The sequence below is a fragment of the Apodemus sylvaticus genome, chromosome 7, assembly GCF_947179515.1.
Source record: "Apodemus sylvaticus chromosome 7, mApoSyl1.1, whole genome shotgun sequence".
NCBI lineage: Eukaryota > Metazoa > Chordata > Mammalia > Rodentia > Muridae > Apodemus > Apodemus sylvaticus.
Window position 1 is genome coordinate 39,857,337 of NC_067478.1, and position 72,089 is coordinate 39,929,425.

Consider the following 72,089-nt stretch of genomic DNA (forward strand, 5'->3'; position numbering starts at 1 on the left):
AAAAGAAACCAGAAATTCATAATGGTGAAAAGCAAACACCTTCAACAAATAGTGCTTATGTATTTGGATCTCAAGCTGTAGAGGAATGCAAATTGATCCATATCCATTACCCTATGTAAAATTCAAGACCAAGTGGATTGAAGGCCTCAACATAAAACAAGATACACTACAACTGATAGAAGGGAAAGTGAGGGAAATGCTTGAAATCATTGGCATAGAAGACAACTTCTTGAACACCAGTAGAGCAGGTACTAAAACAGTGATTAGACAGGTGGTGGTGGCACATACCTTTAATCCCAGTACTTGGGAGGCAGAGGCAGGCAAATTTCTGAGTTCGAGGCCAGCCTGGTCTGCAGAGTGAGTTCCAGGACAGCCAGAGCTACACAAAGAAACCCTGTCTTAACCCCTGCCCAAACCCCAAAACAAACAAACAAAAACAATGATTAATAAGTGGACTCTCATGAAACTGAAAAGGTTGTGTATAGAGCAGTACACCATCAATAGGATAAAATGGCGTCTTTAGAATAGGAAAAGATTTTTCACCAAGTCAACATTCAGTAGAGGGCTAATATATAAAATACATGAAAAACTCAAGAAACTAGTCATCAACAACCTAAATAGTCCAATTATAAAATGGAATACACATGTAACCAGAGAATTCTCAATGGAGGAATTACAAATGGCTGAGAAACACATGTTCCAAATCCTCAGTCATCAGGGAAATGAAAATCAAAACTCCTCTGAGATTCCAACTTATACCTGGCAATGGTTAACATCAATAACATCAGTGACAGCTCATGCTGGAGAGTAGGGCAACAATCTGCAATGTCTGCAGCTGTAAAAACTTATAAAAGAATTATGGAAATCAATATAGTTCCTCAGGAAACTGGGAAATGATCTCTCAAGTCCTAGCTATACCACTATTAGGCATATACTATGCTATCACAGAAACACTTGCTCATGTATATTCAAAGTAGCTTTATTCATAATAACCCCAAACGGGAAACAACAATAATTTTCCCTCAAATGAAGAATGGATAACTTAAATTTGGTACTTTTATTCCCATGCAAAATATCATTTATTATGAAGTATTAAAAATAAACACTTCATCTCCGCTTCGGGATCCAGAACAGCCTGGGCTGCAACACCACATCTCCAGGTCCTGCAAGAGGCAAGAGGGGAATCCGGGAGGTCTGCTGGGAGGAGTCAGTGTGCTCTGGTGGGTCCAGCAGGCCCCTGCGGGAACCTTCAGGTATCTGCTTCAGGATCTGAAAAGCATGGGCCACAGCACCCTGTCTCCAGGCAGTGCAGGAGGTCAGCTGTGCACCAGAGGCCACCTGGGAAGAGGCAGCTTGCACTGGTGAATCCAGCATTGACAAGACCAACTAACACCAGTGAGAACTAGATGGCAAAAGGCAAATGCAGGAACGTCACTAACAGAAATAACGGCAATATTGCAGCATCTGAATGCAATTCTCCTTTAATAGCATGTTCTGGATACCCCATCACACCAGTAAAACAAGATTTGGATTTAAAATCACTGGTTATAATGCTGGTACATGAACACATGAAGACTTCTCACTTGAGACTATGAAAGCTAGAAGATCCTGGGCAGATCTCATGCAGACTCTAAGAGAACACAAATGCCAGCCAAAACTACCATACCCAGCAAAATTCAATCACCATAGATGGAGAAACTAAGATATTCCATGACAAAACCAAGTTTACCCAATATCTATCCACAAACCCAGCCCTACAAAAGATAATAGGAGGAAAACACCAATACAAGGAGGGAAACTTCACCCTGGAAAAAGCAAGATAGTAACCTTCTCTCATCAAACCCAAAAGAAGTTAACCAATCAAATTTAAAAAATAACATCAAAAATGACAGTAAGTAACAATCACTATTCCTTAATATCTCTTAACATCAATGGGCTCAATGCCCCAATAAAAAGACATAGACTAACTGACTGGATACGTAAACAGGACCCTACATTTTTCTGCACACAGGAAACACACCTCAGGGTCAAAGACAAACACTACCTTAGAGTAAAAGGCTGGAAGATAATTTTACAAGCAAATGGTCTCAGGAAACAAGTTGGAGTAGCCATTCTAATATCAGATAAAATTGACTTTCAACCCAGAGTCATCAAAAGAGACTTGGAGGGAAACTTCTTGCTGGTCAAAGGAAAAATACAACAAGAAGAACTCTCAATCCTGAATATCTATGCTCCAAATGCAAGGGCACCCTCATTCATAAAAGAAACTTTATTAAAGCTCAAAGTACACATTGCACCTAACACAATAATTGTGGGTGACGTTAACACGGCACTTTCCTCAATGGACCGATCAGGAAAACAGAAACTGAACAGGGACACAATGAAATTAATTGAAGCTTTGGACCAATTAGATTTAACAGATATATATATATATAAAACATTCTATCCTAAAGCAAAAGAATATACCTTTTTCTCAGCACTTCGTGGTGCCTTCTCAAAAATCGACCATATAATTGGTCACAAGACAGACCTCAACAAATATAAGAAGATCAAACTAATCCCATGCCTCCTATCAGATCACTATGGAGTAAAATGGTCTTCAATAGCAACAAAAACAACAGAAAAACCACCTACACATGGAAACTGAACAATATTCTACTCAATGATTATTACTTTCTTGGTCAAGGAAGAGATAAAGAAAGAAATCAAAGACTTTTTAGAACTTAATGAAAATGAAGACACAACATACCCAAAATCTATGGGACACAATGAAAGCAGTGCTAAGAGGAAAACTCATAGCCCTGAGTGCCTCCAAAAAGAAAATGGAGAGAGCATACACTAACAGCTTAATGACACACCTAAAAGCCCTGGAACAAAAAGAAGCTATTTCACCCAGGAGGAGTAGAAGGCAGGAAATCATCAAACTCAGGGTCGAAATCAATCAAGTAGAAATAAAGAGAACCACACAAAAATCAAGAAAACCAGGAACTGGTTCTTTGAGAAAATCAACAAGATAGATAAACCCTTAGCCAGACTAACAAAAGGGCACAGAGACAGTATCCAGATTAACAAACTTAGAAATGAAAAGGAAGATATAACAACAGAAACTGAGGAAATTCAAAAAATCATTAGATCCTACTACAAAAGCCTATCCTCAACATAACTGGAGAATCTGGAGGAAATGGACAGTTTCCTAGACAGATATCTGACACCAAAACTAAATCAGGATCAAATAGATCAACTAAACAGTCCCATAACACCTGAAGAAATAAAAAGGGTCATAGAAAGTCTCCCAACCAAAAAAAGCACAGGACCAGATGGCTTCAGTGCAGAATTCTATCAGACCTTCATAGAAGACCTAACACCAATACTCTTCAAACTATTCCACAAAATAGAAACAGAAGGAACTCTACCCAACTCGTTCTATGAAGCCACAATTACGCTGATACCAAAACCACACAAAGATCCAGCAAAGAAAGAGAACTTCAGGCCAATTTCTCTTATGAATATTGAGGCAAAAATACTTAATAAAATTCTTGCCAACCGAATCCAAGAACACATCAAAACGATCATCCACCATGATCAAGTAGGCTTCATCCCAGGGATGCAGGGATGGTTCAATATAAGGAAATCCATCAATGCTATCCACTACATAAACAAACTCAAAGAAAACAACCATATGATCATCTCATTAGATGGAGAAAAAGCATTTGACAAAATTCAGCATCCTTTCATGCTAAAAGTCTTGGAAAGAACAGGAATTCAAGGCCCATACCTAAACATCATTAAAGCAATATACAGCAAACCGGTAGCCAACATCAAACTAAACGGAGAGAAATTTGAAGCAATCCCACTAAACTCAGGGACTAGACAAGGCTGTCCTCCCTCTGCATATCTTTTCAATATAGTACTTGAAGTTCTAGCTAGAGCAATTAGACAACATAAGGAGGTCAAGGGGATACAAATTGGAAAGGAAGAAGTCAAATTATCACTATTTGCAGATGACATGATAGTCTTCATAAGTGACCCAAAAACCTCAACCAGAGAACTCCTACAGCTGATAAACAACTTCAGCAAAGTGGCTGGTTATAAAATCAACTCAAGCAAATCAGTTGCCTTCATATACTCAAAGGATAGGCAGGCTGAGAAAGAAGTTAGGGAAATGACACCCTTCACAATAGCTACAAACAATATAAAGTATCTTGGTGTGACTCTAACCAAACAAGTGAAAGATCTATATGACAAGAACTTCAGGTCTCTGAAGAAGGAAATCGAAGAAGACCTCAGAAAATGGAAAAATCTGCCATGCTCGTGGATCTGCAGGATTAATATAGTTAAAATGGCCATCTTGCCAAAAGCAATCTACAGATTCAATGCAATCCCCATCAAAATCCCCACTCAGTTCTTCACAGAGTTAGAAAAAGCAATTCTCATATTCATCTGGAATAACAAAAAAACCAGGATAGCTAAAATTATTCTCAACAACAAAAGAAATTCTGGGGGAATCCCTGACTTCAAGCAATACTACAGAGCAATAGTGTTAAAAACTGCGTGGTATTGGCACAGTGACAGACAAGTGGACCAGTGGAATAGAATTGAAGATCCAGAAATGAATCCACATACCTATGGTCACTTGATCTTCGACAAAGGAGCCAAAAACATCCAGTGGAAAAAAGATAGCATTTTCAACAAATCGTGCTGGATCAACTGGAGGTCAGATTGCAAAAGAATGCGAATTGATCCATTCTTATCTCCATGTACTAAACTTCACTCCAAGTGGATCAAGGACCTCCATGTAACACCAGACACAATAAAACTATTAGAAAAGAAACTGGGAAAGACCCTTGACATTTGCACGGGGGTGGGGGGTGGGGGGGTGGGAGTGGGAGTTCCTGAACAGATCACCAATAGCTTATCCTCTAACATCAAGAATTGACAAATGGGACCTCATAAAATAACCTTGTTCTGTAAGGCAAAGGACACTGTTAAAAGAACAAAATGGCAACCATCAAATTGGGAAAGGATATTCACCAACCCTACATCTGATAGAGGGCTAATATCCAATATATACAAGAACTCAAGCAGTTAGACCCCAGGGAACCAAATAACCCTATTAAAAATGGGGTACAGATCTAAACAAAGAATTTTCACCTGAAGAAATTCGGATGGCTGAGAGGCACCTTAAGAAGTGCTCAACATAATTAGTCATTAGGGAAATGCAGATCAAAACAACCCTGAGATTTCACCTTACACCAGTCAGAATGGCTAAGGTCAAAAACTCAGGAGACAGCAGGTGTTGGCGAGGATGTGCAGAAAGAGGAACACTCCTCCACTGCTGGTGGAGCTGTAAGATGGTACAACCACTTTGGAAATCAGTCTGGATGTTCCTCAGAAAACTGGACATGACACTTCTGGAGGAACCTGCTAATACTTCTCCTGGGCATATACCTAAAGGATTTCCCAGCATGCAATAAAGACACATGCTCCGTTGTGGTCATAGCAGCCTTATTTATAATAGCCAGAAGCTGGAAAGAACCCAGATGCCCCTCAAAGGAGAATTGGATACAGAAAATGTGGTATATTCACACAATGGAATACTACTCAGCAATTAGAAACAATGAATTCACAAAGTTTTTAGGCAAAAAGTTTGATTTGGAAAATATCATCCTACGTGAGGTAACCCAATCTCAAAAGAATACACATGGAATGCAATCTGTGATAAGTGGATATTAATTAGCCCAGAAGCCCTGAATACCCAAAGCACAAATCACATAACAAATGACTCCCATGAAGAAGTATGGAGAGGGTCCTGATCCTGGAAAGGATTGACCTAGCATTGTAGGGGAATATAAGGACAGAGAAAAAGGAGGGAGGTGATTGGAGAATGGATGGAGAGAAGAAGGTTTATGGGACATATGGGGAGGTGGGATCCGGGAAAGCGGAAATCATTTGGAATGTAAACAAAGAATATAGAAAATAAAAAATATTAAAAAAAAAAAAAACAAATGACTTTCATGAAGAAGTATGGAGAAGGTCCTGATCTTGGAAAGGATTGATCTAGTATTGGAGGGGAATATAAGCACAGAGAAAAAAAGGAGGGAGGTGATTGGAGAATGGATGGAGAGAAGACAGTTCATGGGACATATGGGGAGGGGGGATCGGGGAAAGGGGAAATCATTTGGAATGTACAAAGAATATAGAAAATAGACATATTAAAAAATAAACAAATAAAAAACAAAACAAAAAATTAAACACTTCAAATAAGTACTACTTGTAAGATCCACTGATGTCCTTTTTAAGACTATTTTAGTTATTTGTTATTTTTTGGTTATCTAGTTATTAGTGGAAACTTGTGCATATGAATATGGGTCCCAGTGAAGGCCACAAGAGAGTGCATACCAGGGAGCTGGTTGTGAGCCACCCAACAAGGAACAGAGGTTGAGTCATCCTCAGGCCCTTTATAAGCAATTTTTGAATGTGACAGCATAATAGCTTTCTGCCCAAACTTTGTTGATATGAACATGTTTTGGCACTGAGTATAATGGACAATTGTAAGATCAAATAATTATAAGCACATTAATGCTCATGATACTCAGTGTCTAGGCTGCTGTATACAATCCCAAACTCAGCATAATATTCTTTCATCACCAAAGATATTTTATTCACATTTCTAACAAAAATGAGTAATTTTGGTTGTGACTTACATAACTAAGTCCAAACTGAAAACAATAGCTTCTGGGGGTTTTTTTGTTTGTTTGTTTGTTTGCTTGTTTATTTGAGTCAGGGTTTCTCTGTGTAAAAGATCTCTGGGTATCTTGGAATTGCTGTGTAGCCCAGACTGGCCTCAAACTCAGAGATCCACCTGCCTGTGCCTTGAGTGCTGTGATTAAAGGGGTGCACCACCACACCTGGCTCTCTTTCCACCCTTTAAGGGTCCACCAGGCCATGTTCTTCACAACCTTTGCTCTGCCTTTCCCCTGTTTGTTTTCTCTCTTGGCCTTCAGTCTTTTTCTTTGCCTCTGGTCCATCCACCCTGGGTACTGGACATGTTGGTCTAGAATCTTTCTGTTTCTCTTAATTTCAGTTTCCATTTCATGTTATACTTTTCATCATCCATGTCACATTGCACTTTCTCCTGGCAATGTTTGGGTACCACCACACTTTCTATTTCAATGAGGTTCATTAAAGCATCACCATCAACTCTGGAAATACTTTTAAGTCTGTTGAGCTCCCTTGATGAATTCTTATTTCTCTTCTCAGCAAGCCTCTTCCTTTTCCCATGATTTACCTGAGAAACACCACTGCTGACCATGCTTAGAACACCAACCGGAAGCACAGACACTTCCAGCTGTAAATCTGGTACTTTTATACTATGGAATATTACACAGCTATTTTTTAAAATGACATCATGAAATTTTCAGGAAAATAGATGGAATTAGTGAAAAACACCCTGAATGAGGTTAACAGAGACCCAGAAAAACTAGCCTGGTATACATTCAATTATAAGTGGGTATTAATTGTTAAGTACATGATAATCATGCTGCAGATCACCAACCCAGAGAGGCTAATTAACAAGGAGGGCTCTACCAGGGACAAATGTATGTCACTGACAAGAGGAAGTAGGATACATTTGAGGGTAGACTACAGTAGGTAGGGATGGGAACAGAAGGAATCAAGTTCTCAAGGAGGAATGTAGAGAGAGTATGGGAGAGTCAACTGGAAATGGTTGACTTTTGGAGCTGATGTAGAAATCTAGTGAAATGGAAAATCCCTGGAATGTACAAAGGTGACCCTAAAGACCATTCTCAGCAATGGAGGATGTAGAGCCTGGACCAGCCATATTCTATAACCAGGGAACTTACAGTGGTGGGATTGCAACATGAACCCAGCTATACTCCTTAGACCCACAAACTATCCTGCCTGAAAGTTGTGCTGGGGCAATGGTGAAGAACTTCTGGGAGTAGTCAAATTGTAAGTGGTCTAATTCAAACCACACAACAAGAGAGGGAGCCATGCCTGACACTACCTGGATAATCAAGAACTAGAATCTGAATAGCCAAGGACCAAGGGTAGGAAAAATAAGTCCATGAAATGATTCCTAGTGGTATTCTGCTACACTCATAGATTGGGGCCTAGTTCAATAATCATCAGAGACACTTTCCCTTAGAAGCTGATGAAAGTCAGTGTAAGACTCATAGCCATACATTAGATGGAGAGAGAACACAAATTGGAGTACTCCATTAGGTCTTTACCCTCAGAGCTCAAGGAATCCTATGGCTGCGGGGGAGGAAGACTTTCTTTTTTTGAGACAGGGTTTCTCTGTGTAGCCCTGGCTGTCCTTGAACTCACTCTGTAGACCAGGCTGGACTCGAACTCAGAAATCTGCCTGCCTCTGTCTCCCAAGTTCTGGGCTTAAAGATGTGCACCACCACTACTCAGCAAGGGGTAGGGGAGGAAGAATAATAAGAGTCAGAAGAGTCAAGGACACTAGGAAGACACAGCCCACAGAATCAACTAAGCAGGGACTGAAGCAGACATCCTGGGGCATTGGTCTGTGCTTTGGGTCCTCTGCATGTTATGGCTTTTAGCTTCTGGCTTTGTAGGACTCCTAACAGTGGATAGAGGTCTGACTCTTTTGTCTGCTTTTGAGACCCATTTCCTGCTACAGAGCTGCCTTGCCCAGTCTTGGACTGGGAAAAATGGAAGAAGGAGAGGCTATGATCAGGCTGCATTGTGTTTAAGAATAAATTTTATAATGTATATACATGAGTTTTGTGTTTCAGCTTATTACATTGAATTCAAAAGATAACAATAATTAAATAAGAAAGGATCTATATTCTATATTTCGTTAAAAGTAGCTAAGATGAAGGCCTTTTGCCCACCCCAAATGTGCATTTGAGGAACTTGGAACAGGAGATAAGCCCCTGAGATGCCATGACTGTTCTACTGTTTTCTTAAAGATTTATTTATTATTATATGTAAGTGCACTGTTGTTCTCTTCAGACACCAGAAGAGGGCATCGGATCTTATTACAGATGGTTATGAGCCACCATGTACTTGCTGGGATTTGAACTCAGGACCTTCAGAAGAGCAGTCAGTACTCTTGACCACTGTGTGTTTTAGATCTTATATTAATTTAAAGCAATTTCTTATACTGTATAGTCACCCATGAACCCTCCTTCAACTCCCTCTTCCTTGGTGTGCCTATTTTGAAGCAGATGTTCTGGTGCTCTGGTTCTTATGATGTATCTGCCTCTTCTGCAAAGTTTCCTGAGTGTTACATATAACATGTTATATTGTAGATGTATAAAAAGTGATGTTTTATGACTGGAATGTAATCTTTCAGGAAATTGGGGAATTCAGAGTTTCTCAAGAATTCTGAGCCGGGTGATGGTGGCACAGGCCTTTAATCCCAGCACTTGGGAGGCAGAGGCAGGTGGATTTCTGTGTTCAAGTCCAGCATGGTCTACAGAGTGAGTTCCAGGACAGCCAGGGCTACACAGAGAAACCTTGTCTCAAAAAACCACAAAAAGAACTTTGTATATGATTTAAATGCAACCCCAACATTTGCTTTCTCTTTTTCTAATAGAAATGGGTACATTAGAAATATAAAACACCTCATCATCACCTTTGAACGTAATGTTTCTATGTGTTGAGATCTCATTGAACTACATGATTCTTGATTATTTTTCTCAAATACCTGGTGCTGTCCAAGTAGTCATCACATGTGATTTCTTATGTATACTGTCTTTTTGGTCACTCTGGTTTTTTCTAAGATAATATTTGAAATATGATTCCTAAAGGGACACGCTAAGTTCTGAGGTCTCTGTATAGTCCTTGGTGTAATATTCTGGTCAGAGCCTAGGCATCACACAAGTCAAACTATATGTGACGAAATAAATGGTCAAGGCAGTAAAATCTTTGGGTTGTTTTTTTTTTTTTTTTTTGCTGTTCTTTTGTTTTTTTTGGTTTTTTGGATTTGTTTTTTTCGAGACAGGGTTTCTCTGTATAGCCCTGGCTGTCCTGGAACTCACTCTGTAGACCAGGCTGGCCTTGAACTCAGAAATCCACCTGCCTCTGCCTCCCAGAGTGCTGGGATTACAGGCATGTGCCACCACCGCACAGCTAGTAAAATCTTATCTACATGTTGGGATATTAAGAAGTATAACTTAGATTATGTCTTTAGGAACAACATGATAAAGACAGAGGGACCCATGCTGGCTAACCAAAGGGAAAGCAAAAATTTAAGATTTCTGAAATTCGAGGATGATGAAAGAAAGTGGCCTTGGATGGACATTACAATCTATTTCTCTCAGTGTTCTCAGGTGCACAGGACATTCTAGCAAACCGCCAATGGAAGGTTTCCAGAAGAGGATTGCAGCTTTTGAATGTCATAACACAATTATGTGTTCTCAGACTGGAAGAATATTCAATATTTAAAGCAGTTTTATGTTGGGGCCAATTAACATGTTTCTAGTGTGTCCCCAACGTAAAGAGCTATAAAATAATGGAAATGAAAGAAGAGGGGGAAACTCACTTTCGTTTCTTTCTAGAAAAAAAATCCCTTTTCTCTGAATGATGGAAGTACGGTTCATTCACAGATCATAAATAATTAAATTTGTTTATATCAAATAGGGATTCAAGCTTTTATTGATCAACAAATCTGCCTACAGTACATCTGTACACCTCTGCCTGATACCACTAAGTTAGAATCACATAGATACATAATAATTCAGTAGACCTGGAATCCCACTTTGTATACAGAGCACGTTTAAAAGTTCTAATTCTAAGCCGGCTGCTGGTGGTGCATGCCTGTAATCCCAGCACTCTGGGAGGCTGAGGCAGGCAGATTTCTGAGTTTGAGGCCAGCCTGGTCTACAGAGTGAGCTTGAGGACAGCCAGGGCTATACAGAGAAACACTGTCTGTTAAAAACCAACTCCAAAAAAACCAAAAATAAACAAATAAAATAAATAAATAAATAAATAGATAGATAAATAAATAAATAAATAAAGTTTCTGTAAGGCAAAGGACACCATCAAGAGGACAAATCGGCAACCAAAAAATTGGGAAAAGATCTTCACCAATCCTACATCAGATAGAGAGCTAATATCCAATATATATAAAGAACTCAAGAAGTTAGACTCCAGAAAACCGAACAACCCTATTAAAAAATGGGGTACAGAGTTAAACAAAGAATTCTCACCTGAAGAACTTCAGATGGCGGAGAAGCATCTTAAAAAATGCTCAACTTCATTAGTCATTAGGGAAATGCAAATCAAAACAACCTTGAGATTTCATCTTACACCAGTCAGAATGGCTAAGATTAAAAATTCAGGAGACAGCAGGTGTTGGAGAGGGTGTGGAGAAAAAGGAGCACTCCTCCACTGCTGGTGGGGTTGCAAATTGGTACAACCACTCTGGAAATCAGTCTGGCGGTTCCTCCGAAAACTGGGCACCTCACTTCCAGAAGATCCTGCTATACCACTCCTGGGCATATACCCAGAGGATTCTCCGCCATGTAATAAGGATACATGCTCTACTATGTTCATAGCAGCCCTATTTATAATTGCCAGATGTTGGAAAGAACCCAGGTATCCCTCAACAGAAGAGTGGATGCAAAAAATGTGGTATATCTACACAATGGAGTACTATTCAGCCATTTGAAACAATGAATTCATGAAATTCTTAGGCAAATGGATGGAGCTAGAGAACATCATACTAAGTGAGGTAACCCAGACTCAAAAGGTGAATCATGGTATGCACTCACTAATAAGTGGATATTAACCTAGAAAACTGGAATACCCAAAACATAATCCACACATCAAATGAGGTACAAGAAGAAAGGAGGAGTGGCCCCTGGTTCTGGAAAGACTCAGTGAAGCAGTATTCGGCAAAACCAGAATGGGGAAGTGGGAAGGGGTGGGTGGGAGGACAGGGGAAGAGAAGGGGCTTACGGGACTTTCGGGGAGTGGGGGGGCTAGAAAAGGGGCAATCATTTGAAATGTAAATAAATTATATTGAATAAAAAAATTTAAAAAAACCAACTCCAAAAAAACCAAAAATAAATAAATAAATAAATAAATAAATATAAATAAATAAATAAATAAATAAATAAAGTAAAAGTTCAAATTCTACAGTAGATTCTAGATTCTAATTAGCAATTCTTACAAATATGTAAAAATAAATGAAAAACACTAAACACTGTGAAAGTAAGTGTTCTGGGAGGAACATGTGGACCGCAGAAACAAAGCAAACAGTCACCCATCTTTTACATTTAATATCATTGTAATATTTGTCCTAGTTAGGGTTTTACTGCTTTCAACGGACCCCATGACCAAGGCAAGTCTTAAAAAGGACAATATTTAAACAGGGCTGGCTTACAGGTTCAGAGATTCAATCCATTATCATCAAAGTGGAAGCATAGCAACATCAAAGTGGGAGCAGGCGTCGTTCAGGCAGAACTGAGGATTCTTTTATTGTTGTTGTTGTTGGTTTATCCGAGACAGGATTTTTTTCTGTGTAGCCCTGGCTGTCCTAGGAGAGCTGAGGATTCTACATCTTCATCTGAAGGCTGCTAGTGGAAGAATGGCTTCTAGTCAGCTAGGATGAGGGTCTTAAGGCCATAACCACAGTGACACACATATTTCAACATGGACACAACTTCTAATAATGCCATTCCCTGGGCCAAGCATATACAAACCATCACAATATTTAATCACAATAAAGAGAGGACACATGATCATAGAAAAGCACTAGCATACTGGATATAGCTTCCTATGACCATTTGTAGACAGTACAGTAGTAAGGCCTGACAGTGCAATGGAAAGTTCCAGGGCAGTAGCTGTATATGAGAGAACTCTGGGTTACATCCAGGAAACTCACACATCCACCCTCACAATCAAGGAACACACCAACCCGACCAGTTGGTTTCTCTATGTGGTGATGAAATATTGGGCAGGTAGTGTGGAGACTGTAATGATCACCATCCATCAAACACACTAGAAGAAATGCTCCTTCAGATCCAATCTCAAAGTTTCTCTTCTTTAACCAGACATTGTCACAGACCCCTACAGCCCATTCCTTATAGTTCTTCAAATCCAGCTCCCAGTAATGTTTTCCAGTGGTAAAGCTCTCTGTTCCCCAGGAAGCACGATAGGATCTAGGCACAGCCAGAAATGTATGTCCATTGCAATATCTAGAGGTGAATCTTCTGACACCAAAAACTAAGCTTCTGTGGCAGTTGTATATGATTAAATTTTGAAAGAAAACTTTCACTGTAGGAAGAGACAAAATTTTAGTTAAGCAGGGTGGTGGTGGCACACTCCTTTATTCCCAGCACTTGGGAGGCAGAGGCAGCGAATTTCTGAGATTGAGGCCAGCCAGGTCTACAGAGTGTGATCCAGGACACCCAGGACCACACCTAGAAAAACCCTGTCTCAAAAAAAAAAAAGAACAACAAAACATCAAAAAAAGAAAGAAATTTTAGTTAAAACAAATATTTACATTTCTCAGGTGTGAGAGCGAGATCCCTAGAGATTTCCTGGGTTTTAAAAATAGAAAGTCTAACACTGGAAGGGTAGCTATAGCCCAGATAAATCAAAGTCAAGAAGTTCTACAAAGAAACAGAATGAGCACATAATGAAAACTGCTTTGAAAATCTATAGAAGCTGCAGAGGTAGAAGTCACAGCACAGAACTGCACAGTTCTCTCAGGGGCTTTAGTTACACCAGGCAAACAAGCTGTGTGCAATGCAATGAGGACCCCCTGAATGCTGTACACCTGAGTCTCCATGAAAAGTTATTCCTATATCCTAGGTCATGATTGCTTTCATCTTATGGTTTTGATTTTCATCCCACTATGCAGATTTGTACCAAATATAAATCTAAGCATGCATTAGAAGTTGTTCCCTAGTAGCAATTGTCTGCATTTAATTAAAACCTGGTTGCTCTGATATTCTTTCCCTGTGATGTTACAATCCATATTTTGATTTCCAAGTGTGATTCAGACTGCCCCATGTCTTATCAACTTGTTTTATTTTTATTGCCTGTGATATATGACTTTGTCTGTTTGGGTTTTGTGTGTGTGTGTGCATGTGTGATCATTTCTGCAGATTCTTTTAGATAGGATTTCCTGCTATATACACTTGACTGGCATGGAACTCACTATGTCAATCTATCTGGCCTCCAACTTTTGGGCTATCCTCCTGATTCCATGTTTTTAATACTGGGATTACAAGTCGGTGCCACTATATCTTGTGAATTTTTAATCTATGGAGTATAATAAACTTTATTTTCAGCCTGAATCATGTACATCATTAAATTGGTATTCATTAATCTTTGTAAAAAAAAATCTGCCTAAATATGATTACAATGTGGCTTAACAAGACATATATTTTTAGGGAATTAAAATATTCATTGTACAAAGGTCATCTCACTATTGAAGTGCACCTCTGGTCATTATATCAGTGCTGACACTCACCTTGGAAGTACTTGTACCTTGCAGTCAGCCCAATATTAGGATGGGCACTGAGTTTTGGTTTCATTCTCTGCGTCAGCTGCACTAACTCACTCCTGCAAGGAGAAGACATTGATAGGCATGTGCTACAGATATCACCCCAGGGATGAGGAAAAATCTTCACTGGGAGCTAAGTATTAAAACCCTTGTCACATAACCTGACAACTGAAGTTCAATCTCAGGAACCCATGGTGTAAGGAGAGGACAAACTCCTGAGAGTGCTCCTGTGTCCTGCACACATGTGCACCCATACAGAACATTTTCTTATATTAAAGAAACCTCATGGTCAGGAGACATAGTGGTTTCCTCTTAGATGCTCTTTCTAAAACCCTTCCTGTTACCAACCTCTTTCCCATGCTTCCAGCCCCTTTCTTCTACTACCAGGAAAGTACAGCCCATGGGCCTCAATGATTAGGATTTGAAAATGACAAATTTTAGCTCAAGACCATTACATACACTCTTTACTAATAGGGAGAAAGAAAAGACACTGTCTGGTAATGCCAAACAGGCATCATATCCATGAACACAATCCCAAACCCATCATCCATAAACAACTAAGTGTTTTCTATACAAAGTATATTTGTACATTGCTAAGAGGGCTTATTCAGCTTTGTACCATAGTTCAGGGTATCCTGGCTTACACTGAGGATTAAACTCACCTGCTGAACAAGTCATCCAAATCCTGCAATCAAAACAAGAGAAGCTTAGGTATCTGAAGGAACAGCCCACAATGTTGTTCTATATATACATAGTTTTTTTTAGAGATTTACTTATTCATTTTATGTATATGAGTGCACTCTTGCTCCCTACAGACACACCAGAAGGGGGCATCAGATCCCATTATAGATGGTTGTGAGCCACCATGTGGCTGCTGGGAATTGAACTCAGGATTGCTGGAAGATCAGTCAGTGCTCTTAACTGCTAAGCCATCTCTCCAGCTCATAAAGTTTTATATCTTTATATATAAAAAAGTTTTATTTTCTTTACATAATTGTTAGTCATCACTACACTGATTCACCTTGCAAATGTATTTTCACATCCCAGGGTAATGCCAAAGAAGTGGATTAGCACAATGGAATGAATTCCTAATGAAATCAGGCTGTGAGAATATTTGGGAAGCATATGGGTAGGAGTTATACACTGCTTTGTAACACTCAGCTGTCTTCAAAGAGGACTTTCTTTGATCTTGTACTCAAGCATAGGAAACTTTCATTAAGGGTACTTCAAAACTGAGGCCTAACCCCTATATGGTGCCTCATATCTGTAATTTTAGAATTTTGGGTTTAGGTCTCAGGAATCCTGTGAATCTGAGGCCATTGTGCACCACAAAAGAAGAACATATATCAAATCCCCCATCTCCCAAAGAAAGCTCAAAAACACAGCTTTCAAACAGAACAAACTTATGGTAGACTACTTTAAAACTGTACTAGCATGCAAGAAGAGGTAAAATGGAGTGCTTGGTCACAAGAATCACTTAATTTGGGGTTTCAAAGCAAGCTACAAACACACACACACAAAAGAGATATTCAGTATGGAATCTGCTGACACAATGTCAACAAGCTTCTTTTTAGGATATTACAGAAATTATCTCTCCAGATTTTTCTTAAAACCTGATAATAAGTACAGGGGATATAGAAATGGATCTCAGATGTAACAGTCACAGGTGTGGCCTCAGATAATAACACTGTTTCAAGCCCTCTTACATGCCTACCTGCAGCAGCAGCACCTCATATGGCTTCTGGGATGTTGCCTTCAGTTCCTGACACAATTCTATTAGTTGACTCCTCTTGTGGACCATCATGGCTTCATTTTCCCTGAGCGCCTCTAAAATAATACTGCTTTGATTTTTCATACATGCCATATATTGATTCACTTCTTCATTGAGGGGTGGATGTAGTTTGCTATACTGTGTCCTGATCATTTCCCCCCGTAGGGTCACATCGTCCTGAAGGAAAAGGGACATCCTAGATCACATCTGGAGAGTATTTGATCCTCTCCACTGAGTTCTTCTATGTTTAAATTCACCTACAGGATCCCATCAGGGCACTGCACACGCTGATTTACTGTTCCCACTTTTCAGAAAATGTAAATCATTTGATTTTATACATTTCTTCATTATTAATAGAGGAAACAAACAAACCCATCCTTTTCCCTTACCATTTTCATCTATTAAATGAGTGTCTGAGATATCTGGAAAAAAGATTTTTATTTATAATATGTTCATTCAAAAATGCAACTTTGGGCTGGGCAGTTGTAGCGCATGCCTTTAATCCCAGCACTTGGGAGGCAGAGGCATGCAGATTTCTGAGTTTGAGGCCAGCCTGGTCTACAAAGTAAGTTCCAGGACTGCCAGGGCTACACAGAGAAACCCTGTCTCAAATAACCAAAAAAGAAAACAAAAAGAAAGGAAAAGAAAAAATGCAAGTTTGCACATACATAGCAACCAAAATTCCAAGTGGAGTCATAAAGTCTGGTGTAATCTGCTAAACACTCAGAAATTCACCCATTATTATCAAACTTTACTGCCACATGGCCAGGTTTTTTTCTGTGTTCAAAATTGGATTTTGCCTTTAAGAATTTACGGTTAACATAAAAGGATTTCCTAGCATCACATCCCATATCTGATCCTCAAATTGTGAATGTCCAAGTTTGCGTCTGGTTGAATTTACACATCAGCCTCATACCCACCAACCAGTGAAAGATTGTTGTCCTCGCTTTATTTAGATTCTCTTGCTGTAATAGGATCTTCTTCAATAAAGATGCCGTTTGCTTTTCAAATTTCAGCTGTAATAAATAAATAAATGTCATCATTACTTAAATAATGAATTACCTGATGGACAAACTCTAGCACTGAGCACAATTACTTTAGAAAGGGTAGAAGAAGGATCACAGTGCTGTTTCTTTTTATTTTTAGTAACTATGAAACTTTAAACTTCAGACCATAGAATTACAAAATACAACCACCCTGAGCTCAAGTAAAGTGATAGACTGTAATTGACGATTGTCTGGATAATTAGCATCTGACTGGGATCCCGGTTCTAAGCAGCTCATTCCAGTGTACTTTTGGGATTTTAGTCTTCTGTCATGAGCACTTTTTAAAGATGTAAAATTACCATGATTATAATTTTCAGTGATGTGAATATAATGAATCATGAAACTAGAAATGATATTTATACTTATGCACCTGGCTAGGAATGTTTACATTTTATAGTCAGTCATTCCTCATTCCCTGTTTAAAAAGTGACAAGATTTGGAGTACAATGGATTCTTCAGAATCAGGACACGCATCATCCTGTGCTCTGCTAAGCCTCCCTCTCTCAAGCTCTCATCCGTTTTTTTTTTTTCAGAAATATTGCTTACCATTTGCATACAAGCACGCTCTCCAATAGTGCAGTGTGTGTGACCTCTGTGATCCTGTGAGTCAGAGCACAATTGGCAGAGGAAGGCCCTGCTCTCACCACAGAATGTCATCTTTCTCTCCTTGTGGATCACGCACTTGTGTTCCTCAGAAATCAAATACTTCATGAGCCTGTTTTCTCTCACAGTGGATACCAGATTCTTCATAGTGTTGTTATTTATGAATGTCCAATGGGATGGTTGCCTACATATAGGGCAGAGGTCAGGGATTCTGAAGTCTTTTGAAGAAAGGATGAGACAGACCTTGCAGAAGGTATGGCCACACCTTAAGGAGACTGGAACCATAAAGATGCCCTGGCAAATGAAGCAGGTGAGTGTTTCCTGGGGGGTTTGCAAAATGTCTGACTCCATTTTTCTGAGGGGAAAAATAAGAATTATTATTATTGGACCAGAGAGGAGGAGCAAGAGACTAGACAAAATGTGATTCAACTTGTGATTAAATTCTGATTATGGCAATACAGACTTATTTTTTCCCAAGAACTTTTCCCTACATATTGCCTGATGTGACACCATTCTAGATCTACCATCTACATTCCTCCTGAAGGCTTCGGCCCACATTGTTATGTTTTTTTTTTAATCAATGAGTCTAATTGTGGTTACTTACAGTAATATGAGTGAGGGGTTACAAGAGCAGAAACATCTCAAAGACAGCTTCTGTAATCACCAAATCCTACCACCAAATGAGAGACAGTTCAAAAAGCTGGAAACCTGGAGAACAATGTACATCCTGCAGGCAGGTCAACAGATCATTCTTTCCAGATGAGTCTATTGGTCTAAACCTCTTTGAGGAAGCTGAGCTGGTTTCTGCTTCTTCCAGGAAGCTGGTTTACTCTTGGAGATTTTTTTGCAGCTCTGCTCCTCTGACAGTCTTCTTTGCAGCTTAGCTTATCTGAGAGTGACTCTAAGCAGACTTTACTATACACACTGGGATTGAACTGAATCTGATAAGTTTCAGGGACTTCCTGAAGCTATCTTGAATTCTTTGCCTTCTGTATTATTAAAGAGCTCTCCTGCAGAACAGGCTATTTCAGTCACTGAGGAAACTGCTACACAACAACAATCAACACCAAAAATCAACACAATGTCCACAATTAGCACACACATTTTGGTAATAACTTTAAATATCAGTGGCCTCAATTCTCCAATCAACAGACACAGGCTGAATGAATTGGTATGTTTTTAAAGGCCAGAGACAATCCTCTCCAATGTTATAGAGAAAAAAAATACCATATGGAGGAGTGATCCAAGTCCTTCTGTACCATAGGCTGGACTTTCACTGCAGGCATGTGAGTAAAACAGGTTCTGCATTTGTTGTCTATCCAAGTAAATGCACACTACTTCATGCCTTCTCAACTAAACACTTTTGTTTGGTATCTGACTTTTACTTTCTTATTATTCAGATTCCACTGCCCCAACCCTTAAGTCTTCATGGGAAATATCACTCAGTTCTCTTCTTTCTGCTACAAAATGCCTAAAACAATAAGAATTTATATTGTCTCCTATTTCAAGGATATCATGGTGAGAAGAAATGGTGGGAGCTCAAGGCAGCTGCACTCATGACTTCCAAAATAAGGAAGCAAGAAGCAAAGGAAAGCTTGCTCCTCAGTTCCCCTTCCCCCTTTTTCTTCATTGGAGCCCTCAACCCATGGGCTGGAGGAATGATCTCACCAACACTTAGTGTAGTGTGGTCTTCCTAACTAAATGAATCTAATCCAATAGCTTTTCACAAATATATCAGGTCATTACTATAGCAATCTTGCTTCTCTCAAGTTGAACACAAGGGGAATTATTTCTTTAAGATTTTTTTTATATTTTATGTATGTTGGTACAGTGTCACTGTCTTCAGATGCACCAGAAGAGGGCTTTGGATCCCGATTACAGATGGTTGTGGTTGCTGACAATTGAACTCAGGACTCTGGAAGAGCAGTCAGTGCTCCTAACTGCTGAGCTATCTCTCCATCCCAGGGCCAATTCTTTGTAGACACTTGTTTATTTCCCCAAAACAAAACTCCTGCCTTGAGTTTGTGGGAAGAAATCTTGAGGCATAAGTGAAGCTTTCATGTCTTTGTGAGACTTGGTTATCTAACAATAGGGTACATATTTCCAATCTCTTTTAATTTTCATATGTAGAAATAATCTCAGACCCAGCAGTGGTGGTGCACACCTTTAATCCCATCATTTGGGAGGCAGAGGCAGGCAATTTCAGTTCAAGGCCAGCCTGGTCTAAGGATTGCATTCCAGGACATCCTGGACTACTTACACAGAGAAACCCTCTCTCGAAAAACCAAAACAAAAATAAAGAAAAGAAAAGAAAGAAATGTAACATAAATAAAGAAAAGAGAACAAAGAACAGAAAAGAAAGCTGGGCAGTGGTGGTGCACGCCTTTAATCCTAGTGCGTGGGAGCAGAGGCAGGCAGATTTCTGAGTTTGAGGCTAGTCTGCTCTAAGGCATGAGTTCCAGGACAGCCAGGGCTACCTGTCTGTCCTTGTCTTGAAAAAACAAAACAAAACAAAACAAAACAAAACAAAACAACGACAAAATAAAAAGGAAATGAAAATAAAAGGAAAGAAAGAAAGAAAGAAAGAAAGAAAGAAAGAAAGAAAGAAAGAAAGAAAGAAAGAAAGAAAGAAAGAAAGAAAATTTCAGTTTGATTGAGGCAAATTTTGACAAAATAATTAAGCTTCTGCAGTTAGACACAGATGGAATCAAATGGTTTTAGCTGGTGGTTTTGTGTATTTTAAAATCCACTACTAATATTATCAACAATTAGATTAGCAAAAACATTGGGATTTTAATGCTGCCTTCCTTAGTTTAGCTAAAGGTCATGTTTTCCTTTGGCATGCTTTTTTTTTGTACATTAGATATTTCAGGACAAAACAAGAACACAGAGATAACCCAGATCAAACACAAAAATGAAAAAAAAAATTGCAAGAGATTTTAAATAGAATGTACTCTTATGAATAAGAGAGTAGTTAGTTTTCTCTAATTAATTACATGTAACCTTCCAATTTATCATACCCAACTCTATCAAGAATGTACTCTTATGAATAAGAGAGTAGTTAGTTTTCTCTAATTAATTACATGTAACCTTCCAATTTAACATACCCAACTCTATCAAGAATAGCCATGGTACACTTAAGTATCCATTTTTACTGTGAGATCTTCCCTCCTATAATTTATAACAGAAGAAAAATGAAAATTCTTTTGCTGAAAATTGAGTTTTTACTTCTATACTTTCCTAGATATCTTTGAATTCCAATGTCTTTAAGCCATTCAGGGCATTTGTTTAGCATAAAATGCACTTTGAAATATTTTAGAATTTAGACAATGCACAAAATTGTAAAGTATCATGAAACTATCTCTCAATACAATACATCAAATCAACTAAAATGTGCAGAATGATAAATTTAAAATTATTTATAACCTTAACCCACATTATACCCCAAGAAAGAAATCCAAATGCAAACTGAGTCAGGTTTTGCTGGATAGCAAAATATAACTTCTAAGCAAACACCTGTTTGTATTTAGTTAAAAATAGGGACTATGAAGGAATTTTCTCTTGTAAATTGTGCACTTACCCAAGCAATTATCCCTGTGCTCAGCAATCCTTGGTAGCAATACAATACTAGCTCAGTTCTGAGATCAGATCCTCAGAGCCCAGGGGTGATAGGTCTAGCAGTGTCTGCACCAGAAGGTTCAAAATACACTGTGGTCTGAACTGGAGAAAAATGAACCTGGTAGGCCCTAGGACAGTGCTTAGAGTCTCTAAGGACCACACCCACTTCCTCCCAAGGTGGTTTTTACTAATGCTTCCAATGGGTGAGCTTCTCTAAGTGGGATTATCTAAATGGATGAAAGGTTGAACTAACACCTTGGCCAATCTCCACAAGCAAATCTCCCCCGAGGGAATTCCTGAATCACTGTTTAGCTGGGTGTGGTAGCTCACACTTTTACCCAAAGTTCAAGGAATTAGCATGCTGAAGAAGGAGAATTTTCAGTTCAAGGCCTGACTAGAATATGCAGTGAGAAATTTTCTAAGGGAAAAAATTAGTAATTTTAAAACACTTTTACTGTAACTACATATTGTTCAGTGTGCTCATACTTTGCTTTTCATAGCTTAACAGAGGGTGGTGCCATTAATCTCTGATTCTAGCAAATATCAACATGAATATCATTTTTAGTTCTTTGGAGGATATTTTACAACTTCTTTTGCTCATATTGATCTCAACTGCTACTTCGTACAAGTCTACCCCCTTTACTAACTCGACTTTCTATTCTAAAAGAGGGGAAAATGCACCAATCTCCTTCTATTTACTTTTGACTGTGTATAGTGACAGTAGACTTTAAAGATGCCTGGCTCCCCACCTGTTGAGTTCTCATTAGCCAGACAGTTGTGTGTTAATGTTGTAGATGTGAAATAACTAGGAACCATCCACATCTCAGCCATGTTTTTGCTTGCTTTGCACCTGGATGGTTTATTTTTAATATGTTCTTAGTTAAAATAGAATTCCATAGTTTTCCCTCTCCCTTCCCTTCTTATAGGTCCTTCATAGAGGTGGCTACCAGAGCTTTGGCTAGGATTTTAGGTAGATTCTTGAAGCTCAAAATGTCAGGGTTTGGGTAGGTTTTCCCTCTTCAAATGATTCAGTCAAGAGGGGAAAAAATCCTCACAAGAAAAGTTCCAGCCCCTTGAGTTATACTTAATTCTAGATGTAGTCAAATTACTACCAAGAACAGTCATCACAAGGGTTGCACACTTTGTATTGGGTGATCAGTTAGGAAGCTTATCCCTGATACAGGCTAATTCTTTGTCTAGGTGTCAGAGCTAAGGTCTTCACCTCAGCAGCCAAAAAGCAGAGAAGCAGAATACCTGCCCTCACTCACTCCTTTCTTTTATTCCTGTGTGCCTAATCTATTGGATGGATGCTCACAGGATGTCTCTTCCCTCTTGTTCTCTGAAAGGCCATCATAGACATACTCAAGGGCCTGTTGATTGCCTAGGCACTTCTTTTTTATCATTGAAAATAAAGTTTTCTCATGAAGTGGGGCTTCCCATTCACATCTGTCAACTATTGGGTTAGAAGTACTGTAGACAACAAATTCCTTTAATATATAGAGACATTCCATAATTGCTCTAACTCTAGAGAACCGTGACTGATACAGAAGTTGGTACTGGGGACTAGGGTATTACTGTGATAAGCTTTTTCATGTTTTTGTCTGGATGAATGTTGATTTGGTGACTTTGGATATGGAAAACTGTGGAGTTCTTTACGTTTGGCTTAGTGAACCCTTCTAGTAGGAATATGGAAGACATTGGTGCTGAGGGTGATTTGAACTGTGGGAGAAGGATCTCATTATGAGGTCTAGAGGCTGCTCTTTTGATATTTAGTGAAAAAATGTGCCTGCCTTTTGCCCTAGGATTTTCTCTGCCATAGTTTTAAGAGTCTGCCTGAGGGTAGGTTGAAGAGACTCCAATTAATTGCATAGACAATGGAAGTCTCAAAAATGTCCAGCATGGACTTTGTTCTCTGTTTAAGTCTCATGAAGAGTGTTTTGAACAAGTATAGCAAGCTTTGAAAGAAAAAATTTAAAAGTATTATTCAAGTATTAAAGGGGCACCAGCTGGCCAGTGGTGGTGCACGCCTTTAATCACAGCACTTGGGAGGCAGAGGCAGGTAAATTTCTAAGTTTGGGGCCAGCCTGGTCTACAGACTGAGTTCAAGGACATCCATGACTACTAAGAAACTCAGTCTAGAAAAACATAAAAACAAGAAAAAGACAAAAAGAAAAACAAAAAGAAAAAACAAAAGGGGGTGCACTGGGAATTGAAATGGAGCTTGATCCTGATTTCAAGGATATTACTTTGAATTAAGGGAGTGGTGATCTTGAAGAAAGATCCATGGTAATACACATCTTTTTGTTTTGTTTTGTGTTTTAGTTTTAGTTTTTGTTTTTGTTTTTTGAGACAGGGTTTCTCTGTATAGTCACAGCTGTCCTGGAACTCACTCTGTAGACCAGGCTGGCCTTGAACTCAGAAATCTGCTTCCCTCTGCCTCCTGAGGGCTGGGATTAAAGGTGTGTACCACCATTGCCTGCAGTGATACATTCCTTTAATCCCCACATTAAGGAGTCAGAGCTACACAGTTGTTCTCAGAGATCAATCTACAGAGCAAGTTCCAGAACAGGAAGGTTTAGGCAGTGAAGGAGGTAGAAAACAGACAGCTAGTGATAATGAAATAGAACAAGAGGGCCATGTTCCATCTCCTTCAAGCAGCAGAACTCGGCAGCTTCTGCCACTTAGACCTGGCTTTGGAGTCAGAAATAGAAGGGACTACTGGGTAACTGATGCTAGTTAGCTGGAGCTTCGAAATTAGTGGTGATTAAGAAAAGACCAGCATCACCGAGGTGAAATCTTCTGGGAAGTGTTTTCTGAGAGCAGAAAGAAGTTGTGTTCCAGAGATAGCCAAGGCTGTACCTGGTACTGCAGCTGGAATTGATAGTGTGCAATCACCCAGGTGTTACAGAATTTGAAGGTCTGCAGGAGTTGTGGAGTAAGCTGAGGCTTGGCACTGTGAGAGGTTAGAAAGACCATTGGTGAAGGTGCAGGCTAAGTTGCAATTGATGGCCCAGGAATGAAGGGATTATGCAATGAAGTTGAGGCTGGGCATTATGAAGGGAGCCTATGAAAGGCTATTGGTGAAGCCTAATTGCAGTGGAAGACTCATCCTATTGGAGATGCCAGCAGTACCATGGGATGACCCAACCAAGAACAGCAGCAGCAATGGACTGGAGTATAGTCAATCAGAGCCTAGAGTGCTACAGAGGGCAGAACTGGAGATGGGACCCAAGCCCTTTGGAGGAGCCCAGAAGATAATGTGCAGATCTCAGACATTGGAACTAGAAGCTGTGAAGGATGCCTTGCATACACCAAGATGTATCTGAGATGTCAGAACCTTGAGGTATCTGCCAAGGAAAGCTGTGAGCACAGAGTAGAACCAGCTCAAGAGAATGAAGTTGGTTGGTGCTGAATACCAGATCTGCCAAGAGCAGTTAACAAGGATGAAAGGAATTCACATCAAACATGGAGATTTGAAGTTTGGAGGGTGCCTAGCTGGTTTTCTGTCTGGCTTTGACCCAGTATTTGTAACTTTAATTGCGATTACAGTTAAGATACTGCGAAAATCTCAGAAAAGACTTTGAACTTTTTAACATTGTCATGACTGTTATAGACTGGAGACTTTTGAAGTTGGATTAAATGTACTTTGTATTATACTATGGCTTGGTATGGGCTCCATAGACTCATGTGTCACAGAGAAAAAGGAGAGAGGTGATGGGAGAATGGATGGAGAGAAGGTTTATGGGACATATGAGGAGGGGAGATCTGGGAAAGGGGAAATCATGTGGAATGTAAACAAAGAATATAGAAAATATATATATATATGTATATATATATTTTTAAAAAAAAAAAAAAACCTGCTTCCCAGGGCTGCGCCCTCTTGTGGCCTTCACTGACATCCACATTCATATTCACAGGTTTTCACTAATAACTAAATAACTAAAAAATAACTAATAACTAAAATAGTCTTAAAAAGGACATCAGTGAATCTTACAAGTAGTACTTATTTGAAGTGTTTATTTTTTAATAATTCATAATAAATGATATTTTGCATGGGAATAAAAGTACCACATTTAATTTATCCATTCTTCATTTGAGGGAAATTTAATGTTGTTTCCAGTTTGGGGCTATTATGAATAAAGCCACTTTGAAAATACCTGAGCAAGTGTTTCTGTGATAGTATAGTGTGCTCTTTGGGCACATGCCCATTAGTGGAATAGCTGGGTCTTGAGAGATCATTTCCCAGTTTCCTGAGGAATTATATTGATTTACATAATGCTTGTACAAGTTTTTACAGCTGCCAGAGATAGAGGGTTGTTCTCCTACTCACCAGCATGAGCTGTCACTGATGTTATTGATCTTCACCATTGACAGATATAAGATGGAATCTCAGAGGAGTTTTGATTTGCATTTCCCTGATGACTGAGGATTATGAACATTTAAGTGTTTCTCGGTCATTTGGAATTCCTCCATTGAGAATTCTCTGGTTATACGTTTATTCTATTTATAATTGGACTATTTAGTTTGTTGATGACTAATATCTTGAGTTTTTCATGTATTTTATATATTAGCCCTCTACTGAATGTTGATTTGTTGAAAATCTTTTCCTATTCTAAAGACTGCCATTTTATCCTATTGATGGTGTACTGTTCTATACACAAGCTTTTCAGTTTCATGGGGGCCCACTTATTAATCATTGTTTTTAGTACATGCTCTAGTGGTGTTATGTTCAAGAAGTTGTCTTCTATGCCAATGAGTTCAAGTATTTCCCCCATTTTCTCTTCTATAAGTTATAGTGTATCTTGTTTTATGTTGAGTTCTTCAATCCACTTGGTCTTGAGTTTTACATAGGGTAATAGATATGGATCAATTTGCATTCCTCTACAGCTTGAGATCCAAATAGATCAGCAAAATTTGTTGAAGGTGTTTTCTTTTCATTATTATGAATTTCTGTCTTCTGTATCAAAAATCAGGTTTCCATAGATGTGTGGATTTATTACTGAGTCTTATTTAATTCCACTGATCAATCTGTTTTATGTCAAACCCATGAGTGGTTTTCCCATTAGTTAATTACCTTTACATCCCACTTGCAGCTTCCCCTCCCTTAGCCTTCCAGTCTCTCCTCACTTCCCCTCCTATTATCCTTCATCCCCTTCTCAGAAAAGAAGCCTCCATGTATATTAACCTTCATTGGCATATCAAGTTGCAGTAAGACTAGGCATATCTTCTATTGAAGCTGGACAATGCAACCCAATTAGGAGACAGATAACTCAGGACAGGCAACAAGTTCACTGACATGCCATGCTCCTACATGGTCCCACATGAACACCAAGCTCCATATCTGTTACATATGTGCAGAGGACCTAAGTCCAGCACATCCATGTTCTCTGTTTGATGGTTCTGTTCAGTGATTCTGTAGGTTTTCTTGTTGTGTCCTTGATTTCTTGGTTCCTTCGATCCTTTCTCCCTGTCTTCCACAGGATTCCTCAAGGTCTACCTAATGTTTGACTATAGGTCTCTGCATCTGTTTCCAGATGCCAGTTTTGCTAGGCTACAATCTGCAAATATGGCATAATAACATTAATAGTGTCAGGGTGGGCTTTCTCTCATGTCATGAGTCTCAAGTTGGGTCAGTCTTTGGTTGGCCCCTACCTCCCCACAACTGTTTCCAGTCCCCTCTCCCAGTTCTGTTTTCCTCTGTCATCCTCATAATTGATCTCTGCTGTTCCCTTTCCCAAACCCTTTCCCAACCCAATCTTTTCCTCTGACCACCTCTATGTCTATTTTAATTCCCCTTCTCTGTGAGATTCAAGGATCACTCCTCAGGCCCTGACAGGAGCCAGCAGGTCAGTCAGTGTGGGAGTCACCACTGGGGGAGTGAGGATGATTACAGAAAAGGCAGAAAGAAGATGCCAGAAACAGGTATGTGAGGGCTGTTGGTGAATACCATGCCAGCAGCAAGTGTGTTTTCTCAATGTCTTTTAAAGGCAAGCAACACAAAGCATGACAAATTCTAGGAAGATAAACAGTGACCATAAATCCTTATGTGGCAAATTTATGGTACACAATGTCTATGTTTGACTAAGGCTGTTTCATTCAGACTAGGACAGTCTCTCAAGGCATATTCATAAGCGGAGGAATGTGTAGACCATAACACATCTTAATTAAAAACAAAGACAGATGTTGGCAGACTCATTCATGATTAATCTCAAGCAATGTTAACTCCAGAAGTGTTTCTCACAGGCCTCCTTGATACTTACTTAGCTTCATTCTGTCTGTGGATTGCAGAGTAGTTATCCTGTATGTAGTGGCTTGTGTCCAGTCATAAGTGAGTACATACCATGTTTGTCTCTTTCTGTGTCTGGGTTACCACTCAGGATGGTATTTTCTAGATTTATTTATTTGCCTACAAATTTAATTGTGTCATTTTTTAAAATATTTGAGTGATATTACATTATGTAAATGTACCACATTTTCTTTATCCATTTTTTGGTTGTTTCCAGTTTCTGGTTATTAAGAATAAAGTTACTAAGAACTTAGTTGAACACATGTCCTTATGGTATGATAGAGCATCTTATGGGTGTATACCCAGGAGTGGTATACCTGATCCTTGAGATAGTTTTCTGAGATACTACCAAATTGATTTCCAAAAAAGCTGTACAAGTTTGCACTGTCACCAGCACTGGATGAGTATTCCCTTTGCACCACATCTTTCCCAGGATGAACTGTAACTTGATATTTTTTTCTCAGCCATTTTGATGAGTGTGAAGATGAAATCTGAGTCATTTTGATTTGTCCTTATCTGATAACTAAGGATGCACATTTCTAAGTGCTTCTCAGCCATTTAAGAGTCATCTGTTGAGCATTCTGTTTGGGTCTGTACCCCATATTTTCTTAAATTTTATTTCATTTTTTTAAATTACTCACTTTACATCCCACTCACTACTTCCCTCCTGGTCAACCCATCCCAAATCCTTCATCCCCTGTCCCTTCTCCTCTGAGCCGTTGGGGTTCTCTCAGGGTATCACCTTATTGTGGCCCAAATCTGAGAGGCTAGGGCCTTCCTCTCCCACTGAGTCTCTCTTCTATCTGTCCATCTCTTTAAATAAACCCTCTTTTTCCCTATCACTATTTTTACTTGTTTTGTGTGTCTATCAAGCTGTACCGTGTAATGAACATGAAGGCAAGAGGACAGGTTGGTGTCTCCTTTACAGTGTGGTTCGTGGACTCCACTCAGTCAGGTTTGACAGGAAGGCCCTTTACCAGTCGATGTTTCTTATTTTGGAGCAAGTGCAGTTATCCAGTCTGGGCTTCAGTTTGTTTTTAAGATTTTGTTTTTAGGCATGTCTGTGCACCTGTGCAATGTGTGAGTGCAGGTGCCTATAGAAAGCAGAGGTGTTGGTCCCCCCTTCGAGTTGGAGTCAGAGTGCAGATAGGTCCTCTGTATCTTTTTTTTTAATTTATTGATATATTTATTTACATTTCAAATGATTTCCCCTTTTCTGGACCCCCACTCCCCGAAAGTCCCATCAGTCCCCTTCCCTCCCCCTGTTTTCCCACCCAACCCTTCCCACTTCCCTGTTCTGATTTTGTTCTATACTGTTTCACTGAGTCTTTCCAGAACAAGGGGCCACTCCTCCGTTCTTCTTGTACCTCATTTGATGTGTGGATTATGTTTTGGGTATCCCAGTTTTCTAGGTTAATATCCACTTATTAGTGAGTGCATACCATGATTCATCTTTTGAGTCTGGGTTACCTCACTTAGTATGATGTTCTCCAGCTCCATCCATTTGCCTAAGAATTTCATGAATTCATTGTTTCTAATGGCTGAATAGTATTCCATTATGTATATATACCACATTTTTTGCATCGACTCTTCTGTTGAGGGAAACCTGGGTTCTTTCCAACTTCTGGCAATTATAAATAGGGCTGCTGAAGTCCAACATTCAATTTTCTATGAAAAAATATTTTTTTTCTTTTTTTTTGTGTATAATACAAAAGAATTTTTTTCCTTTTTTTAATTCGATATATTTTTTATTTACATTTCAAATGATTTCCCCTTTTCTAGGCTCCCACTCCCCAAAAGTCCCATAAGCCCCCTTCTCTCCCCCTGTCGTCCCACCCACTCCTTCCCACTTCCCCGTTCTGGTTTTGCCGAATACTGCTTCACTGAGTCTTTCCAGAACCAGGGGCCACTCCTCCTTTCTTCTTGTACCTCATTTGATGTATGGATTATGTTTTGGGTATTCCAGGTTTCTAGGTTAATATCCACTTATTAGTGAGTGCATACCATGATTCACCTTTTGAGTCTGGGTTACCTCACTTAGTATGATGTGTTCTAGCTCCATCCATTTGCCTAAGAATTTCATGAATTCATTGTTTCTAATGGCTGAATAGTACTCCATTGTGTATATATACCACATTTTTTGCATCCACTCTTCTGTTGAGGGATACCTGGGTTCTTTCCAACTTCTGGCAATTATAAATAGGGCTGCTATGAACATAGTAGAACATGTATCCTTATTACATGCTGGGGAATCTTTTGGTTATATGCCCAGGAGTGGTATAGCAGGATCTTCTGGAAGTGAGGTGCCCAGTTTTCTGAGGAACCACCAGACTGATTTCCAGAGTGGTTGTACCAATTTGCAACCCCACCAGCAGTGGAGGAGTGTTCCTCTTTCTCCACATCCTCACCAACACCTGCTGTCTCCTGAATTTTTAATCTTAGCCATTATGACTGGTGTAAGGTGAAGTCTCGGGGTTGTTTTGATTTGCATTTCCCTAATGACTAATGAAGTTGAGCATTTTTAAGATGTTTCTCTGCCATCCGAAATTCTTCAGGTGAGAATTCTTTGTTTAACTCTGTACCCCATTTTTAATAGGGTTGTTTGGCACGCATCATTCGATCTCTTTTATCTGAGCTAGGCTTCTCTGTGTTTCACAAATAATTGAATATTTACTTTTTGCAATGGGCTTAATTCATGTAACCTAATGTCTTTAGATTTATCCATGTTGTGAATGGCAAGATACTCTTCTTTTACAAGGCCAAAAAGCATCCCAATATACATATCTACCACATTTTCGTTGTATATCTAGTCATGAATACAGACTTAGCTTGTCTGTTTCTTGGTTATTGTGAGTAGTGCTGTCATGAGCATCATTGGGCATTCATCTTTCTGGCATAATTTCATTTCCTTTGCACATATATATTCATTAGTGAGAATTTCTAGATTATATGTTAATTCTATTTTTAATTTTTTGAGAAAGTTCCAAATTGTTTTTCTAATGGCTGCTTTAATCCTTATCCCTACCAACAAAATAGTTTCTATTTTCCTCACATTCTCATTAGTCTTTTTATTTTGGACAATAGCTATTCTAGAACATAGAAGGTTGTTCTATGTTAACTTGCATTTCCTGATTGGTGATGCTCTTTATTTTATTTTACTTTTTACTTCCTCTTCTAAGAAATATCCATTGAAACCTTTTGCTCATTCAAAAACCTTTGAATTGGGCTTTCTGCTTTGAGTGACCTCTTTAACACACTACAATTGCTGTGGTCTTCTTCCTGGTATCATAAATATTAAATCTGGTAATCTCTGTCTGAGTGGAGTCTTTAGCCCATTTACATTTGATATGAATATTAAAATGATTGAATTTAAACTTACCACTTGAATCTTGCTGTGACTTGTATTTTGTTTCCCTTTTACTCTTTCTCCACCTTTTTGATTATTTAGTTAGCAATTTCATGCCATCTATCTTCCTGGCACAACATTTTTCTGAGTAAAGAATACCATTTTGTCCTTTTACTAAGTTTAGGACTTTTATTACATGCTTTAAATTTTCCACAGCTTACCTAGAAGTCATATACCACTTCATGTGTGGTATAATTATGTAAAATGTATTTTCATTCTTAGGTCATTAAAATGGCTGTATTAATTAGTGGGATTCCAATGATCTAATTTTTTCATTGTTCTCATTCCTGTTTCTTCAGTTCACCATCAAGAAACCTGGCTTTCACTTCATCACTTTTATGTGCTTTGGGCTTTGGTTTTATCTCTTTATTTATTTAAAGATTTGAAATGCAATTATGCTAAAGTTATTCTAAGACTTCTCCATTATTCCCACTTTATTTAGGCTGAATTTATCTTCCTTTTTGTTGAGTTCAGTGCTGCTCTATATTCTCTGAATGGCCTTTCCTATTTTTTCCCTATTCTTAACTCCAAATCCTTTACCTTGCATGTGGTAAGCTTTTATACCCGTATCCCCACCCCTGGATTTCCAGTGCCCGTTTCACAATGATTGCCTGTATTTTGTTTTCATTTGGGTCTTAAGGAAGATACAGTTCCAGATCTGAAGCTAAGGTTAGTAGTGTTTTATGTGTGTTTATTTGTTCTGTTGTTTATAGCTTATGGAATTTTAAACATCTTATATTGTGAAAGCAGTTTATTCAGCTCTAGTTTTTAGAGGAAGCCTGCTTTATCCCTGAATATAGCCAGCGATTCCTATTGCTTTTCCCTGTATGAAAAGTGTGATGATGTTTCCTGTTACTCTGCACTAGTTAACTAGTTAACTTTGCCTACCTGCACACTCGGTGCCAAGCAGGTCCGTGTCTTTAGCCCAGCCCGTCACTGAATTCCTAATCTACTTTTGTGCAATGTACTATATTTTATATAGAATGCTAGGTATGCCATTAATTTTAATTTAATTATATTTTATTTTCAATTTTTGTTTCGCAAGCTCAAATTATGAATGTAGAATGATATTTGTTTATAGTCTACTTTCCCTTTTTCCTCTAAGACATTAATGAGAAATGGTTTTATTCTTTTTGCACAATAAATAAATCAGAAAAAAAGAGGCACAAAAAAATAAAATAAAAAAATAAAAATAATAATAAATAGGGCTGCTATGAACATAGTAGAACATGTATCCTTATTACATGCTAGGAAATCTTTTGGGTATATGCCCAGGAGTGGTATAGCAGGATCTTCTGGAAGTGAGGTGCCCAGTTTTTGGAGGAACTGCCAGACTGATTTCCAGAGTGGTTGTACCAATTTGCAACCCCACCAGCAGTGAAGGAGTGTTCCTATTTCTCCACATCCTCTCCAACACCTGCTGTCTCCTGAATTTTTAATCTTAGCCATCCTGACTGGTGTAAGGTGAAGTCTCAGGGTTGTTTTGATTTGCATTTCCCTAATGACTAATGAAGTTGAGCATTTTTTAAGATGCTTCTCCACCATCCGAAGTTCTTCAGGTGAGAATTCTTTGTTTAACTCTGTACCCCATTTTTTAATAGGGTTGTTTGGTTTTCTGGAGTCTAACTTCTTGAGTTCTTTATATATATTGGATATTAGCCCTCTATCTGATGTAGGATTGGTGAAGATCTTTTCCCAATTTGTTGGTTGCCTGTTTGGTTTTCTGGAGTCTAACTTCTTGAGTTCTTTATATATATTGAATATTAGCCCTCTATCTGATGTAGGATTGGTGAAGATCTTTTCCCAATTTGTTGGTTGCCGATTTGTCCTTTTGGTGGTGTCCTTTGCCTTACAGAAACTTTGTAATTTTATGAGGTCCCATTTGTCAATTCTTGATCTTAGAGCATATGCTATTGGTGTTTTGTTCAGGAACTTTCTCCCTCTACCGATGTCCTCAAGGGTCTTCCCCAGTTTCTTTTCTATTAGCTTCAGAGTATCTGGCTTTATGTGGAGGTCCTTGATCTATTTGGATTTGAGCTTAGTACAAGGAGACAAGGATGGATCAATTCGCATTCTTCTGCATGCTGACCTCCAGTTGAACCAGCACCATTTGTTGAAAAGCCTATCTTTTTTCCATTGGATGTTTTCAGCCCCTTTGTCGAGGATCAAGTGGCCATAGGTGTGTGGGTTCATTTCTGGATCTTCAATCCTGTTCCACTGATCGGCCTGCCAGTCACTGTACCAATACCATGCAGTTTTTAACACTATTGCTCTGTAGTATTGCTTGAGGTCAGGGATACTGATTCCCCCAGAATTTCTTTTGTTGCTGAGAATAGTTTTAGCTATCCTGGGTTTTTTTGTTATTCCAGATGAATTTGATAATTGCTCTTTCTAACTCTGTGAAGAATTGAGTTGGGATTTTGATGGGTATTGCATTGAATCTGTATATTGCTTTTGGAAAAATGGCCATTTTATAACTATATTGATCCTGCCGATGCATGAGCATGGGAGGTTTTCCCATTTTTTGAGGTCTTCTTCTATTTCCTTGTTCAGGGTCTCGAAGTTCGTGTCATACAGATCTTTCACATGTTTGGTAAGAGTCACCCCAAGATACTTTATACTGTTTGTGGCTATTGTGAAGGGGGTCATTTCCCTAATTTCTTTCTCAGCCTGCTTATCCTTTGAGTATAGGAAGGCCCCTGATTTGCTTGAGTTGATTTTATAACCTGCCACTTTGCTGAAGTTGTTTATCAGCTGAAGGAGTTCTCTAGTGGAGTTTTTTGGGTAGTCACTTAGGTAGACTATCATGTCATCTGCAAATAATGATAGTTTGACTTCTTCCTTTCCAATTTGTTTCCCTTTTACCTCCTTATGTTGTCGAATTGCCCGAGCTAGTACCTCAAGTACAATATTGAAAAGATAAGGAGAAAGGGGGCAGCCCTGCCTAGTCCCTGATTTTAGTGGGATTGCTTCAAGTTTCTCTCCATTTAGTTTGATGCTGGCTACCGGTTTGCTGTATATTGCTTTAACGATGTTTAGGTATGGGCCTTGAATTCCTGTTCTTTCCAAGACTTTAAGCATGAAAGGATGCTGAATTTTGTCAAATGCTTTTTCAGCATCCAATGAAATGACCATGTGGTTTTTTTCTTTGAGTTTGTTTATGTAGTGGATTGCATTGATGGATTTCCTTATATTGAACCAACCCTGCATCCCTGGGATAAAGCCTACTTGATCATGGTGGATGATCGTTTTGATGTGTTCTTGGATTCGGTTGGCAAGAATTTTATTGAGTATTATTGCATCAATGTTCATAAGGGAAATTGGTCTGAAGTTTTCTTTCTTTGTTGGATCTTTGTGTGGTTTTGGTATCAGCGTAATTGTGGCTTCGTAGAAGGAATTGGGTAGGGTTCCTTCTGTTTCTATTTTGTGGAATAGTTTGAAGAGTACTGGTGTTAGGTCTTCTTTGAAGATCTGATAGAATTCTGCACTGAAACCATCTGGTCCTGTGCTTTTTTGGTTGGAAGACTTTCTATGACCCCTTCTATTTCTTTAGGGGTTATGGGATTGTTTAGATGATCTATTTGGTCCTGATTTAATTTTGGTATTTGGTATCTGTCTAGGAAATTGTCCATTTCCTCCAGATTCTCCAGTTGTGGTGAGTATAGGCTTTTGTAGTAGGATCTGATGATTTTTTGGATTTCCTCAGTTTCTGGTGTAATATCTCCCTTTTCATTTCTAATTTTGTTAATTTGGATACTTTCTCTGTGCCCTTTGGTATGTCTGGCTAAGGGTTTATCTATCTTGTTGATTTTCTCAAAGAACCAGCTCCTGGACTCGTTGATTCTTTGTATGGTTCTCTTTGTTTCCACTTGATTGATTTCAGCCCTGAGTTTGATGATTTCCTGTCTTCTACTCCTCCTGGGTGAAATAGCTTCTTTTTGTTCCAGGGCTTTCAGGTGTGTCAATAAGCTGCTAGTATATGCTCTCTACATTTTCTTTTTGGAGGCACTCAGGGCTATGAGTTTTCCTCTTAGCACTGCTTTAATTGTGTCCAAAGATTTGGGTATGTTGTGCCTTCATTTTCATTAAATTCTAAAAAGTCTCTGATTTCTTTCTTTATTTCTTCTTTGTCCCAGGTGTCATTGAGTAGAGTATTGTTCAGCCTCCATGTGTATGTGGGCTTTCTGTTTTTGTTGCTATTGAAGACCACTCTTACACCATAGTGATCTGATAGGAGGCATGGGATTAGTTCGATCTTCTTGTATTTGTTGAGGTCTTTCTTGTGACCAATTATATGGTCAATTTTGGAGAAGGTACCATGAGGTGCTGAGAAAAATGTATATTCTTTTGCTTTAGGGTGAAATGTTCTATAAATATCCATCAAATCCAATTGGTCTAAAGCTTCAATTAGTTTTACTGTGTCCCTGTTTAGTTTCTGTTTTCCTGATCGGTCCATTGAGGAGAGTGGAGTGTTGAAGTCCACCACAATTATTGTGTTAGGTGCAATGTGTGCTTTGAGATTTAGTAAAGTTTCTTTTACGAATGAGGGTGCCCTTGTATTTGGAGCATAGATGTTCAGAATTGAAAGTTCTTCTTGATGGATTTTTCCTTTGATCAGCAAGAAGTGTCCCTCAGTGTCTCTTTTGGTGACTTTAGGTTGAAAGTCGATTTTATCTGATATTAGAATGGCTACTCCGGCTCGTTTCCCAAGACCATTGGCTTGTAAAATTGTCTTCCAGCCTTTTACTCTAAGGTAGTTTTTGTCTTTGACATTTAGGTGTGTTTCCTATATGCAGCAAAATGTAGGGTCCTGTTTCCTTATCCAGTCTGTTAGTCTATGTCTTTTTATTGGGGAATTGAGTCCATTGATGTTAAGAGAGATTAAGGAATAGAGATTATTACTTCCTGTCATTTTTGATGTTATTTTTATATTTGAGTGATTATCTTCTTTTGGGTTTGATGAAGGAAGGTTACTATCTTACTTTTTCCAGGGTGTAGTTTCCCTCCTTGTATTGGAGTTTTCCTCCTATTATTCTTTGTAGAGCTGGGTTTGTGGAAAGATATTGTGTAAATTTGGTTTTGTCATGGAATGTTTTGGTTTCTCCATCTATTGTGATTGAGAGTTTTGCTGGGTATAGTAGTCTTGGCTGACATTTGTGTTCTCTTAGAGTCTGCATGAGATCTGCCCAGGATCTTCTAGCTTTCATGGTCTCTGGTGAGAAGTCTGGTGTGATTCTGATAGGTCTTCCTTTTATGTTACTTGGCCTTTTTCTCTTACTGCCTTTAATATTCTTTCTTTGTTTAGTGCATTTGGGGTTTTCATTATTATGTGGCGAGAGGTATTTCTGCTCAGATCCAGTCTGTTTGGAGTTCTGTAGGCTTCTTGTATATTCATAGGTATCTCTCTCTTTAAGTTGGGAAAGTTTTCTTCCATAATTTTGTTAAAGATATTTGCTGGCCCTTTCAGTTGTAAATCTTCACTCTCATCTATACCTATAATCCTTGGGTTTGGTCTTCTCATTGTATCCTGGATTTCCTGGATGTTCTGGGATGCAAGCTTTTTGCATTTTGCATTTTCTTTGACTGTTGAGTCAATGGTTTCTATGGTATCTTCGGCATCTGAAATTCATTCTTCCATCTCTTGTATTCTGTTGTTTATATTTGCATCTATGGCCCCTGATTTCTTCTCAAGGTTTTCTATCTCCAAAGTTGCCTCCCTTTGTGATTTCTTAGTTGTTTCTACTTCTGTTTTTAGATCCAGGATGGTTTTGCTCAGTTCCATCATTTGTTTGTTTGTGTTTTCCTGTAATTCTTTAAGAGATTTTTGTGTTTCCTCTTTCATGACTTCTGCCTCTTGACTCAAGCTCCCCTGCATTTCTTTAAGTTGTTTTTTTTTTGTTGTTTTTTTGTTTTTTGTTTTTTGTTTTTTTTTTTTTTTTTTTGCGTTTCTTCTTTATTGGCTTCTATCTCTTGAGCCTTATTCTCCTGCATTTATTAAGTGATTTTTCTGTTTCCATTATATGGGTTTCTAGATTATTCATGTTCCCCTGTATTTCTTTAAGAGATTCATTTATGTCCTTTTTGTGTTCTTCTAGCAGCATCATGATCAGTGATTTTAAATCCAAATCTTGTTTCTCTGGTGAGTTGGCATAACCAGGACTTGCTGATGTTGGAGAGTTTGGTTCAGGTGCTGCCATATTGCCTAGATTTCTGTTAGTAGCGTTCCTGCGTTTGCCCTTTGCCATCTTGTTCTCTGGAGTTAGTTGGTCTTGTCCCTGGCTGGTGTTTGGGCCTCCTGAGGGGCTCTGGGGCTATTACTTCAACACTATATGGCTGGGTTGCAGTATATACAGCTACCCCTGTAGCTGATTGCTGATGTGCTATCTTCCTCTTGGGTGCCCTTGCAGCTCTAGTATGCTTTGCCCCAGATTGTGTCTGTAAACCAGATGGAGCCCGTTTGCACCTTCAGGGAGTGCTGATGGTGTATGCTGTCGGGCCTTTTCCACCTGCTGATCACTCTGCTGGGCAGCTGATTTCCCAACCAGGTTGGTGCACACAAGGCTAGCCTGGCTGCTCAGGCCCTGCGTCCAGGTAAAAGCCTGGGAGGCCAAGGTCCGAGCAACGTTCCCCTTGGGCTACGACTGTTAATTGGGTCTGTCAGGTGGCCAGGATGGCGGGCGTGTGTGCTCGCGCTCCCTGAAAGTGCCGGGAGAGTCTACTGGGATAACAACCTCCTGGGTGGGTTAACACACAGATGGCCCACCAAGCCACCCAGTTCTTGGGGTCAGTCCAGGGCCTGTTGGGGCCTAGATCCCCGCTTTGTTAGCCTCAGGCTATGCCTGTTACTGGTTTTGCCTGCTAGAGCTCTCTGGGGTCCTGTAGGCAAAATGGCGGCACGCATGCCAGCGCGGGCAAAAAAACCTCCTGGCTGGGTTGGCACCCCGATGGCCCCCCTAACAGCCCAGGGCCTGGGTACAGGCCAATGCCCGTCAGGCTTGGAACCCCGCGATGTTGGCCTCGGGTTATGTTTGTGTACCTCAGTCTGTCCAATCTCTCTGGAGTCCAAGATGGAGGGGAGTCTCTCGTGACTGGCAGGAGGCAGAGTTCTGATGTGGCTTCTGTGCATGAAAGGCACCGTAAATCCTCAGGTGCTTGCAGCCAAGCTGGCCAGCAAAGGTCAGTGGTCATGGGTGCAGGGCCCAACTGGACCCTGTGTCGCCTTGGTTCCACAGCTGATGGCCCTTCGGCTGGACCAGCCACTGCTGCACTGCCACCACCACCGCCGCCGCCGCTCTCCAGGTCCTCTGTATCTTATGGTTTTTAGCTTGTGGCTTTGTAGGACTCCTAAAAGTAGATAGAGGTCTGACTCTTTTGTCTGCTCTTGAGACCCATTTGCTCCTACAGAGCTGCCTTACAAGTCTTGGACTGGGAAAAATGGAAGGAGGGGCTATGATCAGGGTGTATTCTATTTAAGAATAAATTTTAAAATGTATATACATGAGTTTTGTGTTTTAACTTACTACATATGAATTCAAAAGAAGACAACAATAATTAAATAAGAAAGGACCTATTCTCTATAATGCCCTAAATGTGGCCAAGATGAAGGCCTTTTGCCCACCCCAAAAGTGCATTTGAGGAAATTGGAACAGGAGATAAGCCACTGAGTTACCATGACTTCTGTTATTTGTATTTTAGCTGTTATTAATTTAAGGCAATTTCATATATTGTATATTTATCCATGAACCTTTCTTCATCTCCCTCTTCTTTGGTGTGCCTATTTTGAAGCAGATGTTCTGGTGCTCTGGCTCTTATGATGTATCTGCCTCTTCTGCAAGGATTCCCAAGTGTTACATATAAGATGTTGTATTGTAGATGTATCAAGAGATGTTTTATGACTGGAATGTAAACTTTCAGGATATTGGGGAATTCAGAGAGTCTTCATAATTCTGTACATGACTTAAATGCTACCCCAACATTTGCTTTCTCTTTTTCTAATAGAAATGAGCACATTAGAAACACAAAACACCTCATCCCGTTTGGCCTTAATGTTTCTGTGTTGGGATCTTATTGAACTGCATGATTGTTGATTACTCTTCTCAAATACCTGGTGCTGGCCAAGTAGTCATCACATGTCATTTCTTATGTATAATGTCTTCTTAATCAGTCTAGTCTTTTCTAAAGAAATATTTTAAATATGATTCCTAAAGGGACACCTTAAGTTCTCAGGTCTCTATACAGTCCTTGGTGTCATATTCTGGTTAGAGCCTAGGCATCACACAAGTCAAACTTTATGTGAACAAAGAATTGGTCAATGTGCCAGGGGTAGGGGTGCTATTTCTGAGTTTGAGGCCAGCATGGAAACCCTGTCTTGAAAAACCAAAAAGAGAGAGAGAAAAGAAAAGGTCAATGCAGTAAAATCTTATCTATATGGTGAGATATTACGAAGTGTAACTTAAGCCGGGAGGTGGGGACTCAAGCCTGTAATCCCAGCACTCTGAGATGCAGAGGCAGGTGGATTTCTGAATTCGAAGCCAGCCTGGTCTACAGAGCAAGTTCCAGGACAGCAGAGAAACCCTGTCTCGAAAAAAACAAATCCAAAAGACCAATAAATAAATAAATAAATAAATAAATAAATAAATAAATAAATAAATAAAATAAAAAAGAAAGAAAGAAAGAAAGAAAAGAAAAGAAAAGAAAAGAAAGACATGTAACTTAGAATAAGCCTTTAGGAACAACATGAGACAGAGGGAACCATACTGGCTAACCCGAGGGAAGGAAAAAAATTTAAGAATTCATTTCTGAAAGTCTAGGATGATTAAAGAAAGTGGCCTTGGATGGACATTACAATCTACTTCTCCCAGTGTTCTCAGATGCACAGGACACTCTAGCAAACCACCAATGAAAAGTTTCCAGAAGAGGATTGAAGCTGTGAATGTCAGAAAACATTTGTGTGCTCTCAGACTGGAAAAATATTCAATATTTAAAGCTGTTTTATGTTGGGGACAATTAGTTAAGATTTTTCAAGTGTGTCCCCAACAAAAAAAACAGCTATAAAATAATAGAAGTGAAAGATGGGGCGAAACTCACTTTCATTTTCTTCTAGAAAAAAAAATCTCTTCTCTCTGAATGATGAGAACATGGTTCTTTCACAGATGGTAAATAATTATATTTGTTTATATAAAATTGGGATTCAAGCTTTTATTGATCAACAAATCTGCCTACAGTACATCTCTGTGCCTCTGCTTGACACCACTAAGTTAGAATCAAACAAATACATAATAATATAATAGTCCTGGAATCCTACTTTGTATCCTGAGCACACTTAAAAGTTCCAATTCTACAGTAGATTCTTGATTCTAATGAGCAATTCTTACAAATATGTAAAAACAAATGAAAAGCAGTAACCACTGTGAAAGTAAGTGTTCTGGGAGGAACATGTGGACTACAGATATGAAGCAAGCAGTCACCCATCTTTTATATTTATTATCATTATAATTTTGTCTTAGGGTTTTACTGTTGTCAACAGACCCCATGACCAAGGCAAGTCTTAAACAGGACAATATTTAATTGGGGCTGGCTTACAGGTTCAGAGATTCAATCCATTATCATCAAAGTGGGAGCATGACGACATCTAGGTGGGCAGGGTGAAGGCAGAACTGAGGATTCTTTTGTTGTTGTTGGTGGTGGTGGTGGTGGTTTATCGAGACAGAGTTTTTTCTGTGTAGCCCTGGCTGTCCTGGGAGAGCTGAGGATTCTACATCTTCATCTGAAGGCTGCTAGTGGAAGACTGGCTTCCAGTCAGCTACGATGAAGGTCTTAAAGGCCATAACCACAGTGACACACATATTCCAACAGGGCCACACCTTCTAATAGTGCCACTCTCTAGGCCAAGCATATACAAACCATCATAATATTTAACCACAATAAAGAGAGGACACATTACCATAGAAAAGCACTAGCATACTAGATATAGCTTCCTATGATCATATGTAGGCAGTACAGTAGTAAGGCCTGACAGTGCAATGGAAAGTTCCAGGCAGTAGCTGTATATGAGGGAACTCTTGGCTACATCCAGGAAACTCAAACATCTATCCTCACAATCAAGGAACATGCCAACCCAGCCAACTGGTTTCTCTATATAGTGGTGATGAAATGTTGGGCAGGTAGTGAGGAGGCTGTATTGATCACCCTCCTTCAAACACACAAGAAGAAATGCACCTACAGATCCAATCTCATAGTTTCTCTTCTTTAACCAGACATTGTCACAGACCCCTACAGCCCATTGCTCATGGTTCTTCAAAACCAGCTCCCAGTAATGTTTTCCAGTGGTGAAGCTCTCTGCTCCCCAGGAAGCACGATAGCATCCAGGTACTGCCAGAAATGGATTTTCATTGCCAGATCTAGAGGTGAATCTTCTGACATCAAAAACTACACTTGGGAGGCAGTTGTATAAGATTAAATTTTGAAAGAAAAATTTCACTGTAGGAAGAGACAAAATTTTAGTTAAGCCAGGCAGTGGTGGCACACTCCTTTATTCCCCGCACTTGGGAGGCAGAGGCAGCAGATTTCTGAGTTCGAGGCCAGCCTGGTCTACATAGTGAGTTCCGGGACAGCCAGGACCACACAGAGAGAAACCCTGTCTCAAAAAAAAAAAAAAAAAACAAAAAAAACAAAAAAAAAAAACAGAAAGAAAACAAACAAACAAACAAACAAAAAACAAAACCAACATAAAAAAAGAAAGAAATTTTAGTTAAAACAAATATTTACATTTGTCAGGTGTGAGAGAGAGGTCCCTAAAAATTTCCTGGGTTTTAAAAATAGAAAGTCTAAGACTGGAAGGGTAGCTATAGCCCAGATAAATCAAAGTCAACAATTTCCCCAAAGAAACAGAATGAGCACATAATGAAAACTTTTTTGAAAATCTGGAGAAGCTGCAGAGGTCGAAGCCATAGCACAGAACTGCACAGTTCTATCAGGGGCTTTGGTTACACTGGGCAAACAAGCTGTGTGCAATGCATTGAGGACCCCCTGAAGGCTGTTCCCCTGAGTCTCCATCAAATGTTATTCCTAAGTCCTAGGTCATGATTGCTTTCATCTTATGGTTTTGATTTTCATCCCACTATGCAGATTTGTATGCATTAGAAATTGTTCCCTAGTAGCAAGTGTCTGCATTTAACTAAACCCTGGTTCCTCTGATATTCTTTTCCTGTGATGTTACAATCCATATTTTGATCTCTCAGTATGATTCAGACTGCCCCATGTCTTATCAACTTGTTTTATTTTTATTGCCTGTGATATATGACTTTGGATCTCTGTGAGTCTGAGCCCAGCCTGGTTTACAGAGCTAGTCCCAGGATAGCCAGGGTTACAAAGTGAAATAATGCCTCCAAAATAAAATAATCAATTGCTAAAATATTTAATAGAAAACATACAAATATTTTAATCACTTAATATATGTTAAACTGTCCCGAATTAATGATTCTCTGTGTCTAAACGAACAAATGATACTACAATTTTCAGCCTGAACAATGTACATCATTAAATTGGTATTCATTAATCTTTGTTTGTAAAATAACTGTTTGACTAAATATGATTATAATGTGGCTTAACTAGACATATATTTTAGGGAATTAAAATATTCATTGTAAAAGGTAATCTGACTGTTGAAGGGCACCTCTGGTCATTATATCAGTGCTGACACTCACCTTGGAAGTACTCAAACCTTTCAGTCAACCCAGTATTGGGTTGGGCACTGAGTTTTGGTTTCATACCCTGTGTCATCAGGCTTGGCTGCACTAACTCCGTCCTGCAAGGAGAAGACATTGATAGGAATGTGCTACAGATATCACCCCAGTGATGAGGAGAAATCTTCATTCAGTGCTAAGTATTAAAACCCTTGTCCCACAACCTGACAACTGAAGTTCAATCTCAGGAACCCATGGTGTAAGGAAAGGACAGACTCCTGAGAGTGCTCCTGTGTCCTGCACACATGTGTACTCACATAGGTATTCCTAACAAATCAAATTAATAAAAGGAAACACCTGAACATTTTTCATACAGAAAATTTTCTGATAATAAAGAAACCCCATGGTCAGGAGACAGGGTGGCTTCCTCTTAGATGCTCTTTCTCAAGCCCTTCCTGTTACCAACCTCTTCCCTATGCTTCCAGCCCCTTTCTTCTACTATCAGGAAAGTACAGCCCATGGGCCTCAATGATTAGGATTTGAAAATGACAAATTTTAGTTCAAGACTATTACATACACTGCTTCATTCATAGAGAAAAAGAAAAGACACTCTCTGGTAACTCCAAACAGGCATCATATCCATGAACACAATCCCAAACCCATCATCCATAAACAACTACATATTTTCTATATAAAGTGTATTTGTACATTGCTAAGAGAACTTGTTCAACTTTGTAACATAGTTCAGGGTATCCTGGCTTACACTGAGGATTAAACTCACCTTTTGAACAAGTCATCCAAATCCTGAAAACAAAACAAGAGAAGCTTAGATATCTGAAGGAACAGCCCACAACGTTGTTATATATATACATAAATTTTTTTAGAGATTTATTTATTCATTTTATGAATGCACTCTTGATATGAGTGCACTCTTGCTCCCTACAGACACACCAGAAGAGGGCATCAGATCCCATTACAGATGGTTGTGAGCCACCATGTGGCTGCTGGGCATTGAACTCAGGAGTGCTGGAAGCAGTCAGTGTTCTTAACCACTGGACTATCTCTCCAGTCCATACAGTTTTATATATAAAGATAATTGCCAGTCATCACTACACAGATTCATCCTGCAAATGTATTTTCACGTCCCAGTGCAATGCCAATGACATGGATTAGCACAATAGAATGAATTCTTAATGAAATCAGGCTGTGAGAATATGAGAAGCATATGGGTAGGAGTTATATACTGCTGTGTAACAAGCAGCTGTCTGCAACGAGGACTTTCTTTGACCTTGTACACAAAACATAGGATACTTTCATTAAGGGTACTTCAAAACTGAAGCCTAAGCCCTACATGGTGCCTCATATCTGTAACTCTAGAATTTTGGGTTTAGGTCTCAGGAATCCTGTGAATCCGAGGCCATTGTGCACCAATAAAGAAGAACATATATCAAATCCCCCACCTCCTAAAGAAATCTCAAAAACACAGCATTCAAACAGAACAAACTTATGGTAGACTACTTTAAAACTGTACTAGCATGCAAGAAGAGGTAAAATGGAGTGTTTTGTCATAAGTATCACTTAATTTGGGGTTTCAAAGACTCAAGCTACAATTACAAAAAAATGAGATATTCTGTATGGAATCTGCTGACACAATGTCAACAAGCTTGCTCTTTTTAGGATATTACAGAAATTATCTCTCCATATTTTTCTTAAAACCTGATAATAAGTACAGGGGATATAGAAAGGGATCTCAGATGTAACAGTCATAGGTGTGGGCCTCAGATAATAAAGGTGTTTGAAGCCCTCTTCCATGCTTACCTGCAGCAGCAACACCTCATATGACTTCTGGTACATGGCTATCAGCTCCTGACACATTTCTATTAGTTGACTCCTCTTATGTACCCTCATGTTTTCACGTTTCTTGAACTCCTCTAAAATAGTGTTGCTTTGATTTTTCATACACGCCATATATTGATTCTCTTTTCATCAAGGGGTGGATATAGTTTGCTATACTCTGTCCTGATCATTTCCTCCTGTAGGGTCACAAAGTCCTAAAGGAAAAGGGACATCCTAGATCATATCTAGAGAGTATTTGATCCTCTCCACTGAGTTCTTCTAGGTTTAAATTCACCTACAGGAAACAATCAGGGTGCTGCACATGCTGATTTACTGTCCCACTTTTCAGAAAATGTAAATCATTTGATTTTATACATTTCTTCATTATTAATAGTGGAAGCAAACAAACCCATCCTTTTCCCTTCCCAGTTTCTTCTATTAAGTGAGATTCTGAGATATCTGGAATGAAAGATTTTGATTGATAAAATGTTCACTCAAAAATGAAACTTTGCCCTGGGCAGTGGTGGCACATGCCTTTAATTCCAGCACTTGGGAGGCAAAAGCAGGCAGATTTCTGAGTGTGAGGCCAGCCTGGTTTACAGAGTAAGTTCCAGGACTTCCAGGGCTACACAGAAAAACCCTGTCTCAAAAAAACAAAAAAGAAAACAAAGAGAAAGGAAAAGAAAAAAATGCAACTTTGCACATACATAATAACTGAAATTCCAAGTGGAGTCATAGAGTCTGATATACTCTGCTAAACACTCAGAAAATCACCCATTAATATCAAACTTTTCTGCCATATGGTCAGGCCTTTCTCTCTGTGTTCAAAATTGGATTTTGCCTTTAAGAATTTAACATTAACATAAAAGAATTTCCTAGCATCACGTCCCATGTATGATCCTCAAATTTCGAATACCGACTTTGCAAGATATCTGCATCTGGTCGCCTTACACATCACTCTCATACCCACCAACCACTCAAAGATTGTTCTCTTCTGTGCCATTATGTTCTCCTGCTGTTCTTGGATCTTATTCAATAAAGATGCCATTTTCTGTTCAAGTTTCAGCTCTAATAACGAAATAAATAAGTCAATAAGTATATAAATATCATTCTTACACAAATAATGAGTTACCTGATGACAAACTCTAGCACTGAACACAATTACTTCAGAAAGGGTAGAAGACAGATTACAGCGCTATTTCTGTTTTATTTTAATAACTATGGAACTTTAGATTTCAGATCATAGAATTACAGAATACAACCATCCTGAGCTCAAGTAAAGTGATGGGACTGTAATTGATGATTGTCTGGATAATTAGCATCTGATTGGGATTCCCAAATGCTTCTAACCACCTCATTCCAATGTACTTTTGGGATTTTAGTCTCATGTCAGTTTTTAAAGCAGTTTTTAAAGATGTAAATTTACAATGGTTATACTTTTTAATGACCTGAACATAATGAAACATGAAACTAGAAATGAGATTTATACTTATGCACCTCTCAAGGATTGTTTATATTTTATAGTCATTCCTTATTCCTTGTTTAAAAAGTACCAAGATTTGGAGGACAGTGGATTGCTCAGAATCAGGACAAGCCTCTCCCTGTGCTCTGCTAAGCCTCACTCTCTCAAGCTCTCATACTTTTTTCCCCAGAGACATCACTTGCCATTTGCATACAAACATGCACTTCAATAGTGCAGTGTGTGTGACCTCTGTGATCCTCGGGGTCAGAACACAATTGACAGAGGAAGGCCCTGCTCTCCCCACAGAATTTTGTCTTTCTTTCCTTGTGGGTCATGCACTCATGCTCCTCAGAAATCAAATACTTCATGAACCTGTTTTTTCTCACAGCAGATACCAGGTAACAGATAGTGATGTTATTTCTGAATGTCCCATTGGAGGGTTGCCTACATATAGGGCAGAGGTCAGGGATTCCAACGTCTTCTGAAGAAAGGATGAGACAGGCCTTGCAGAAGGTATAGCCACACCTTAAGAAGACTGGATCCATAAAGATGCCCTGGCAAATGCAGCAGGTAAGTGTTTCCTGGGGGGTTTGCAAAATGTCTGACTCCATTTTTCTGAGGGAAAAAACAGAATTATTATTATTGAACCAGAGAGGAGCAAGAGACTAGACAAAATTTGATTAAACTTGTGATTAAACTCTGATTATGGTAATACAGACTTATTTTGTTTGCCCAAGAACTTTTCCCTACACATTGTTTGATGTGACACCATTCTAGATCTAACATCTGCATTCTTCCTGAAGACTTCAGCCCACACTGGTATGTTTTTAAAGGCTAGAGATATTCCTCTCCAATGCTATAGAGAAAAATACCATACTGAGGAGTGATCCAAGTCCTTCTGCTCCATAGGCCGGCCTTTCACTGCAGGCATGTGAGTAAACAGCTCCTTCATTTGTTGTCTATTTAATAAAATACGCACTACTTCATGCCTTCTCTACTAAATACTTTTGTTTGGTATCTGACTTTTATTTTCTTATTCAGATTCCAGTTCCCCATCCCTTGAATCTTCATGGGAAATATCACTCACTTCTCTTCTTTCTGCTACAAAATACCTAAAGTAAGAATTTATTCTGTCTCCTATTTCAAGGATATCATGGTGAGGAAGAAATGGTTGCAGGAGCTCAAGGTAGCTAGGTTCTCACATGACTTCCAAAATCAGGAAGCAAAGAGCAAAGGAAAGCTTGCTCCTCAGCTCCCCTTCCCCCTTTTTCTTCATTGGAGCCCTCAACCCATGGGCTGGAGGAACGATCTCACCAGCATTTAGTGTGCCTCTTCACAACTGAATGAATCTAATCCAATAGCCTATCACAAATATTATCACATGATTTCTACAGCAAACCTGCTCCCCTCAAGTTGAACACACTGGGAATTCTTTTTTTTTAAAGATTTATTTATATTTTATATATGTTAGTACACTGTCACTGTCTTCAGACACACCTGAAGATGGCATCGGATCCCCATTACAGATGGTTGTGGTTGCTGGCAATTGAACTCAGGACTTCTGGAAGATCAGTCAGTGCTCTTAACTGCTGAGCCATCTTTCCAGCCCAGGGGCAATTCTTTGTAGACACTTATTTACCCCCCCAAAACCAACTCCTGCCTTGAGTTGGTTGGAAGAAATCTTGAGGTATAAATGAAGCTATCATGTCTATGTGAGACTTGGTTATCTAACCAACAGGTATGCATTTCCCATCTCTTTTAACTTTTACATGTAGAAATAATCTCAGGTCCAGCAGTGGTGCATGCCATAAATCCCAGCACTTGCAACACAGAGAAAGGTAGATTTCTGAATTCAAGGCCAGCCTGGTCTACACAGAGAAACCCTGTCTCAAAAAACCAAAAAAAGAAAAAAGAAAAGAAAAGAAGGAAAAGTAAAGAAAGAAAAGAGAAAAGAAAAGAAAAGGAAAGAAAGAATCTCAGTGTGATTGAGGCAAATTTTGTCAAAATAATTAAGCTTCTGCAGTTGGACACAGATGGAATCAAATGGCTTTAGCTGGTGGGTCTGTGTTTTTCAAATTCTAATACTAATATTATCAACAATTAGATTAGCAAAAACACTGTGACTTTAATGCTGCCTTCCTTAATTTAGCTAATGGTCATGTTTTCCTTTGGCATGTACAAATAAAATTTGTACATTAGATATTTCACTACAAAACAAGAACACAGAGATAGCCCAGATAAAACACAGAAATGAAAAATTGCATCAGATTTTAACCAGAATGTACTCTTATGAGTAAGAGGGTGGTTAGTTTTCTCTACTTTAATTACGTGTAATCTTCCAATCTAACATACCCAACTCTAGCAGGAATAGCCAATTCTACCATGGTCGTCCACTTAAGTACCCATTTATACTGTGAGATCTTCCCTCCTGTAATTTATTTTATTTTATTTTGGGGGGTATTTTTGGATTTGGTTTTTTCAAGACAGGGTTTCTCTGTATAGTCCTGACTGTCCTGGAACTCACTCTGTAGACCAGGCTGGCCTTGAACTCAAATCTGCCTGCCTCCCAAGAGCTGGGATTAACGTTGTGCACCACCAACACCCGACTCCTCCTGTAATTTATAACAGAAGAACAATGAAAATTCTTTTGCTGAAAATTGAGTTTTACTTCTATACTTTCCTAGATATCTTTAAATTCCAATGTCCTTAAACCATTCAGGGCATTTATTAAGCATAAAATGCTCTTGAAATATTTAAAATTTAGACAAAGCACAAAATTGAAAAGTATCATTAAACTATCTTTCAATACATCAGATCAAGTAAAATGTGCATAATGATAAATTTAAAATTATTTATAACCTTAACCCACATTATATCCCAAGAAAGAAATCCAAAGGCAAACTGAATCAGGTTTTTCTAAATAGCAAAGTATAACTTCTAAGCAAACACCTGTTTCTATTTAGTTAAAACAGGGACTATGAAGGAATTTTCTCTTGTAAATTGTATACTTACACAAGCAATTATCCCTGTGCTCAGCAATGCTTGGTAGCAATACAATACTAGCTCAGTTCTGAGATCAGATCCTCAGAGCACAGGGGTCTAGCAGTGTCTGGACCTGAAGGTTGGAAACATGCTGTGGTCTGATCTGAAGTAGAATAAATCTGGTGGGCCATAGGACTGTGCTTAGAGTCTCTAAAGGCCACTCCCACTTCCGCCCATGGTCGCTTTTACTAATGCTTCCAATGGGTGAGCTTCTCTAAGTGGGATTATCTAAATGGATGGAAGATTGAACTAATACTTTGGCCAATCTCCACAAGCTAATCTCCCCCAAGTGATTTCCTTAATCACTGTTTAGCTGGGTGTGGTAGCTCACACCTTTACCCAGAGTTCACAGAATTAGAATGCTGAACCAGGAGGATTTTTAGTTAAAGGCTTTCCTAGAATGTGCAGTGAGAAATTTTCTAAAGAAAAAAATTAGTAATTTTACTACACTGTTTTACTGTAACTACATTTTGTGCAATGTGCTTATACTTTGATACTTTAATTGTCATCAATGGTGGCATAATTAATCTCTCATTCTAGCAAATATCAACATGAACATCTTTTTAGTTCTTTGGAGGATTTTTACAACTTCTTTTGTTCATATTGATCTCAACTGCTACTTCTTCCAAGTCTACCCCCTTTACTGACTCGACTTTCTGTTCTAAAAGGGAAAATGCATGAATCTCCCTCTATTTACTTTTGACTGTGTATAGTAACTGTCTTAGTCAGGGTTTCTATTCCTGCACAAACATCATGACCAAGAAGCAAGTTGGGGGAGGAAAGGGTTTATTGAGCTTACACTTCCACATTGCAGTTCATCACTAAAGGAAGTCAGGACTGGAACTCAAGCAGGTCAGGAAGCAGGAGCTGATGCAGAGGCCATGGAAGGATGTTTCTTACTGGCTTGCTTCCCCTGGCTTGCTCAGTCTGCTCTCTTATAGAATCCAAGAGCACCAGCCCAAAGGTGGTACCACCCACAAGGGACCCTCCCCACTTGATCACTAATTGAGAAAATGCCCCACAGCTGGATCTCATGGAGGCACTTCCCCAACTGAAGCTCCTTTCTCTCTGATAACTCCAGCCTGTGTCAAGTTGACACATAAATCTAGCCATTACAGTGACAGTAGACTTCAAAGATGCCTGGCTCCCAATCTGTTGAGTTCACATTAACTAAACAGTTGTGTGTTAATGTTGTAGATGTGAAATAACTAGGAACCTTCCACATCTCAGTCAGTCTTTTGCTTGCTTTGTGTCTGGATGGTTTATTTTTTAATATGATCTTAGTTAAAATAAAATTCCATAGTTTTTCCTCTCCCTTCCTTTCTTACAGGTTCTTCATAGAAGTGGCTACTATAGCTTTGGCTAGGATTTTAGGTAGATTCTCAAAGCTCAAAATGTCATGGTTTGGGTAGTTTTTTTGCTCCTCAAATGATCCAGTCAAGAGGGGAAAAAATCCTCACAAGAAAAATTCTAGCCCCTTGAGTTATACTTAATTCCAGATGTAGTCAAATTACTACCAAGAACAGTCATCACAAGGGCTGAGCACTTTGTATTGGGTGATCAGTTAGAAAGCTTATCCCTGATACAGGCTAATTCTTTGTCTAGGTGTCAGAGCTAAGGTCTTCACCTCAGCTGCCAAAAAGCAGAGAAGCAGAATACCTGCCCTCACTCACTCCTTTCTTTTATTCCTGTGTGCCTAATCTGTTGGATGGATGCTCACAGGATGGCTCTTCCCTCTTGTTCTCTGAAAGGCCCTCATAGACATACCCAAGGGAATAGACTGTTGATTCCTAGGCACTTCTTTTTTATCACTGAAAATAAATTTTTCTCATGAAGTGGGGCTTCCCATTTAGAGCTGCCCATTTTTGGGTTTGATGCACTGTAGACAACAAATTCCTTTAATATATAGAGATTTTTCTAAGAAATTATTTTTATAAGAAATTATTTTCTAAGAAATTTCTCTAGAGAACCCTGATGTATACAGAAGTTGGTACTGGGGCCTAGGGTATTACTGTGATAGGCTTTTCCATGTTTTTGTTTGGAGGATGTTGATTTGGCATCTTTGGATGTGGAAAGCAGTGAAGTGCTTGAAGTTTGGTCTAGTAGGAATATGGGAGACTTTGGTGCTGAGGCTGATTTGAACTGTGGGAGAAGAATGTCAGAATGAGGCCTAGAGACTGCTCTTGTGCTTTTAGTGAAAAATGTGCCTGCATTTTGACCTATGGTTTTTTTTTTTTTTGTCCTAGTTTTAAGAGTCTGCCTGAGGGTAGGTTGAAGAGACTCAGATTAATTGAACTGACAAAGGAAGTCTCAAAGGGCAGTGGTGGCACAGGCTTTTAATCCCAGCACTTGAGAGGCAGAGGCAAGAGGATTTCTGAGTTTGAGACCAGCCTGGTCTACAGAGTTAGTTCCAGGAAAGCCAGGACTATATAGAGAAATCTTGTCTCGAAAACAAAACAAAACAAAACAAACAAAAACCAAAACCAAACAAACAAACAAAAAGACAAAGGAAGTCTCAAAAATACCCAGAATAGACTTTGTTCTCTCTTTAATTCTCATGAAGAGTGTTTTGAACAATTATAGCAAGCTTTGAAAGAAAAATATAAAATGTATTATTCAAGTACTAAAGGCGCACCAGCTGGCCAGTGGTGGCACACGCCTTTATTCCCAGCATTTTGAAGGCAGAATCAGGTGGATTTCTGAGTTCAAGGTCAGCCTGGTCTACAGAGTGAGTTCAAGGACAGCCAGGGCTATACTAAGAAACACAGGTTGAAAACAAAAACAGACACAAAAAACAAAAAAACAAAAGGGAGTGCACTAGGAATTGAAATGTAGCTTGATCCTGATTTCAAGGATATTATATTGAGCCTGGCAGTGGTGGTGAATGCCTGTAATCCCAGCCCTCTGGGAGGCAGAGGATTTCTGAGTTCTAGGCCAGCCTGGTCTACAGAGTGAGTTCCAGGACAGCCAGGGATACACAGAGAAACCCTGTCTCCAAAAAACAAAAAACAAAAATAAATAAATAAATAAATAAATAAATAAATAAATAAATAAATATACAGAAGCGATAGTACCTGAGTCTGAATCAATAGGACACACATAGAAAGACCAGACATATATGTGTGTGTGCTTATAACCATAGCACTATCTATGGTAGGGACGAGAACACAGCTCTGACTTAATGTCTGCCAGCCTACCTTGAGCTTCAGTGAGAGACCCTGCTGAAGGGAAGAAATCAGAGAAGTGAACAACGTAGCAGAATAGTGGATGCTCTCTTGTGGCCTCCATGAAAATGGGCACAGCAGGTCCTCACACAAAGGCATGGATACACCACAAGCTAATGAGCAAACTTACATGCCACATACACGTGTACTCACAGACATGGGGCTTCAAATTTATTTTAGCCTTAATTTTCTTGTGTATAAATCCTTTGCTAAATATGTTGATGTGTATGCACCTTGTGAGTGTTGGTTTTTTTCCACGCAGGTTGTCTGCCTACACCGCAGCACAGGTCACCTGTCTGCCTGCCACGTGGGCTGCGGGGATGCGGTGGAGATGTGGGCCACAATGAGATACACCAAGCTAACCAGTTCCACATGGGGCTTTAAGATGGGGAAAGATGTACCGGGCAGGAAGAAGGAAGGAAAAGAAAGAGGGAGAGCAGAGAAGGGCTAACCCATTATATATGGGTGTTGATGTAAATTACAGGTAAAGGTGGGCCATTGAATTCTGGGTATATGGCGGCTGTTACCTTGGCAACAGGCCTATAGTTACACTGTTCTAATTGTCGCCTATATGAAGTCACAGGCCTTGCAGGTCTCAGTACCAACTGTGAGTATGCTTAGATGTCAGAGGACAGGTCAGATCTAAAGTTACAGATGAACATGAGCCACCATCTAGATTCTTGGAATCAAACCAAGCTTCCCTGCAAAAGCAACAACTGTCCTTATGGTCTGAGCCGTCTCTCCAGCTCTTAGCACTTGGTTGCTTATATGGCAAACCATGGCTTCTGAGATACTCTATTCCCTGGATAGAGTAATTCAAAATTATGCTATTTTGTATGAACATTTGTGTGTACATTTAAACATATATTTTTATATTAACCTTTTCACGCATCCTTGGTGCTGTCACTTGTGAAAACCCTGTCAGAAACAGCAGGCCAGCTCCCTGCGACCCAGAATGGGGGCTCAAAGCTAAATAGGAACTTTGCATTCTGCCCAGGAATGCCTGGGGGAGGATAAGGCCTAAATAGAACCACCCTGCCTAGGATGAGGCCAGAGAGGGAAGTGACTCAACAAAAATACAATGCCAGAAAATACCACAAATACCTCAAGGTAGGCAGAACAAGGCCAAATGGCAGAGACAGCCTCCTCATTTGAGTTGACCAATAATTTTAAATGTTGCTCAGGGTAACCAATCATAGCTGTCCAACTCAGGAGACTGCTGAACTCCCCGCCAAAATGTTCTAAAAAAGGTTGTGCTTTGTGAGCTCGGGGTCCTCTTGCCTGCGTGCTGAGGGAACCCAGTGTACATTGGAACAATAAACCTCTTGCAGATTGCAGAGATTCTGGTTTGTGTGGTCTTATTGAGTGTGTGTGGGGGTCGGTCTTCCTTTGGAGTCTTACATCACTCCTCTGTCCTACCTGACCATTCCTCTCCCGCTCAGACCTCCCTTTCTGTCATCAACCCATATTACCTGCCCCCTTGAATTTCTTTCTAGCAATTAATTCTCCCATTCCATGCTCCTACACTTTACAGGTTCTCCAAATTAAACACACAAATGTTAACTTTCACACTAAAATAGGATGGGTGTTATGATGATGCCCTTTCAAAACAATCATTTAAAAAGTTGGAGTTTTATTAGCACATTTCTGCATATGGCCATATTTCCTGTTTTCAAATATATTTATGGTTTTTCTTAACCAGACATTACTATGAAATGAATGGTTTTGTCTACTTTGAAGCTAATTGTTGTTTTAAATCTTACTTTCTCAGTGACTTTCTGAATGGGTTGTTTAGAGTAATTATTCTCTTTCACACAGTGTGTCCAGAGTTTTCTGTGTAGTAGTGAGTTAATGATTGTAATAAGTTTAACTGCATAGAACCAACAGTTATCCTTATCTTTGTTCTGGGACTCTGTTGCTCTGTTGGAAGGTAGCTTTGAAAGAATAGAAAATACAGCCTAACTCCAGCCTTCTAAGGAGCCCCAAACACTTCACATTCCAGAGCCTGATCTTTGTGCTCTTTGTTAGAAACTAGGTAAAAGGTCACAGTCCAGAGTCTGCTCTTTAAGAGCTAGGCAGAAAGGTCTTGAATAGGTGATCCTGGCCCCACAAGGTAACTGGAAATGAGCTAAGTTTATTTTGCTTCTGTAAACTGCTTACGCCATTACTCCTATCCAGGAGTTCATGCAGCTATAGACATCCAAGAAAATAGGAAACTAATTGGTCCACTGAGTGCAGGCTCCAATAATTTAAACTGATTGGCCTAAAAACTATGGAGTGGTACAAATCGATTGGCTCGCACTTTGAGGGCTCTCTATGCTAAGAAATGATTGGTTTATGATTCGCAGGCTTTGTTGTAAACTTACAAAAGCTGTCGGCAATTCGGCACTCGGGGTCCACGGTCCTCTACCTCTGCGCGGTGTATGGCTGTGGAACCCAGAATTCTGGAATAAAGAAATCCTCATGTTATTGCATCGAGACCATTTCTCGCGAGTGATTTGGGTGTCGCCTTCCGAGGCGCGGGGTGCTGGGGCACCCTCGGTTTTGGGGGGTCTTACAGCTTCAATACACCAGAGGGCATAGAATTCTAAGCTCTATGTTCCTATCTAAACAGAGCTTCAATGTCAATGGGAAACAAACATGACAAAGCTTCATGTCTTGGTTGTACTCAGAATACTGTGTGTGTGTGTGTGTGTGTGTGTGTGTGTGTGTGTGTGTGTGTGTGTATGTGTGTGTGTGTGTATGTGTGTGTGTAAATTGTCCTTCCCAAGTGTGTTTTGTTGGTTGTTGTTTTTTGGATTTGGTTTTTTTGAGACAGGGTTTCTCTGTATAGCCCTGGCTGTCCTGGAACTCACTCTGTAGACCAGGTTAGCCTAGAACTCAGGAATCCACCTCCCTCTGCCTCCCACAGTGCTGGGATTACAGGTGTGGGCCACTACCACACGATGAGTATGGCTTTTATATTGTCAAAAGAATGTGGGAAGTGTATAGATCCGCTCCACAACATTCATTTCATTGTGATTTCATTCTGTGAAATGTTTGCCACTGGGGAAACCCCCAGAAAAACATGGTCAGTCTATGCTTTCAGCAGCAGATTACTTTGGAAAATTTTCTCATCCAAGGACAGAAATTATGTAGATTTATTGGTCCATTCAAAAAATAATATCTGCTCCAGAGAACAGCTATGCAGTAACCCCACCTTGGTTCTGCTCTAACATAGCAATTTCTAAGGTTGTCCTTTCTCTGATATATGATTGTCCCTTTGTAGTCTGTGTACTGAACTGGGGAGTGGAACATGAAACCACTGGAGGTTAAATGCCACATAGTTGATTGTACTTGAATAATCACCTTCTTGGTTGTTGTGAGCCTCATTTGGTTTCTAGCATTCTGGAGTACCCAGATGTACTGCAGAAGAGAGTCATTTTCATAGTCCTTATTTCTCATGTTCACCGCTTCCATTCTATAAACCATATTCCATTGGGTACACTGGATTATCTGATCCTTGAGAGATTATCCTTGAGAGTTTGTACTAGATAAAATCTAGCATAAGTTTTAATTCATATTGTTTCTTGGTCTTAGAAGACCAACTCTCTGGTCTTCAAGTGATTGATATGAATGAGAAGGGACTTGAAACATTGGAAGACTATCTAGCTGTCAACCTTTGCTATCAGCATTGTGCAAGTGTTCCATTTTCCTTCTCTTCCCTTTTCCTCATTGGTTTGGTGCTTATATCAAGGTTGCTCCTGTAACCATGCAATCCAGCCTTTAGAGTACAAACATCTTGTTGTATAAGTTAATCATTGTTCTCTAAGTAAACCCTGGCCAACAACAACAATGTTTAACAGTCATTTAAACATTTAACCTAGTCAGTACCTTCCTAGGTACTGAGAGTGTCCCAGACATTAAACTTCATGATGAGGTAAGGTGACTTTTCTTTGGCCAAAATAAAAACATTGCTGTCTGAATTTCCTTTCATTTGAGTTTGGCTGTCAAAACCTGGTAGCATTGTTATGCATGCTATTCTCTGTTTTTTGGAATGGTAACATAGTCCCTTAACAATGAGAGTCTTATGGGGAAAGAGCTTTTGTGAATGGCACAGTCGGGTACAGGATGGATGCTAGACCCGTCCTTCTTGTAAATGATGTTCTTCCTTGAATTAACAAGCTTGCAGAAAAAATTGTAGGTTTGTCACAGATAAATCTTATCGTTTTGGCCATCTATTAAATTACTGTTTGCAGTACTAAGTCTTCTGTACCAAGGAGGAGAAGTAAGACAGTGCCTACAAGTCACATAGCATTGCCCTCATAATATCTTTGTTTCTGTCATTTCAGGAGTTCTGGGAAGAATACAAAAGATGTCAGTATTGTTTAACTTATTACTGAGAAAAAAATGTAAATGCTAAGATAGGGATGGCAGCTCTTACTGGTTTATCTTTGATGGGCCAACCCATTTGTTATTTTTTGAAGCAAGTCAACATGATTTTTACTTTTTGCTAAGTTTTGTTTTAAGGATTCTTCTAGATCTACTTTTTTAAAATATTTTTATTTTCTATATTCTTTGTTTACATTCCCAATGATTTCCCCTTTCCCGGATCCCCCCTCCCCATATGTCCCATAAACCTTCTTCTCTCCATCCCTTCTCCAATCACCTCCCTCCTTTTTCTCTGTCCTTATATTCCCTTCCCATGCTAGATCAATCCTTTCCAGGATCAGGACCCTCTCCATACTTCTTCATGGGAGTCATTTGTTATGCAATTTGTGCCATGGGTATTCAGGGCTTCTGGGCTAATTAATATCCACTTATCAGGGATTGCATTCCATGTGTATTCTTTTGTGATTTGGTTACCTCACTTAGGATGATATTTTCCAGATCAAACCATTTGCCTAAAAATTTTGTGAATTCATTGTTTCTAATTGCTGAGTAGTATTCCATTGTGTAAATATACCACATTTTCTGTATTCATTCCTCCTTTGAGGGGCATCTGTGTTCTTTCCAGCTTCTGGCTATTATAAATAAGGCTGCAATAAACATAATGGAGCATGTGTCTTTATTGCATGCCGGAGAATCCTTTGGGTATATGCCCAGGAGAGGTATAGCAGGGTCCTCTGGGAGTCTCATGTCCAGTTTTCTGAGGAACTAATATCCACTTGTCAGTGAGTGTATAGTGTGTGATTGGGTTACTTCACTCAGGATGATATTTTCTAGTTCCATCCATTTGCCTAGGATTTTCATGAATTCATTGTTTTTAATAGCTGAATAGTATTCCGTTGTGTAAATGAAACCACATTTTCGGTATCCATTCCTCTGTTGAGGGACATCTGAGTTCTTTCCAGTTTCTGGCTATTATAAATAAGGCTACTCTAAACATAGTAGAACATGTGTCTTTATTTCATGTTGAGCATCTTTTGGGTATATGCCCAGGAGTGGTATAGCTGGGTCTTCAGGTAGTACTATGTTTAATTTTCTGATGCACTTGCCAAATGGATTTCCACAGTGGTCTTACCAGCTTGAAATCCCACCAGCAATGGAGGAGTGTTCCTCTTTCTCCACATCCTTGTGAGCATCTGCTGTCACCTGAGTTTTTTATCTTAGCCATTCTGACTGGTTTGAGGTGGAATCTCAAGGTTGTTTTGAATTGCATTTCCCTGATGACTAAGGATGTTGAACATTTTGATAAACTTTTCTTCGAAATGATGCCAACCCCCTGAGATTGTTCCCCCTTTACCCCTCCCAAACCCTGTGAGCTTCCCTTTATATTACCTTGTGTAAAAAATAAAATTAGACAGCTTGATCGGAATACAGACTTGCTGACTGCCTCTCATGTCTCTTGCCTCTTGCCTTTCCCTAGGTAGTTCCGGGGACCCTGTTGACTGTCCTGCAGGTTGGGATAGAGGTTGACATTGGAAGAAATTTTAGAAATACAACAGTAGTCTAAGGTACAAATCCCAAGATGGGAAGAAATCTGGCATCCAAGGGAAGTATCAGAATATGGAAAGTCCCCATGGAGGGTTTCTTACTTAGAGAAACATCATACAAACTTGAAAAGGATAGGGTTTCTTTGACTTACATATCCTGAATCACAGACAGTTAAGAGAAACCAATTAAGGAAGTAAAACAGTGAAGGAACCTGGGGGACAGCATTGGTGCAGGGGCCATAGAGGATTCCGACTTGCTCCTTAATGGCTTATACAGTCCACTTTCTTATAGAATGCAGGATCACAAATCTATGGATGGCCCTCACACAATAGCCTGAGCTCTCTCACAGCAATCACTAAGAAAATGTCCTGTAAGCTTACCTCCAGCCTGGTCTTGTAGAGGCAGTTTTTCCATTGAGGCACCCTCCTCTCAGATGACTTTAGCTTGTGTCAAGTTGACACTAGAATAGCCAAGACTAAGGCCATGAGAGTGGAAGGCAAATACATAAGTCATATCACAAAGTACCATAAGGACTATAAGTTAGTAGAGAGGCAGCTAATCATGTCAAAGAATATATAAAAGGTGTCAAAAGTATCGAGTGGGAGGTGAGGCTGGAAACTGAGAGTGGAGAAACCTCACCAGGCCAGATCCAATAACACCCAGTACAGGGGTGAAGAGTCTGGAAGGAAGGAGATAAGTGACTGTCCAGGTGCTCTTTCCACTTCAAGGTAGCAAAGTCCCAAAGAGCTCTGGTGCCATCCAGTTTGAAATCACAACTCTACCTTGCCACGGAATCCTCTAGTATAAGTAACTGGAGGCATTGAGAGTTGGAAAAGACAGGAAGGAGATCTTGAACATAGCAGAGTCCTCAGGGGAAAAGGATGTTCTCATCTATGACAGATGGACAGCCTAGGAAAAGACTGTTTAACCACTGCAGAATTTCATGTGTTTTGAAATAACCCTTATTTCTCCTCTGTTCATATGCCGCAGGTCCTTGGTCTGAATGTAGAGACTTTCAGTAGCTGGAAGCAGAGAGATGTTAGCCAGTGACCAGAACAACCTTAGTAAATCTCTGGGAGAAGAGACAATGGCTTTGTCACCTGTGAAGTTCTCTGGTAAAATCCAGGACCTTGCTTTTCTTTTGAATCTCTGTTATCACCCTCTTCAGACTCCTAACCCCTTGATACTGTGCTTGCCATGTTGTTCTGCATTTCATCGTTAATTGTAGAAACACCGAGCAGTGTTGTCTCATTTTGTCAACTTGTGACAAGATCTAGAGTTATCTGAAAGCTGGGCATCTCAATTGAGAAAATGATTCCTTAAGATCCACCCATAGGACATTTTATTTCCTTTATTTTTTCCACTAATTTAATTATTTATTTTACATCCCGATCTCAGGCTCAGCTCCATGTAGCCCCCCCCCCTTGCTTACATGGCCCCTTACCACACTCTCTTTTCCTCTCGGAAGGTGTAAGTCCCTTGACAGGAACCAACCCATTCTGGCACCTCATGTCACTGGAGGACTATGTATATATTCTTCTACAGAGGACAGACAGGACAGCCTTTTAGGAGAGCAGGATCCACAGGTAGGCATCAAAGACAGGGTAAGCCCCCACTCTAGTTGTTGGTACATCTGTATGAAGACCAAGTTGCACATCTGTTCAGGGGCTAGACCCAGCACTTTTATGCTCTTTGGTTAGTGGTTCATGCTCTGGGAGCCCTCAGGGGTCCAGATTGAGTCCATATCCCTACCAGGTCCCTCAATCCTTCTCCCAACTCTTCCACAAGACCTTGAGCTGGGTCTAATATTTGGTTGTCAGTCTTTGCATCTGTTTCAGTAGGGTGCTAGATGGAGCTTCTCAGAGGACAGTTATGTTAAGCTCCTGTCTGCAAGTATAGCAGAATATCATTAAGTGTGTCAGGGATTAACTCTTTCCCATGACATATGGTTCTTTCTTCCCCCCTCCCCCCCCCCCCGGAGACAGGGTTTCTCTGTGTAGCCCTAGCTGTCCTGGAACTCACTCTGTAGACCAGGCTGGCTTCGAACTCAGAAATCTGCCTGCCTTTGCCTCCCAATTGCTGGGATTACAGGCCTGTGCCATCACCGCCCAGCTCATGGGATGGTTCTCAAGTTCAGCCATTCATTGGATGGCCATTCCCTCGATATCTGTGACATCTTCATCCCTGAACTTTTTGTAGACAGGACAAATTTTAGGTCGAAGTATTTGTGGGTAGGTTGGTATTCTTATCTCTCCACTAGGAGTCCTGCCTAGCTATTACATGGTCACTCCAGGCTCTATGGGCCCCAATGCTTGCAGTCTCAGCTGGAATCACCCTCATAGACTTCCTGGAGCCTCTGCCATGCCAGGCACCTCCTAGGGATGTGCACCCCACAACATGCCCTCCCATCTACCTCAGATTTCCATTCACTCTCCCTGCCCTTTCTCACCCTTTATACCTCCCTCCCCCCACCTCCAATCACAATTTGATTTCCCCTTCATAATATTTTCTAGTTCCATTGATCTGCTTGCAAATTTTAAGATATGCTTGTTTTAATTACTGAGTAGTATTCCATTATGTTAATGAACCACATTTTCCCATTCTTTGGTTGAAGGGCATCTGGGTTGTTTCCAGTTTCCAACTGTAACAAACAAAGCAGCTCTGGGTACAGTTCAGCAAGTGTCCTTGTGGGATGGTAGAGCATCTTTTTGGTATATGCCTAGGAGCAGTAGAGCTGGAAATGGTAAAATTATTTACAACTTTCAGACTTTTGAAGAAACAACTAATAATTCTTTGGATTTTCTCACTTTCTGTTGTTATTTCCTCATTTTCATTTCAGATTCTGTTCATTTGTATATTGTCTCTCAACTTTTTTGTTAGTTTAGATAATAGTTTCTCTATATTATTTATTTTCTCAAAGAACCAGCTCTTTGCATTTTTTCTTCTCTCTCTCTCTCTCTCTCTCTCTCTCTCTCTCTCTCTCTCTCTCTCTCTCTCCCTCTCTTTCTCTCTCTCTCTCTCTCTCTCTTTCTCTCTCTTTCTCTCTCTCCCTCTCTTTCTCTCTCTCTCTCTCTCTCTCTCTCTCTCTCTCTCTCTCTCTCTCTCTCTCTCTCTCTCTCTCCTTTTTGGATATTTGAGACAGGGTTTCTGTATATAGCCCTGGCTGTACTGGAACTCACTCTGAAGATCAGGCTGTCCTCAAACTCAGAAATCATCCTGCCTCTGCCTCCCAAGTGCTGGGATTAAAGTCATGTGCCACCACTGCCCGCCGTATCATTGATTCATTAAATGATTCTCTTTATTTTTAATTTATTGAATTTTTAGGCCGAAGTTTGATTATTTCATGCAATCTGTTCCTCTTGTGTGGGTTTGCTTCTTTTGGTTGTAGAGCTTTCAGGTGTGCTGTTAAATTTCTAATATGAAACCTCTTGTTACCTTATGAAGGCTTTTAGTGCTATGAACTTTTCTCTTACCATGGCTTTTATTGTGTCCCATAGTTTGATATGTTGTGCCTTCTTTTTCATTGAATTCTGAAAAGTCTTTAATTTTTTTTTATTTCTTCTTTGACGCAGTGATCATTGAATAGAGAGTTGTTTAGTTTCCATGAGTTTGCAGGCTTTCTGTTTCTGTTGTTGTTAAAATCCCAGGATTGATTTGATCCATCTGAAACCATGATGATCAGATTCAGTAATTCAGTCTCCTTGTATTTTTTGAGGCTTGCTTTTGACCAGTTATACGGTCAATTTTGGGGAAGGTTCCTTGAGCTGCTGAGAAGAATGTATATTGTTTTGTGTTTGGGTGTAATGTTCTTACAATATCTATTAGGCTCATTTGATTCATGTCTATTAGTTTTATAATTTCTGTCTAGTTTGTCACAGTTACCTGTGTATTAGAGAGTATGGAGTGTGTTTCTCTCACTATTATGTGTGTTTCAAAGTATGATTTAAGTAAGCCTGAGTGAAGTTACTTTTACAATTGTGGGTGCCGTTGCATTTGGGGCATAGATGTTCAGAACTGAGACATCATCTTGGTGGATTTTTTTCCTTTCATGAATTTGAAGTGTTCTCTCTTGTCGTCTTTAAATTAAATTTGGTTACTACAGTTTGCTTCTTGGGTCTGTTTGCTTGGAAAAATGTTTTTTAGCTAATTTCTCTGAGGTAATATCCACTTTTATTTTTTACTGAGGTATATTTCTGGTTTGCAGCAAAATGATGTCTTGTTTTCACATCCATTTTGTTAGCTCCTCTGTTTTTATTGGATAACTGAGTCCATTGATTTTAGAAGATATTACTAAACAATGATTGTTAATTCCTGTTATTTTGATATGGTGGTGGTTGTGTTTGTGTGTGTGTGTGTGTTTCTGTGTGAGATAGGGGGGAGGGAGAGAAAGAGAGAGTGTCTTTTGGTTTTGCTGGTGTGAATATATTATTTCTTCTATTTTATTGGGTGTAATTAGCCTTATTTGGCTGGAGGTCCTCCATAGGACTTTATTAGTGAAAGAATGTTTTCTAAATTTGTTTTTTTTTTTCATTGAATATCTTGGTTTCCCCATCTATGGTGATAGAATGTTTAGCTGGATATAGTAGTCTGGACTGACATCTGTAATCTCTTAGGGTTTGTAAGACATCTGCCCAGGACCTTCTAGTGTTAGAGTCTCTATTGAGAAATTAGGTGTACTTATAAGTCTGTTTTATATTTTACTTGGTCTTTTTCCCTTGAAACTTTTAATATTCTTTAGTGTTTTGATTCTTATGTGGCATGATGAATTTCTTTTCTGGTCCAGTCTATTTGGTTTATTACCCAGAAGACCAGTATTCTTCTACAATCCCAGTCATGGAAGTCTCTAGGGTGAACTTTCAGACATCCAGGAATGCCATGAATTAGGTCTGTCTTTGATCCTCTTGCTGGAGGCCTGGCTGTGATGCTGAAAACCAACCTTCCAGGTCCTGCATTTAGTCAGACAGGGATGTTCTAAGTGAATCCACAGAACAGAAGGCACAGAGGCTTGCAAATATTCTACAGGAAAGAAAACCCAAGTCAAGACATATGGGGAAGCCGGGTGGTGGTGACATACACCTGTAATCCCAGCACTTTGGGAGGCAGAGGCAGGCAGATTTCTGAGTTCAAAGCCAGGTTGGTCTCTGGTCTACAGAGTTAGTTCAAGGACAGCCAGGGCTATACAGAGAAACCCTGTCTCTCTCTCTCTCAAAAAAAAAAAGGAGAAGGAAGAGAAGGAGGAGGAGGAGGAAGAGGGGGAGGAAGAAGAAGAAGAAGAAGAAGAAGAAGAAGAAGAAGAAGAAGAAGAAGAAGAAGAAGGAGGAGGAGGAAGAAAAGAAGAAATAAGAAGAAGAAAAAGAAGAAAGAAGAAAGAAGAAAGAAGAAAGAAGAAGAAGAAGAAGAAGAAGAAGAAGAAGAAGAAGAAGAAGAAGAAGAAGAAGAAGAAGAAGAAGAAAGAAAGAAAGAAAGAAAGAAAGAAAGAAAGAAAGAAAGAAAGAAAGAAAGAAAAAGGAGAAGGAGAAGGAGAAGGAGAAGGAGAAGGAGAAGGAGAAGGAGAAGGAGAAGGAGAAGGAGAAGAAGAAGAAGAAGAAGAAGAAGAAGAAGAAGAAGAAGAAGAAGAAGAAGAAGAAGAAGAAGAAGAAGAAGAAGAAGAAGAAGAAGAAGAAGAAGAAGAAAGAAGAAGGAGAAGGAGAAGAAGAAGAAGAAGAAGAAGAAGAAGAAGAAGAAGAAGAAGAAGAAGAAGAAGAAGAAGAAGAAGAAGAAGAAGAAGAAGAAAGAAAGAAAGAAAGAAAGAAAGAAAGAAAGAAAGAAAGAAAGAAAGAAAGAAAGAAAGAAAGAAAGAAAGAAAGAAAGAAAGAAAGAAAGAAAGAAAGAAAGAAAGAAGAAAGAAGAAAGAAGAAAGATGGGGAAGCAGCTGGGACACAGGGAGAGCATGGACCCGAAAAGCTGCTTCTTTCCCCAGGATTACTGGCTCCTGCAGCGGCAGACGCTTGCTCTTGGTTTCTTGCTCTGGGTTCCTGATGGAGCTGAGAAACCTCTACTCCAGCTGCTGGGATTGCTGGCTGCTAATGTTCAGAAACTGGACCCTCTCTGGAGAACTGTTCTCTGTATCTATGTCTGAAAGGTTCTGAGTTTTCCTAAAGAGACTCACAGTCAATGACTGACTTGTAAGGGAAGAGTACAGAGCATCCCCCATCTGGTGGACCTAACTCAGTTATAATCCTCATCCCACAGTTCACCATGGAAGCTTGCTCCCATGGAGGCTATGTGCTAACTTCGCTCCTCCATTTCCCCAACTCCAGAAAACACTCCCTTGGTAAATCTCAGGGGCCCCTTTCTCCAGATTTTCCCTTAGTTAAAGGGCCCAAGACACTCAGAGTTACTATGTTTCCTTCTATGCTCAAGGTCTTTTTCCTCCATCACAAATCACATTGCTGCTCCTCACAGTGGCCATCTAGTCCCTGCCCTCCATCCTTCAGATGCCACCTGCTCTTGATCAGGTGGGGGAGTAATGGAAGCTAGAACTGAACCTCAGAAGGGCGAGGGCAGTGCAGAGGGAAACTGCGGTGCACAGATGCTTTTCTGATCAAGCTGATGTGTATTCTGCAGAAGTGGCGCTTATAGAGTGTGGAGCACTTCTTTTACTGTCTGCCATTTCCCCAGTGCCTTCCTGGAGAGTTATTGACTTCTGCATTCCCAGGGGATATGGCCTCTGTGGCCTCCCCAGAGTTTTGCTACCTAGAACCTCCCCTTTCCTAGCACTGTGACAACCCACAGCTGGTATGAAGACACAGTGGCAGGTTTAGCCCCAATGTCAGTGGGGACGCTTGCTCAGAACAAATAGCTACAGGCTCTGGAGACACACCAGTGCCCTGTGCATACAATTCAGACAGGTAGTGTCCAGTTCCACATCCCCAGGAATGCCAATGCCCCTGGCATGGACACAGCTTGAATCTATATGGTCACCCAGGGTGGAAGCCAATAAGAGTTCATGTACACTTGTTGTTTAGATAGAATTAAGTTAAACATTTCAGAAGAATCTGTGTTATGCTAATAAGATCTTGGAAGTAGCCAGACATATGTTTTTATTGAATTAAGCTGAGTGGCTTTCAGAATTATGGACCTGTGAAGGGGACAGTTTGCCCTAACAGCACCATCTGATCTGATGGACTGTGTAGGCTATCAGAGCTTGTAAAGCTTGCCTAAACCTCACTCAGGTTGATTCTGAATATCTAAGTTCCAAGTCCTTTCTCTAACTCCTCCATTGGGGACCTCATACTCAGTTGGCTGCAAGCATCCACCTCTTTTTCATCTCTGGTAGAGCCTCTCAGGAGACAGCTATATCAGGCTCCTATCAGGAAGTCTTCTTGGCATCTTCAATAGTGGTTTGGGTTTGGTGTCTGTATGTGGGATGAATCCCCAGGTGGGGCAGCCTCTGGATGATCGTTCCTTCAGTCTCTGCTCTATTCTGTCTCTGTATTTCCTCCCATGAGTATTTTGTTTCTCCCTTCTAAGGATTGGTCTTCCTTCTTCTTGAGCTTCATGAGGTCCGTGAATTATATCTTGGGTATTCTGAGCTTTTGGGCTAATATCCACTTATCAGCAAGTGCATACCATGTGTGTTCATTGTGACTGGGTTACCTCACTCAGAATGATCATTTATGATTCCATCCATTTGCCTAAGAATTTTTCTTTCTTTTTCTTTTTTTCTTTTTTTTTTTTGTTTTGTTTTGTTGTTGTTGTTGTTGTTTTGGTTTTTTTTTTTTTTTTTTTTTTTTTGGTTTTGGGATTTGGGTTTTTTTTTTTTTTTGAGACAGGGTTTTTCTGTGTAGCCCTGGCTGTCCTAGAACTCACTCTGTAGACCAGGCTTGCCTCGAACTCAGAAATCTGCCTGCCTCTGCCTCCCACAGTACTGGGATTACAGGTGTGAACCACCACTGCCTGGCTGCCTAAGAATTTCTTGAATTCATTGTTTTTAATAGCTGAGTAGTACTCCATTGTGTAAATGTGCCACATTTTCTGTATCCATTCCTCTGCTGAAAGACATCTGAGTCCTTTCCAGCTTTTGGCTAGTATAAATAGGGCTGCTATGAACATAGTGGAGCATATGTTCTTATTACATGTTGGAGCAACTTTTGGGTATATGCCCAGGAGGGGTAGACCCAGGTCCTCAGCTTAGTACTATGTCCAATTTTCTGAGGATAAGGCAGACTGATTTCCAGAGTGGTCGTACCACCTTGCAATCCCACCAACAACAGAGGAGTGTTCTTCGTTCTCCACATCCTTGCCAGCATCTGCTGTCACCTGAGTTTTTTATTTTAAGCATTCTGACAGGTGTGAGGTGTGATCTTGGGTTTTTTGTTTTTGTTTTTTTTAACTTGCATTTTTCAATGACTAAGGAGGTTTGTTGCAAGATATTTCCCATTCATTCATATTGAGGCAGTGAGACACCAGTGATTAGAGGGGAGAGAGGAGGAAGAACTAAGAAAAACGAGAGGTGGGGAGAGGGAGAGATAGAGAGGGAGGTTCGGTGTATGACACAAGTAGTGGAGAAGGAGGGATGCAGATATCCAGATGGCTTCAGGCATATTTTTGGTGTTTTGGAGAAGTTAGAAAATTGGGGTACGACAACTTTGTAAATTATCTTTATAGATTAGCATTATGTAATGGGGAGTTTTATATACATAATTATATTTGGTTAACTATTTAAGTCTAAGAGTAATGCTTTCCCGGGTATTTGGGTGCAGGTTGGGAGCCCAGGACTCCTGCCTTTACAGAGTCTAGGGCAGAGAGGAAACACAGCTGGGATGCTGTGAGTCCTAGTTGGAAAAGCTGAAACTATGAGAGTGGCCTTGAGCTGTACCCACCAGAAATAGTTGCAGAGGCATGGTGGGGCAGTATTATTTAATTATTATTTCCCACTAAAGTTGTTGAACTTTTTTGGTGCTTCTCAGTCATTTGAGTTTCCTCAGTTGAAAATTCTCTGGTTAGCTTTGTTCCACATTTTTTTTAAATAGGGTTATTTGGTTGTCTGGAGCCTAACTTCTTGAGTTTTTTATATTGAATGTGAGATTGGTAAAGGTCTATTCTCAATCTGTTGCTTGCCCTGTTGTCCTATTGACAGTCTCCTTTGCCTTACAAAAACTTTGCAATTTTATGAGGTCCCATTTGTCGATTCTTGGTCTTAGAGCATGAGTCATTGGTATTCTGTTTAGGAACTTTTCCCCTTTACTCATTTGAGAATTCTCCCCACTTTCTCTTCTATTAGATACAGTGTATCTTGTTTTATGTAGAGGTCCTTGATCCACTTGGACTTGAGCTTTGTACAAGAAGATAAGAATGGATCAATTTGCATTCTTCTACATGTTGACCACGAGTTCAAGCAGCACCATTTATTGAAAATGCTGTCTTTGTTCCACTGGACAGTTAGAACTCATTTCTCCAGCATCAAGGACAATCGATATGTATGTGGGTTCATTTCTGGGTCTTCAATTCTATTCCATTGATCTACCTGCATATCACTGTACCAATACCATGCAGTTTTTAACACTATTTCTCTGTACTAAAGCTTAAGGTCAGAGATGCTGATTTCCCCAGAAGTTCTTTTATTGTTGAGTGTAGTTTTCTTAATCCTGAGTTTTTGTTATTCCAAATAATGTGAGAATTGCTCTTTCTAACTCTATGAAGAATTGACTTGAAATTTGGTGGGGATTGCATTGAATGTGTAGATTGCTTTTGACAAGATGGCCATTTTTTATTATATTAATCTTTCCAATCCACGAGCATGGGAGATCGTTCCATCTTCTGAAGTTTTCTTTGATGTCTTTCATCAGAAACTTGAAGTTCTTGCTGTATTGATATTTCACTTGTTTTGTTAAAGACACACTGAGATATTTTATATTTTTTGTGACTATTTTGAAGGGTGTCATTTTCCTAATTTCTTCCTCAGCCTGTTTATCTTTTGAGTATAAGAAGGCTACTGATTTGCTTGGGTTTGTATACATCTAGCCATGTGGTTGAAGTTGTTTATCAGATGTAGGAGTTCTCTGATGGAATTTTTGGACTCAATTAAATATACTATCATATCATCAGCAAGTAGTGATGTTTTGACCGAGTCCTTTCAAATTTGTGTTTATTTGGCTTCCTTTTGTTGTCTAATCGCTCTTGCTAGGTCTTCGAGTACTATATTGTACAGGTAGGGAGAGAGTGAGAAGCATTATCAAGTCCCTTATTTTACTGAGATTGCTTTAAGTTTCTCTCCATTTAGTTTGATGTTGGCTCCTGGTTTGCAGTATACTACTTTCCCTATGTTTAGGTATAGTCCTTGAACTCTTGATCTTTCCAAAACTTTTAACATTAAGGGATGCTGAATTTTGTTAAATGCTTTTTCAGTATCTAATAAAATGATCATGTGGTTTGTTTCCTTTGACTTTGTATATGTAGTGGCTTATATTGATGCATTTCCATATATTGAACCATCTCTGCATCCCTGGAATGTGGCCTACTTAATCGAGGTGAATGATCATTTTGATGTGTTCTTGGATTCAGTTTGAGAATTTTATTGAGTATTTTTGCATCAATATTCATAAGGGAAATTGGTCTGAAGTTCTATTTCTTTGTTGGGTATTTATGTGGTTTAGGTATAAGCATAACCGAGGCTTCATAGAACAAATTGGTTAGGGTTCCTTCTGTTTCTATTTTGTGGAATAGTTTGAAGAATATTGGTATTAAGTTTTCTTTGAAGGTCTGCTACAATTCTACACTAAACCCATCTGGTCCTGGGCTTTTTTTTTTCCATTGGGATACTGTTAATGACTGCTTCTAATTTTTAGGGATTATGGAACAGTTTAGATGGTTTATCTGATCCTGATTTTCCTTTGGCACCTGATATCTGTCTAGAAAATTGTCCATTTCATCCAGATTTCAAGTTTTGGTGAATATAGGCTTTTGTAGCAGTATCTAATGATTTATTTTTAATTTCCTCAATTTCTGTTTTTATATCTCCCTTTTCATTTCTGATTTTTTTACTTTGGATACTGTCTCTGAGCCCTCTGCTTAGTCTGGTTAAGTGGTTTATCTAACATGTTGATTTTCTCAAAAGCCAGATCCTGGTTTTGTTGATTTTTTTATATAGTACTTTTTTTTTCTACTTGGTTGATTTCAACCCTGAGTTTGATTATTTCCTGCTGTCTACTCCTCTTGAGTATATTTGCTTCCTTTTTGTTCTAGAGCTTACAGTGGTACTAAGATTCTAGTGTATGCTCTCTATTGTTTATTTTTGGAGGCACTCAGAGTTATGTGTTTTCCTCTTAGCACTGATTTCAATTGTGTCCCATAAGTTTGAGACTGTTGTGTCATTATTTTCATTAAAATCATACGAGTCTTTGATTTCCTTCTTAACTTCTCCCTTGACCAAGTTATCATTGAGTTGAGTGTTGTTCAGTTTCCATGTGTATGTGGGATTTCTGTTGTTTTTGTTGATACTGAAGACAAGTCTTAGTCAGTACTGATCTGATAAGGTACAGGGGATTGTTCAATCTTCTTGCATCTGTTGAGGCCTGTTTTGTGACAGATTATATAGTCAAGTTAGGAGAAGATACAATGAGGTACTGAGAAGAAGGTATATTCTTTTGTTTTAAGATGAAATGTTCTTTAGATATCTGTTAAATTCATTTGGTCCATAACTTCTCTTAGTTTCACGGTGTCTCTGTTTAGTCTGTATTTCCATGATCTGTCCATTGATGAGAATGGAGTGTTGAAACCTCTAACTATTGTTGTGTGAGGTGCATTCAGTGTTTTGAGAACTAGTGAAGTTTCTTTTATGAAAGTGGGCACCCTTGCATTTAGAACATAGATGTTTAGAATTGAGAGATATATTGAGTCTTCTTGGTAGATTTTTTTCCTTTGACCCATATAAAGTGTTCTTCCTTATCCTTTTTGATCATTTATGGTTAAAAGTTGATTTTATTCAATATTAGAATGGCCACTCCAGCTTCTTTCTTGAGACCATTTGCTTGGAAATAGTTTTCCAGCCCTTTACTCTGAGTTAGTGTCTGTCTTTTACACTGAGATCCCTTTCCTGTATGCACAAAACCCTGGGTTCTGTTTATATATCCAGGTTTGTTAGTTTATGACTTTTTATTGGGGGAACTGAGTCCATTGATGTTAAGAGATATGAAGGAATAGTGAGTGTTGCTTCCTGTTATTTTTTTATGTAATTTTTATGTTTGTGTGGCTATCTTCTTTTTGGTTTGTTGAAAGACGATTTCTTTCTTGCTTTTTCTAGGATGTAGTTTCCCACATTTTGTTGACATTTTCTATCTATTATCTTTTGTAGGGCTGGATTTGTGAAAAAGATACTGTGTAAATATGGTGTTTTCATGGAATATCTTGGTTTCTCCATCTATAGTAATTGAGAGTTTTTCTGGATATAGAAGCCTGGGCTGTCATTTATGTGCTCTTAGAGTTTGCATGACATCTGCCCAGTATTTTCTAGTTTTCATAGTCTCTGGTAAGAAGTCTGGTGTAATTCTGATAGGTCTGCCTTTATATGTTACTTGACCTTTTTCTCTTACTGCTTTTAATAGTCTTTCTTTGTTTTGTGCATTTTGTGTTTTGACTATTTTTTTGTTTGTTTCTTTTTTTGGAGACAGGGTTTCTCTGTATAGCCCTGGTTGCCCTGGAACTCTGTAGACCGGGCTGGCCTCAAACTCAGAAATCCACCTGCCTCTACCTCCCAAGTGCTGGGATAAAAGGCACGCACCACCACCACCTGGCTGTGTTTTGACTATTATATGATGGGAGGAATTTCTTTTCTGGTACAGTCTATTTGGAGTTCTTGAAGTCAGGAAAGTTTTCTTCTATAATTTTGTTGAAGATATTTACTGGCCTTTTAAATTGAGAATCTTCACTCTTCTATACCGTTTATACTTATGTTTGGTTTTCTCATTGTGTCCTGGATTTCCTGGATATTTCAGGTTAGGAGCAATTTGCATTTTGCATTTTTTTTTCTGTTGTGGCAATGGTTTTGAGTATCTTCTGCACTTGAGATTCTCTCTTCTATCTCTTCTATTCTGCTGATGATGCTTGCATCTATGACTCCTGATCTCTTTCCTACGTTTTCTATCTCCAAGCTGTCTCCCTTTGTGGTTTCTGTATTGAGTCTATTTCCATTTATAGATCCTGGATGGTTTTGTTCAATTCCTTCACCTGTTTGGCTGTTTTCTTGTAATTCATTAAGGGATTTTTGTGTTTCCTCTTTAAAGGTTTCTAGCTTTTCACTGTGTTCTTCTGTATTTCTTGAAGGGAGTTATTTATGTCCATCTTCAAGTCCTCTATCATCATCATGAAATGTGACATTAAATCAAAATCTTGCTTTTCTGGTGTGTTGGGGTGTCCAAGGTTCACTGTGATGGGAGATCTGGGTTTGGATAAAGCCAATAGTTTTGGTTTCTGTTGCTTATGTCCTTGCCCTTGCCTCTTCATGCAGAAACCAGTCATGCACTTCTAACCATGACCCAAAATGATTCTTTTCTCTTTACAAATGTTAATTATCTAAATCAGTGGTTCTCATCCTTCCTAATTCTGCAGGCTTTTAATACAGTTCCTCATGTTGTGGTGATTCTCCAGCCATGAAATTATGTTCACTGTGAATTAATATTTTTGCTAGTTATAAGACATAATATA

The 72,089-nt window shown here is 39.4% G+C and overlaps 1 protein-coding gene across 1 annotated transcript; it reads right to left on the minus strand.

Annotated features, from left to right (window-relative positions):
* Window positions 1-12,775: 12,775 nt before the first annotated feature.
* On the minus strand, window positions 12,776-44,834 carry LOC127689690 (tripartite motif-containing protein 43C-like). Its single transcript, XM_052189338.1, has 7 exons — window positions 44,745-44,834; window positions 43,014-43,048; window positions 24,410-24,503; window positions 16,227-16,460; window positions 15,175-15,197; window positions 14,480-14,571; window positions 12,776-13,275 (listed from the first exon to the last, which is right to left on the minus strand). Exons 1-7 carry the CDS (start codon window positions 44,832-44,834, stop codon window positions 12,776-12,778), a joined length of 1,068 nt encoding a protein of 355 aa, XP_052045298.1.
* Between the last annotated feature and the right edge of the window lie 27,255 nt (window positions 44,835-72,089).

What these genes read in the sequence shown, in the direction of transcription:
- LOC127689690 (XM_052189338.1), bottom strand. Translation starts at nt 44,834, where the DNA reads ATGAGGGTACATAAGAGGAGTCAACTAATAGAAATGTGTCAGGAGCTG. An exon ending in TTGGATGACTTGTTCAGCAG is followed by an intron (nt 14,572 to 15,174) that starts GTGAGTTTAATC and finishes TTCTCCTTGCAG; the next exon opens with GAGTGAGTTAGTGCAGCTGA. An exon ending in AAGGTACAAGTACTTCCAAG is followed by an intron (nt 13,276 to 14,479) that starts GTGAGTGTCAGC and finishes CTCTTCCTACAG; the next exon opens with TGAAAGTTTTCTTTCAAAAT.